The sequence below is a fragment of the Cuculus canorus genome, chromosome 2 (genome assembly GCF_017976375.1).
Source record: "Cuculus canorus isolate bCucCan1 chromosome 2, bCucCan1.pri, whole genome shotgun sequence".
In the NCBI taxonomy this organism is placed as follows: domain Eukaryota; kingdom Metazoa; phylum Chordata; class Aves; order Cuculiformes; family Cuculidae; genus Cuculus; species Cuculus canorus.
This window is the reverse complement of record NC_071402.1, coordinates 61720506-61791995: the sequence shown is the minus strand read 5'-3', so window position 1 is coordinate 61791995 and position 71490 is coordinate 61720506. Positions and strand designations below refer to the sequence as shown.

Sequence of the window (71490 nt, the reverse complement as noted above, 5' to 3'; positions counted from 1 at the left end):
AAAGCATAGCTCCTTGCCGAGAAATCGAAGGGAAAACCCATTTTGTGAAACGATATCTTGGCCTTAGGCAGAGATAAATATCTCTGGTCTCTGCTCCAAGAACAGGTAACCAATTTCCCACTGTTATTGACACAGACTGTTCCTATGTATCTTGGCAATTATAACTGCAGGCCAAGTTCATGCTATGCTAAGGTTTTAACATTAAATGCGTCCATTACAACTGTTAAATGGTATAACCTGAAATATTAAAGTATTGCTGTGCTGCAAGGTCGTTGTACTATGGCACTCTCAGTCCTCCCCAGAAGCCCTGGAAGAAGGAAAGGGAATTACTATTAACGAACTTTTGAACTCCTGTTAGAACAGGAATCTAATAGCTCAGAACAGGAAAGATCCCCTATAAGGTAAGTGAACTAGAGACAAAGATTTCTCAACAATTAGCTCTGCCTGTTGCTTTCCAAGAGTCATTGAGAAAATGGCTTGGAGCTTGTGTCAGAAGGTCCCAAACCCAAAGATGATGCTTGAGGTAGCTAACCCATTCTGTCTGGCAACACTTTCATTGCAAAAGCTACCTCCTTTATATATAGACTTTGGTGACAGACTGATGGATTAACTATCATGCTTTGTTACTTACAAGAATATAAAAACGAGCCCAGATAAATACTCAGCCTTTACTTTTACAAAATGCTTCTCTCCAGTTAAAATTGTCAAACTGTCCACACTGTGGAGAGAACATTTGTTTGCATTTGGATGGTTAGTATGGCCTCCCAAGTTCTCAGACAATTTGAGGAGGGGCTGATTTCAGCAGGTACTGTGTGGCTATGGGACTATCAATAAACTGTTATCTGGCTACCAAAAAAATCAGTAAGTCACGATATATGTATGCATATATATAGCATTGAATGTAAAAGGTAAACCACATGTGAAAATAAGATGTTTTAAATGCAAGAATTAGACAAGCACCTGATGTGACCCCAGGTCCACTAAATTAACAGTGGCTCCCAGCAATGAAAGTCTGTCAGCTGCCAATGCCATCATTCTTATCACTTCTTTCCTCAGGTGTGCTTGAACAGAATCACTTTCCACCATCACCCATTCCTTAAGATCCTGCACAGAAAGGAAAGAAGTACAGTTAAACTACCCACGATGCTGCGGTGTTTGGCCTCTGAACAGAAGAAGTGTCACACTGGAAGATGGTTTCATTCTCTTCCCCTCACAGCAATGTCATGGCTGCTGTGTTTTTCTCCTGACCGGTAAAGATTTGCCAGTTCTCCCAAGTGGGTTCATTTTGGCTCAGTAAAGCCTCTCTCTGCACACATTTGAAGGATGCGCACAGCCACCTGGTCTATGGACATCCATGTAAATCCCTCTTCCACCTGGAGGGTCCCCAGCACAGACTCTCCCCTTGCAGCCTAACTTTGGGAAGCACATATGGCACACCTGATGCCAGGCCTGGAACCCTTCTCATGCTGTTATTGGCAAACACTTATCTGGCATGTAGACCACAGGACTCCAGGAGACCAGTTCTGCCCTCCAGTCATTTCACTGCAATGTAATTCCTACCTTGATGAAATCATTTTGATGTGCATCAATGTACTGGAAGATCTCCACCTCCAACACCGAAGATGACAATGAGGACATTCCTGCCTTAAAGAGTAGTTCAAGGCTGAGATGGATGCTATCTGAAAATTAAGGGTAAAATTCAAGATGTTGGGGATGTCCTGCAATATGCACTTCTTTTCGGTGCTGTAAAGCATAGACAACTGCAGAATGCTGAGCCTATTTAAGTCTCATTTATATCCTTCAAGCCAAGGGAAAGTATACCTGGATTATTTTATCACATAAAACCTGTAGTCAACTCATAGTCAAGGTTTTGGAAAAAAATTTTACCAAATATTAAACAGCTTTACAATTTCTGCTTTATAAGTAAATTAAAGGAAGTGTTTTCTAAAGAAACATTCATTGCATCAAAAGCAATGCACAAAAATTGTATGTTCTGGGAAGACAACCCTGGGGGAAGAGTTGCAAACACCAATACACACCAGTAGCCTAGAGGACTCATCTTTCTTTTTCTTCATTTCCAGAAGGAGAGAGAAGAAGGGATTCACTGACACATATGGTGTATTTTAAGTGAATAAGGAAAAACAGTGCTGGCACTGGAGAGTACTGGACAAAAAATAGCTTCTGTGGTTGAATAAGAACAGGTTCAGTAATGAAACACTCGATAAGTACAGAAGTCATTTAGTTCTTAGAGACCTCTCTGCCATCTTGTTTTTGACAAGATGAATGAAGGCTTAAAAAAGGTAAGATTTTAAAAAGATTTCAAAACTTCCTTCCTGCAGTTTTCTCCTTCTGTTTCCTTGAAGTTCCTGCTGTAGTTTTTTGAATCAGTGCTAGCAGAGTAATACTTGTCTGGCTAAATACTTAGCTGGACTAAATTCAGAATATCCATTGTATCAGGCTGTGCAATGGGATGGACTCCAAGGTCAAAGCCCAAAACTTTGATTCTAAAAATATTTTATACTAGTAGCAAAATACTCATTTATAGTTACATCCATAATTCCTTAACTTTGATGCATTGATAAGGTGATAGGCTATGGTAATATTAATAATTTCAATTATGTTTCTCTGACAGAGAAGAAAGATTGAAAACACAAGTGTGATGAACAAGAGGACAAAAGCATTGTCCATTTTGGCTGGAGGTCCTGGCCTCATTTTCTAATCTTCCCTTGCAAGCAAAGTTGCACCCACGTTGCCCGTGATACACATCACTCTCTGAGAAGGCCTGTGGCACTAGATGTAATCCCCAGTGTCCGGTTCCTGACATATGTTGACACTTCAAACACTAGTACTGAAGGAGACCAAATGCCAATTTTGCAGCAGTGAAGCACTGCTGTGGAGATGATTTGTTAACCGATACAAGAAAATCCAGATTTTGGAGGGAATTTTAGGATGGAGGGACTAAATGTAGGAATATTATTTAAATGTAGGAATATTATTAAAATGTAGGAATATCATTTAAATACTAATACTTGCTGGGGAAGAAAACCCCTTAAGTGATGATCAAAGTACCGATTTCTTCTCACATTGTTTTCTCCATAAAAAAAGTAAACCCTACCTCCAAGAGAGGTCAAGGGATCCCAGCATGTGAGGGTTCTAATCAGATGTTAATCTAGAGAGACTTTTCGACTGTTACCTTCATTTACTACAAAGCCTGCTAGATGCCTCAGTTTCACATGTATTTCACTCATTTTTTTCTATCTTGACATTCCCAAATCTCAGTTTGGAAAATATTTACAACAGAGGTTACTGAATATGCCTTTCTTTACACTCACCATAAAAAACTACTCCGGCTTCTCCAGGTTCAGTTATTTACAAAAAAATACATTTTGGGTATGCCACACTTGAACAAGGAGCATAATAACAGGTCAGAATGTGGCTGCTAGGGTAACCAAGCATATGCAATGGGTAAGTATCAGTGTCTACATCATATATTATTTTTGCTTTTTCTGTTCACATATTCAATTTTGCTGAATTCTAGTAATTTTCACTCTAAAAAAACAATATGAGTATATATATATAGGTGGCACTTTACGGTTACTTAAAGAAACATACATCTTTTAATGCTATATGATGGTCAGAATCACAAAGGGGCTGATTGTACAGGGGACGTGTGCCATGGAGACGGTACCTTCCTCTTTTTATCCGCATTACATGCAAATAACTTGGAAAGATGCAGACAAGAGACATGTGTCTTCAAGTCACATTTCATCAGTTTTTAACTGTTTGAAAAAAATGGAAGGATAAAAGTAAAATACTGTGGAGGAAAAAAGACATTCAAAGAAACAAAACATCCCGGGAGTATTTGAAATAATTATGTGATGTTTTTGAAAGAGAGAGAGACTTCAATGAAAGCTTATAGATAACACATAAGCATAGTTATAGATAACACAATGACATAGTTTCTTTCATAAATAAAAATAAGCATGAACAGTGAGTGGCAAAGTTGGGAAAAGGAACCTGAGGAGATACTTACACTGTCCTCCAGAGTAGCAGAGCGCACCAAATACTAATAATGCAAACAAGAAATTAGCTAGCGACTATGTTGTGCTGTGCCTGAGGGAAGGAGGGCAGCAGCAGGTGGAACTTCAGGTTAATGCACTACTAATACACTGACAATGCTGCTAGAAAGCATTTGGATCACTGTGGGGAAAGCTTGTATAAAAAAAAAAGGAGTTGGTTTAATGAAACAGTAGAAGGGTTTCAGGCAAGGCTGAAGTAGCTCAGTGCCATGAGGAGGGGAAAAATGATTTGAAAAGATGATAAAGCCTGGAGGGGGAAAACATCAAAAAATTCAGTGTGTTCAATTTAGAGTGTATTTTATTTGATCTCATTTTAAAGAACATATCTCGTTTTCTATCAAGCAAGTTGCTGCTTGATAGAAAAGTGCAGTATGACTATTTTTAGAAACAACGCATGGCAGTCATGCAGTTTCTCTTCCTTCATTCTTTAGTGGTAAGAAGGTTTTGTGTCTCACTTCCTCCCATCTCGTTAAGTACTGTTAAAAGAAAACTTGGCATTCTCAGGGGGGTGATTTAAAGAGAAATCCAAGTTGATCCTTTAACTAGGATGACTCTGACAAAATATGAACTAAACTTACAAACCCTTGAGAAGCAGCTCCATCTGATTGTCCTTTGCTGCCCTCCTTGCTGTTCCTGAAGCACAAGCCTCACGTCCTTTCCTCTCTGCAATGCAGCATTTTAGGTGTGTGTGGGGAGGAGGGCTGAAGGGAGGGCGGGCAATGAAAACTGAGCATTTTGCAAGCAACCCAGAGAAATGCAAAGTCAGAAGTTGCCTGGTTTGCAAATAATATACAGAACATTTGACATGAAAGGAGATAAAGTTGTGTATGGCAGTAGGAGCTAATTTACCAGGCCAACAGTGGACTCCATTGAAAGAAGCATTCCCTTTGAGCAATCACCATCAAGAAAGATAACCAAGATAACAAGGTTATTACTTAACTTCCTTTAGCAACATTCACTGGTAATTGACCTGTCGTTGGGGAAAACGACCCATCGAGCTTTAGCTGACTAGGTGAGACCCTGGGAGGAGGAGGATGACTCTTCCTGTGGCAGTTCTCAAGCACAGCCCTGACCACTGTCATTGTAAGGACCAGGAGCTGCAGAGAGGCAGACACCTGCAGGAGGAGGAATGTCCACTCACAGAATCTGACTGTATTTGATGAAGCTTAAAGAAATGGCATCTAATCCAGTAAACTATGTAACAGCAATGAATACTTCTGGTGGAAAGCACAGGTAAATTCTGGTGCTTGCTTGCAGGTGACGCTTGTGAAGCCCAAAGCCCAAAGTCAGGGCTTAAAAAATGTTGGCAATATGTGCTGCCTTAAGAGTGTTTTGGAGAACAATGACTAGACCTGCCCTCACTCAAGCCCACTCCTTAGAGAAAGAAGTGAGACCCCTGGTGTGTTAGTTCTGCTTTGCTGTAATACAGATTATATTACAAAAGAAAGTCTTTACCTCTTTGAGCTCTTGTTTTGCAGATGTCTTTGCAGCTGGTGATGAAAGCTTGAAATGGAAATATCTCCTCTTCAACCTGCAGAACTGAAACTTTTTATCTCAGTTAGCTGATACGAAAGGTTACTTTTAAAGATTAACTTTTGGTTTAGATGCTTAATTCTGCTTCTCTATCATATTATAATCCAACCAGGATGTCCAAATCACTACCACAGCCAAGAGAAATTTTCCCATCTCCTTTTTCTCCTCCTTCTCTCCACATGAGTCGCAGATCCTAGCAGGAATCCCATCATCAGAAAGCACTTCAGCATTGCTGAGAAGTGTTGCTGCTTTACAACAGTAAACTTGGAGAAAAGAGGTAGCTCTTTTTATTGCTTTGGTATGAAAACTGGAAAATAAAGTAATACTTTACTGCTAAGGAGAATAATTTTTCCCAGGCAGTAGTATTTCACTCTGTGCCTACTGAGGAGAGATAATGCACTATTTACCTAAGAAAGTTTTCTGAGCTTGACTGCTCATTGGTTTGCAATCAGGTAAACACTGTTGTAAAAAGATCCTTCTTGGGAAGACAACTGCACTGTCTTTTGCTCTTTTCATAGCAAAAAAAAGTTTAATATGAATGAGCTATGGGAGGTACAGTTAAATATCAAACTGTGTGTACTGGTACATAAGGCTGAGCTACTAATCCACTTCATAATGCCCTTAAAACAGTGAGCATCAAAAAAGCAGAGAATGAACTATGGGAGGTACAGTTAAATATCAAACTGTGTGCACTAGTACATAAGACTGAGCTACTAATCCACTTCACAATGCCCTTAAAACACAGTGAGCACCAAAAAGTAGAGTATACGTGAAGAATATTTACTATATTCTGACTTGCTAGGATGGCATTTAAGATCCAAATCTAAGCGTGTTGTACTTGCTTAGATGTGGATAGCCTCACCATCTTCTTGCTGCCAGTTCTGTACCAGAGGGCCTCTGAACTTTTAGCAAATTTTATGTGCTTGTGTTTGTGTATAAGTTTCTACCATTATGGTCCTCTATTCATTTTCAAATAACCACTGTTCACATGATCAGATTCATGCATCAGACTTCAAAGGGAGGTCAAGGACCTGTCTGAAAGCCTCACAAAGACCTTTTCTTCATCTGATTAATATATAAAAACTCATTTCCAAATGAAATGCAAAAACTGGGTGGAAATTAAATGTTTATTTGCATTTATTTAAAATAATTCTCTTTTTACATACATCCTGCCTTCCTTTTTCCTAACTTTAAATGTTTCATGCTGGAGTTAGCCCTGAATTACAGTAGTACAAATGAGATTAGAAATAAGTATACTAAATTTAGTCATTCAACTATACTATTGTGGAAAAAAAAGAAAGATTATTACTTTGTAGCTTATTATTTCATTGCTAATTGCTCCTTATTTTATAACCTATAACTTGGAACAAGGTTTGAAGTCCACAGTGTAGGATATTTATTTTTTTATGATCACTATTCCATTTATGGGGTATCATAAACATTACCAATATTGTTTAGAATTGTTTTAAATGCAGGCAGGTTTATGTCCTTAATAAAAATACTCGTTCACAGTAGCTTATTAACTACAAGAAAATAAAGAATCAGTTAGAATAGTCCAGCTGATTGGTGGCATGGACAACTCCTCTTCGGACTACAACAGTGTTTAAGCAGGAGGAAATAGACTAATTACAGGACACTAAGAGCAGAACTAAAAAAAATCAGATATAGGGAAAAAGACATCAATGTCTGTTTCTCTTGTTCTTTGAAATGTAAGCTATCCAGGGCAGAGACTTCTCCTACTATGTTTCTAGTACTACAGCTTCAGTTGGTTACAAAGTGTTGATAGAAACAAGAGTAACTTAATTTCATTGGCACTGCAATAGAATTAGGATGCCTTAATTGTTACCTGAATTAAAAAGGCATCCTAAGTAATTACAGTAATACATTCATTTTAGCAAATATGTAAAAAATATGCTGCTGGGAGCAATATTTCATTGACAGAGAAATTATATGATGGTTTTCAGCACTGCCTGTCACTCTAAAAGCAACTACCTCTAGCTCAAGATGGCTATTTTTCATTTTTTGAAGGTGTATTGCAGGAAAATGGGAATGATATTGTGATGTCATAATCAGTGGTACCTGGTTATTATTGCAACTTACTGTCACTTCTCAATACACTGCTTTCACATAACTTATAACTGTCTCCTAGAAGTATAAGTGCGGAATGGAGAGGCCCTTTCACACAATTCCCAAAATTTCTCTCCTCTATAAGGATTTCTACTTCTGCTCCCAGTGCTTCGCAACAAGCCCTTCCACCTCCTCACTCCTTCCCACTTTGTGCTGCAGTTTGAAGATTATTTCCCAGACATTATCTTTCAAGATGACGTAGTTGATGACAAAACCTGGGACCACAAGTAAAGCGATATTACCCACTGCAAGAGCTCGGTCAGACAGTGGAGCGAGATTGCTCTGGTAGAGAGGCAAAGAGCCCCAGGACCCCGAAATATTTGTTGTTACCTGAACATTGATAATCACACCTGCCTATGTCAGTAGAAGGAGAATAATTGAGAAAAAAAAACCCTTACCAAGGCAAGAGATCACACAGTGCTTCACAAGAGTCGGTGGCTACAGACTGTCCTCTGCATACAGCAATCACACTCAGCACCTTCCAGGAGGAGGGCCACAAAGATTCAAGATCCTCTGTGAAGGAAGGACAGTAATATGAAACCTTCTCATTGCCTAATGGCTAACTCAGCAAGCTCTTTTGTATACAGGCTTTAAGTGATACACCCTGGAGAGGAAGGAACAAGTTCTTCTTGTCCAACACCTTTTCCAGTACACTGCACTGAACGCAACAGTGTAAATTCATTTTGCTTTATGATTAAGCAACCATATTGTCAGATATTAGTAACATCAAAGCAATGGCAAGAGGCTATTCCCATCTTGATTGCGTTCAGACAGCTTTGCTCAGTCAAATAATAGCAATGTTCCCTTAAGGGTGATTAATGCTTTCCATGCAGGTGGGGTTTTTATCCAGCTGACAACTCACAGTCAAACAGACATCAGAGACTGGCTTTACAAGTTCACAAAGTGAAGTTGATACTAACAATGCAGTACTTTTTTTTTATGCAGCCCTTCACTCTGCCTCCTCCGAGCTTTCTGTGAAGTCCAGGAATCGGTAGAGGGAAGGCACAACTCAGTGAGGTGGTGGTGTGCAGGGTGTCCCTCGTGTCACGTGTCTGGAGCACCGCAGATTTAACTCAGTTTGACACTTCACTGACTTCTGCATTTTGGCCACGTGTCCCAGGAGCAGCAGCCTCGGAAGAAAAGCTTATGAGTATTTTTCTATTGCAGCCCTCTTGTCATTGAAGTGTATTTAGGAGAAAGCTGAAACAAGCAGAGAGATTCTTCTCTTGACAAATATGTCACTTGTAAATAGTAGGTTCCTTTATTTTTAAGCTATCTAAACATTTAAATTCACACGTGCATAAGCTATATATATATACACAGACGGAATACTATGGCATGTCGCGGCAGCAGATGTTACCATTGCAAGGTCTTTGTGATTGTGACCTCCTTATGGAGGAACATGAGATTTTTCATAGCACATTCCATTTGTCAAAGTGCCACTGATCATATCAAGGGAGGCGCATGCCTCGAGAGCCCAGAGCAGATGCTCATTAAACTAAGGCACTGCACCCTTCACACGCTACGCAAGTCATGCCGTGAACAGGCCGTTCTGTGGAAGATGCAGCACTGAGCATGCTGACAACTGAAGTGGTTCCATGACTAAAGGATCAGGCCTTTTGGCTGAGATGCTACAAACCTTATTACAGCTTCTGCAGAAAATAGTTTCCTACTTATTCCATAAGGGTTTAGCCTTAAAACACTTTCCCTACAGAGAAGTATTTTTTCTCTCTGTGTTAGTCTTTGCAAGTTGAGAATTTTCTTCTATTTTCAAAGGCCTTTCAACAGCAGTGTAGTGTGTGCCTTGTCATGGCTTAAAAGGCAATGATGGCTTTGCATTTTTTGTACTATTGGAATCCAAACGTTTAGAACTACTGTTCTTATGGTTTTTCACTTCTAAGCAAATGACAGTTCTGAAAATCACTGGTTTGCATGTAATCCATTAATCCCACACTCTGAGTGCCTAAATCCATATGTAAGTTATGAAATTTTGGTTGAAATATTTTAGAACATATGTGAAGATGCATAAAGTTTGTATTCAATCACTGCGCTTCAGAGGGAATTAAGTTTCAGGGTGAAATAAAAAAGAGCAACAGAGGAAATCCCATGCTAATAATATTTAAAAAATGCATTTAAGCTATGGAAGATCAAATACACAAACAGCTGTTAGAGGAACAGTTCCACCACGTGGAAGTCTACTCTTGCCTGGAAGCCAGTCTTTAAGGGAAACACAGATTGACCAGGAAGAAAAGTATCTTCTCCCCATTAGCAATAAAATATGCACCCTTTCCTGCAAGATGGGAAATGGGAATGCTGGGGGGTGAATTACATCTTGGATACATATTGCCTGGACGCATACTTGAGCCACAAGACTCTTGCACTCCAGGTGAATACCAGATGAATAACTCATCAGCTTCCATTTTTATCTGTTTTTAATGGAAGTTTCCTGTGGCACCTTCCATCAGTAAGGCTATAGAGATTGGAACAGTTTGTTTGTTTTCATGGTGATACCTACAGGGAAACTGTCTGGGCAAATAGATCCTGCAGCAAAACCCTACCTGAGGGGCACACACAAAAATATGCAGGTAATTTAGCACAAGAAATGGGGACTGAAGACAGAATCATAGAATGGTTTGTGTTGGAAGGGACATTAAAGATTGTCTAATTCCAACTCCCCTGTCATGGGCAGGGACACCTCCCATCGGATCAGGCTGTTCAAGGCCCCATCTAACCTGGTCATGAACACCTCCAGGGATGGGGCAGCCACAACTTCCCTAGGCAACCTGTGCCAGTGGCTCACCACTCTCATGGTGAAGAAATTCCTCCTAATGTCTGATCTAAATCTTCTTCCTTCCAATTTAAAGCTGTTCCCCCTTGTCCTAGCACTACACACCACTGTAAAAAGTCCCTCCCCAGCTTTCTTGTAGGTCCCCTTCAGGTGCTGGAAGGTCGCTATAAGGTCTTCTCGGAGTCTTCTCTTCCCCAGGCTGAACAACCCCAACTCTTTCAGCCTGTCCTCATAGCAAAGGTGCTCCAGCCCTCTGATCATCTTTGCAGCCCTCCTCTGGACCCGTTCCAACACTTCCATGTTCTTCTTACATTGAGGATTCCAGAACTGGACACAATACTCCAGATGAGGTCTCACAAGAGAGGAATAGGGGCAGAATCACCTCCCTCTAACTGCTGGCCACACTTCTTTTGATGCAGCCTGGGATACAGTTGGCCTTCTGGACTGCAAGCACATATTGCTGGCTCATGTCAAGCTTCTCATCAATGAGCACCCCCAAGTCCTTCTCTGTAGGGCTGCTCTCAATCACATCATCCCCTATCCTGTATTGAAACCACAGATTGCCCCAACCTGGGTATAGGACTTTGCACTCGGCCTTGTTGAACCTCATGAGATTCACACAGGCCCGCTTCTCCAGCCTGTCCAGTGGCATAATGAAATGGACCTAGTCTTCCTGTCACATCTAAGGAAGTACAAATATATTTATGCCAGCCTTAGTTTCTTCACTTGCAATAGGTGTGCTTTCTTCTACCTGATTGTTCACTATTAGGGAAAAGTAAATTACACGATGAACTCATATAGAAGAATCTAACTTTGCAACACGATGGACTTAAAGAGACAAAGTCCTAACCATCTATTTAGTACCTTGTGAGGGATTTCACTGGAATACAAAGGAGTCAGAGATGTTAGATCCTTCATCAATGCTCAGCCTTCCCAGCCACATGTGAACATGCCTTTTCTCTACCTATACTTTCTTAGCTGGAAAGAGAGAAAACACTTCCTGGAGATATTAGAAAGACAAGACAACTCATGCAGCTGAGGCTTTAGGTGAATTCTGCAAGCAAAGGGAAAAAAGCACTTCCCTCCCTAAATAGTCAGTTTTCAAAGAGCCACATGTCAAGTCAAAAAAAAAAAAAAAGCATTAGCTTGAAGAAGTGCAGCTGATTCATCTTGAATTATCTCAGCGTGGTGTCGTCTTATCTGGAGATTTCATTCGTTCCTGTAACTAGTAATTGGGTCTTAAACCAGCTAACAGATTTAGTAGGATCAAGCTCTCAAGTTCAGAGCACAGAAAACATACAGACAGGTTTTTGATCTTGAAACTGAAAGATAATGGATGTTATGGATGTTGACATACACCACTTTAAGTACTGAAATAAGGAGTTTAGAAAGTGGGCTTTTTGCTACTTGATGTGTTCCTGCGCTAGTAGTAAGATATAAGTCGCTCCCTCTTTGCTCCTGCCAACTTTGAATACTCTCTGAATACTGATATATCTGTGAAAATATGAGTTACAGATGAGGCTTATGAGTTTGTGCATTATTTGCCAATGTATCTGTTACCTGAAGTAACCAATTCTCCCTAACTACGAACTACAAGAGTCTTGTATATCATTTTGCTCATTGTTAGCTTTGAGTTGTAGAATAACTTAGGAGGCTTAAAGTACTCAGATTGACACATTACTTTCTATCAACAGAGAAAAAATTTAGTATGCAACAGATTAATTACAATCTATATTTCTGCATTGTAATCTTATGCAAAGTGTGTAAATTTGAAATTTACTGTTTTGCTCTGTTTAAAAAAAACCAAGTTCCTGAATGTTTCATGGTTTGAAATCACCATACCCTCTACTTTTAGTTTAAAGCGGGGTCTCAGATTCACAGACCACCTTGTCATTTTATCACCCCAAATTCTTACATTCAGTGATTGAAATTGACTAATAAACACTGTGCCAGACTTAATAATTGTTGATTGGCGCAGACTCCGGTCATTCAAATTCAGAAGCAAACAGGTGCATATATCTAAGTTTATTAATAGATTGCCATGAAGTCCTGGATATATTAACATGAATTCTGTATTGACATCTATGAATTTAAGCGGATGAAAAGACTGTTTGTCTTTCATCACAGCTGTCAGTGCTTCCCTTACTCATGTTATGCTTGTAGCATGTCTGAGGGACAGAGAAGTTTTAGTTCTCACTGTAGTGAGAGGGAGCAGAGCCCAGGATGGTGTGAATTTGTTGGTTATCTAATACCACAAGCAGCCTGCAAAAGTCAGCAGGCACAAACCCTGTACAGGAAATCATTGCATAAAGTCTGAGCAGACTGTGTGTTACTGAAAAGATAACCATTTCCAGGCCCCCTTATAAATTTTAGTGCTAAGTTTAATTATTTTCAGAATCTTTCTTCTACATCCTTAAGGACTGCTGGTCTGTTAGTGGCAGGGATTGTGTCTTTAATTCTTTCTTCCATATAAATGAAATTATTGGAAGGAGCTAGAGGAGCATTTATTACTGAGGCTCTCTCAGCTCCCTCTAATGAGGTCAGAGAAGCTGAACTTGTTTTACATTTGGAAGAGATCATGCTAATTAGCTGTTACTGAGCGCAGCTTCAAGGTGACTGCAGTGTCCCAGTAAATCTGTGCCGTATTTGCACGGAGATAGATGTGGAACTACAAGGCATTAAGAAAATAGAATGTATAATTTTAAAAATTAATATTTTATGTTCATGACTCAATTACCTGTCATACCCTATAGGAACACTTTCACACAGTGGGCAATGTAATACAGCATAGTTTTCTATTAATTTAACACTCAGTGAATCTGGTGCTTCCATTTTCCATGAGGAAAAAAAACCCCAAAACTTAGCTGTGTTTGCTACTTTCTGTGTATTTCTATTTTTAACCAATTAATGCATGAGTTTACCTGCAGCTAAAGACAACGTTTTTTTTCTCCCATTTCTTAAATCCCTTCCTCAAAGCTACAATTATCTTTAAAAAAATAAGGACTGCTGAACTGGTCTCAAGGTATTTAAATTCCATCCATGAGCATCAGACTATTCCAAGTAAAGCTACCAAAAATTATATGATGCTCTACAAACTTACAGAAGTTCATAACCAGCCAAATTCCATTAAACATCATCCCCAGATCAGTGGAAAGGACCATGAACAGACTAAAGCCTGGAAGATAATAAACCGGCTACCTATACTCTAGCAATGTGTCTTTGTGCATTCACTTACACCTTTCTCCTGAAGCCTTTTACTTTATTTCTGAAACCTCCTTTATACCTGTCTTTCTCCCCAGTCTCTCCACATCCAAGTTATCTTTACTTACATCTCTATACTGAAATTGTGTTGTCAGACAACAGAACTGGTTATCAACCCTGATCTCATGATGCAGTCTTCCCTCTTCTTGGTTTGTACTTCTGAATCCACCCAGTCAGAATTAAAACTGCCTTAAAATAATCACGAGCAGCACTGTGCCTCTTTGTACAAAAGTTCAGGATACGGCTGACAATGCATTACAGGGTATTTCTGAAATACAAACAAGAATCAAAGCTGTGTAGAAATAAATCTTTTGCTTTCTCTTTATTAATTCTCTGTATTTGACAACTGATTCATGAAAATGATGACATGTACTCTATGCTGTATTTTGAATTTATATTGTATTCTTACAGCTTTGAGTCCTGCAGTTAAGCGTTCCACACATACAATCAAAAAACCTAAAGAGATTTGCCTGGAATCATTTCTGATTGTCTTTTGTCTGATGCCTTTAACTTCTGGCATTTCTGCAAATTAGAAAGTACATTCCAGCGGACTTGCAGGAATAACTGCTCTTCTGCCAGATGTTTTATAGGTTACTATTCACTGAAAGAGTAAAAATATTAATGGAGACTAATTTGGAAACAAAAAGGTATGTTCTCCTACTCCATTTAGTGTTAGAATACTCTTATGCTGACTTCCAAAAACTGAGTACTGTTGCAATGGCAACTACGAAGTTGCAACTCAAGATCATTGCCTGACAGCATTTTCCATGTTAGTATTAGAACTACAGACTTAATACAAAAATTAGAAGTAACCCAGTCCAGTCGATATAGAACTATCACATTATAAAGTGGAAACCTGGTCTTATTCCTGGAGGACGAGTTAGCTCTCCTTATGTGAATGATAGGAAAAAAATAGAAGGAGAGGGAGAGCAGAAAAAGCAGTAGTAGAAAATACAGGAGGGTACAAAGGCCGGGTATTCTATACTCTGCATGTACTAGAAAAAAGTCCATCAAAAGAAAGAATATTCAGGTTTAAAAGGTTTCTAATGATGCACCGGTACACAGCTGACAATAGAAGAGAAAGTTGTCAACCCATTACTAATACAGCAAGACAGTCTAAAACACCATGTCCGAGGCATTTTCATAAATACAACACAGCATTCTACCTTGCAAATCTTTTGCAGCTGTTCTAGGACTTAAACACTCCAGTTAGTTTAGTTATATTGTAGCTTTCCAAGTTGTTGAACCTCTAAGGAAGAGTTTAATAGGCTTTTTTGAAAATCCGAAGCAGCATCTCAGAATTCTCCCTACTAGCATTTAAAACAGTCCAAGAAAAGCCAGCATTTATTCTCAAGTCTCTAACCTTGAACCCACTATTCACTACACGGACATTAAATCCATTAAGCAGTTCAGAAACGTGAAATTTAATTTCATCATTTATCTTAGCAGCTATCTTGAAATTCAGGAGATGGCTAAAATTGTACATTGTATTAACAGCGCAGATTCGCAATTCCGTTTTCTTACTCTTGTCCAAAAGAGAAAGAAAACATTCCACCAAAGATTCACTTTTATATAAAAATACTAAATGTCTTGACATGTTTTTATTTCTATATAGCCAGTAAGAGCAGCCTTCAAGGGCTCCATCCTTAAATGCTGTTCATACATGGTGCTCACGAACTCTTAAACTTTATTAAGGTCAGTCATTCAGTACAGACGGGCCGATTGACAGCTGTGGGGCACCTGTATTCACCAGCAATGGCTAACACAGAAGTGTCTCTATACAAAGACTCACTTGAGCATCTAATAACTGAACATATTTCACTTTCAAATAATATTTGACACTTTGTGCTGTGGGTCAAATTCATTGTTATAGATTATAACTATATAGTTGCTCTTAAAGTTATCCTGGTGCAGCTAGCTTTTACTTCTTAAGAAGAAACCACGTATCCGCTGAAGATGCAACAGGTCTCATGATTCAAATCCACTGCATACAGGACAGCTTCTTTTCCAAAGGAGAGCATAGCACAGTAACAATGACGAAAGAAGCTGTTTAACCAAATTTGTTATCTCAGTTTTCAGCCAAAAGGGTAGGCATATGTCAAGTCTATGGGCTGCCTCCGTGATTGCGAAGAATGTAAGTCTGCCCAGATAGAAGAAGGGCATGGCATACCAATGTGTCAAGCAGCAACTGGCACATTTCATTGGCATGCGTTTTAAGCAATCCTCAAGAAATCTCACTATTGCTAAGGATATGCAAAATTAATAGATAGATGAATATTTAAAAATACTAGCAAAACAGGTCTAAGCATTCAGGGTTTGTCATAACCTAACATCATGATGTAGAATGCTATGATCAAGCTAGCGAGGGACTAGAATCAAAGTTATCCGCTACTAAGCTTTCCTGTGTAGCCTAAGCAGATTCTCTTCAGAGTGATTTAAATCCCCTGCATAACTTTATTAATTACCAGGAAGATGATTTATTCAGATTGACTCCTCATAATGTAAAAGCATATTTAACACATGAGTGTATTCTATTTTAATTGAATGAGTTCAGATGACACTGAAAAAAACTGTAATATTTTTAAGCTAGTACTTTGACAGAATGAATAAACTCGCATACTTCATCTAGATTAGCTGTATGTTATCTCCACTCTTCACATTGCTTTAAGGTCAAGATCACAAAGCTGAAGTTCTTCAAGTTGAGACAGTCTATCATGTAGCCTTTTAGAAAAATAACTTTTGATTTGGTTAGCACATCCAGGCTCATTATGCTAAACCAAAGTCTGTTTTGCAAGTTAAAAATGGTTTCAAATTAGGAAACATTGTGCTCGATAAGCCTAAAATGGATTGCCACATAGCTGAAAAATCAAGTCTGTGTTTTTAATGTGCATGCTATTGTTTCCCTGTACAGGAAAAATAAAGTGAAATTTTAAAAGGCAGTTAGGGCTTATTCATTTAGAGATAACAGCTTCTAATGACTCCAGCTGCTCTTTTACGTATGTATTCCATACTAAGATATACTGTCATGGATCTTGCTAAAACAAAAATTCTAGTGAGCAACCAGGTATTACAAGCTAGAAGTCTGCATTCTCAAATTTGCATTAGTTTCACTTTGTGGACAAGTGACTGTAAAATGCGTGTTGAAGGTTTCCTTCCATTCTTGGTGTGGGCAAACTGGAAGTATAAGCCAGCTAAACTCGCTAAACAGCAGGATGCCACTAACCAAGAGGTTTCCTCCTTTCCTATGAGGAATCAAGCTATTAGTCCACATTAGGAAACAGGACAGAAGAACGTTTTTCTGATTCTGTGGCATATAGATATTCCCTTTTTTTTTTTTCTATCCAGCTGCCTATTTATGAAGTCATCTTTCTTTCTGCAAGTAATCCTCCCAGGTTCCCAGAATTAGTTTCCAGGAAACTGGTGATGATGATTTAAGTTACTTAAGAAAAGAAATAGCTAAGCAAGGGCATACAAACCTTCTCAGAATCTTTACTAAAACTCCAGCTTTCAAATAAAGCAGAATTGGACAGTTCCATAAACCTTGACTGGAAGGGAACCTGGATAAGAAAAGCAAAACTGGGTTGGGGAGACACAGAGAAGGTGCAAAGTTGATCCAACTACTTTTAGTTTAGTATTGGAAGGAGTGTAGCATACTTTGACATAACTTAGCTAAACAGAAGCTTGTGAAAAGAAAAAAAATCTGGACTTCCATCTGGTTTATCCCTAAGATACAAGTGGTTGACAAGTAAAAGAGAATAACATCTTGAAACGATTGTCTAAGCAGTAAATAAGTGTAAGCTATGCAGACATGTTGGTACTCCGATAGGTCCAGCCAAGCTTCAGACACTTACCAGATCAGAAAAGTTTGAAGCCACATTTCTTTTGATGGCCTTGCTTATGCTTGCTTGTAAATACAGCTGGCATATCTCCACTCAGGAAAACTGGAGAACGTAGCTGTTCACATTTGTAGAGCTGTTCAAGGCATAGCTCCAGGCATTCCTAGACAGGCTATAGTGGCTATAAGTAAAGACCATGAGGAAGAAACTCATGCAAACCCAAGCAAGAAAATTTTTCTAGTGTTTAATATCACATAGGAGTTACTTAGCACAGTAAAAATACATGACAGCTACCCAGGCTAACCAACCACCTGAAACATCTATAGTCTTGCCCTGCTGGTGGTGGTACTCACCCCTACTCTGGTCTAGTAGACAAGTCAGTTCACTTAGAAGTCTTTTAATGAGCATCTATCAATGGCTATTAATTATACAAGCTTTCATGTTAATATAGTAACTGAAGCTGGCCAAGCCTCTCAATAAACCATAACAGGTAAAAGTGCTGCTATGACATTCTGTGTGGAAAATACAGAGGAGCCTTTCTACACCCAGCAGATGGTGCTGTGAGCTTCTGTGCTTCACTGATACATTTTTGTTTTCACCTTTAGCTCATGTTCACATTGTGTGAGACACTTCTGTACTGTACAATAGAGCTGTTTTCAAACAACTTGGGCTAAGCAAACTCCTCCTACAATGCAACAGGCATTCAAAAAGGTAGCAAACCAAATTTCTGCAGTAGATACTAATTTCCCAGAAGTCTTCAGGGAGTCAAGTCTGAAGCAGGTAGACTACAGAAACAGAGACCAGGAGCGCCACTAGTCCATTTTGGCTGTGTTGTTCATTCAGACCGAGTACTACTGCTTTTTTGGTCACCTTAGATAGGGACAAGAGATAGTGCATCGAAAAGCAAGCTCTGCTGCAGCAAGGTTATAGATCACCTTATTTCCAACTTTAAAAACAAATCTGAAAACCTATTAACCTCATAAAGGACCCCTTACTTCAGCAAGTTACGTCTATGTGTTTCAATAGGTGCCTGCATTTTACTCGGGCAAATCTCCTTTTCCTGGGGTTCTGGCACTTATGTGCCCAAATATTTCCGCTATGTCCCCAGTAAGATCTGCTTCCCAGCCTCTTCTACAAATCCCTTAACACACCTCCCTCTGTTCTGGGCATTCCAGGTCTGCCATACCGTATTTATTCAGTAAGTACAGGATCCAATGCAGAGCTTGTGCCAATTAACCAATTCTCCAGAGAAGTTACAAATAAAATAAGACAACTACAAACATGCTTACTTTCTGAACATAGGTCATGAAATTATTGGCTTTCCTACTGCTTAAATAAGTTTTTTCTTTACGCACTGTGTTACCTCAGTCCAGGAAGTAGATTATTTTTCCAGTTTTGACACTTTTCAAAATGATAGGTAGAGAGTAAGTAACACAAACTCGCCAACAGCCAGGGAATTCTCTTTGTGTAAAGTTACCCCCTTTAGAGAAGTCTGAGGTGTCAATTCAGCAACTGAGGAGCCTGCTTTGAACACATGGATTGCTAGGACTAGTTATCCTGTATAACTAATTGATCTCAGAGTGCCAGTCTCACCCTATGCACAGGCTACACAGTGCAGCAGAGTAGTTCCCATGAAAAGTGAGAACCTAGCAGCCTCCTACCTACTCTACTCTATGCTTGCACAAATGTTTGGCACTATCAAGTACTGACATGGGCATGTGACACAGGTCTCAGATCGTGCCCCAGCTGCAAGTACAAATGCAAAGTTTAACAATACCAGATTATCACAGAGCATCAACTTTCATGATAAACCAAACAGAACAGGCAAGGAAGGCAGAACTGTAGAAGCTTCACAGTGAGAACAAAAGCCTCCTTCCTGCCCCAACAGCTGTCTACTTTAAGACTCCATCAAGCAACAGTGAAAAACAGATCGGCATTTCTGCTTTCTGCCCCTACGAAGGGAGGAAGCATCACATGCTGCTTACCCCTTTTTTCATGCTACAGGACTGCACCATACTCACAGGCAGTTCTCAGACCAAAGCATCACCCCTTGAAATACCTAGCTTAGCCTGCTAGCCTTGGTCAGGGAATTCAGAAACAGTCAGCCAAATTCAGTTCAGATTAGCACAAATAGGGCTTGTTTTTTGACATAATACCAGAAATGTTGGAGGTTGAATGTTTCCAAAAAACAGCTGCAAGCTGTATGTCAGTCACTAGTTGCAATGAGTGATGCTCTTCTCCCCACTTAATGCCTACAAATTCCACCCACACCCTCGCAGTGTCATCAGTTGTGCTACATTGTGATGATTTGCTTACAGAGGCAAAATGGAACATTTCTGAGCCTGTTATCCCTCAGGAGAGCAGCATTTAGCAACGTCTGCTTCAAGTCAACAAGCCATTATGGAACCAGAGCCTAATGAATACAAGTTTGGATTCCCAAGAAGTACAAGTCTGTGTTGCCGTGTTGCTCATCTGACTTCTCAGGCATAGAGCTCCTCCCAAGTTACATGAAGCTGCTTTCCCTCCCAAGTCATTATTTAACCCTCAGAGACCAAGAGCCAAACTCCAGAGCATGATTATTTATTGTCCTTTTTATGGAGTACAAAGGGAACTTTACAAAAAGATAGCCAGCAGTCCTTAGTACAGTGAATTTTGTTATAACTTAATTCACTGTAAACTGAAACCTGCAGGCAGGTATAACTGTAAGAGACAAACTGGTCTTCCAAATCACTCAGGAGGACAGATGCCTCACTACAGCTTGAGCACATTCCAGTATACCCCCATAATCTGTTATTTTGACTACCTCCAGGATGCATCCAGGAATAAGTTCCTTAAAGTTGGCTGGCAGTTCTGCAACTGATGCAGCTGCTTAAACAGTTGAGAGCAAACCATTCCTCCTGCTTTACAGGAAAAGTAGATGAATACAGCAAACCACTACTTTGAAGTGATACAGAGCAGACAAAGATGCAGTTCAGGACTGCTGGCCAGATAAGGAGTACTGTGTCATTGGAAGTAAGCCTTCAGAGAAGTATTTTTGGTATATAGTGTTCTTTGTCAAGTGAAACTGCATGCTTCCCTCTCCCCCACTAAAGTGGTGAAGTGTTGGTGGAAAAGGGGAGCCATATAAGAGTTGGTAATTTATAACATTTTATAGGACAATTCAGACTTCTGATCCACAAGCCAGAAGGTAAGGTGTCTAACTTAGTCCTTCAGCTGGGAGACTTCATAGAGGTAAGCACCAAGCATCTTCACCCCCTGGATGTAGTTGTACCTGGAAAGAACATAGAAATACAGTTGAAACTAAGATAATGCTAATGAAAGCTATCAGTTGTGCTTTTTTGCAGTATCAATCCTAGGCACACAGACACTACAGGCATTACTGTTGCAGGCACCACTCCTGACCCCCCTGCATTTTCCCTGGCAAGGGAGAAATGCCACCCTTAGGGCAAGGAGTAGCCAAGCTCCCTGAGACCAAAACACAAAACCCTCTTGTGGTTTTAAGCATATAAAACCAGGAGTAAAGAGATCAAAATTCAGCTACAGACTAGTTCCCCAACCAGTCATTCTCTGCTAGGAGAATAGCACTTTGCCTTCCAGAGGATTAAAGAAAAGCAAGAACTCAGTTCTTGGTCTATTCTGCAACTCAGCCTGGTAGAGAGCTAAAAATTCTCTTACCTGTTTAGCTTCTCATTTTGAGAGTGGGCACCATCATCTGCAGCTCCAACAGGAAGCAGCATGACATTCTTGCCTGTTGCTTCTTGAAAAGTAAGGGTAACAGGAATGCTTCCTCCCTCCCTTGTCAGGTCTGGTTCAACTCCAAAAACTAGAATAAAGTGACACTCGGGTGAGTTTGGAACTGTATTTGGTTTTCAAAACACAGATCCTAACTGCTGCTTAAGCAATCAAGTACCAACCACTTCTGTACTCTGCACTAAACAAATCTTGCGCTGTTTTAAGCAGCCAGGCAGCAGATGTGGCAGAACTGTGGCATCTGCCCCCTAGATGTAGTACTGGAGTACTATCACCTTCAGAGTCCAATTACACAAGTAATAGTTAACCTGAAAGCCCGTTCATCCTCCAATATAAAAATTAGAATTGCTGTAGTTGCCCTGTGCAATCCAGTTGGCCCAGCATAATTAAGAAGGATGCTAGGATAACTGAGCTTTGAGGGCTTTGGCTAAGCCAGTGATCTGAACTACTGAGTCTCATCCTTATGCAAAAGCAAACACCATACCGACAGACTTGTTCAATATAGTAAGATTGAGCTTGGCATTGCTTCCATCCTTCCTGTACCTCAGACCTGAGTTTAAGGATTGCACATGACACATCATTAGTGAGCCAAACCCAAGTGCAGAGCACTAAATATTCTATAGACCTGACCTCAGTATTTCTTGAGGTGCTGGAACGGGACCTCTTTAGTCCTCCACACGCCAAGCAAAAAACTCACTGACCTGTCTTCATGGCCTTTCTACCAGCCACATAGTGGGGATGATTAAAGTCTGACACCCAGGGTTTTCCACCATGGCCTAAGTATACTCTGAATTTGTTTGGACTATGCAGCTCTGCAAACTTTTTGCTCAAGTAGTCTTCAACCTAAAAGAAAGAAAAGATTGAACAGTTTTATCTATTGTTAGAATTTCTATGAAAATTGATAAAGACAGTATACTAAAAGCATCTTAGGGACTTGCAGGTCACTACTACCGTGCAGCAATACTTTTCCTATTACAATTAATTCATATTATTCCTAAGTATCTCTGCTCTGAAGTCAGAATATCTCCTTTAGGCAACTTAACAGTATATTGTAAAACTGCTAGCCAGTATGTCAAACTTATAATTTTGACTATACACTTCCGGTAATCCAAGCACCCTACAATCAAATCAGCATTTACTCCTGAGCTCTTTCTTCAAGATCGTTGAGAGAAACTGCATGGCAAGACCACAACAGTCCAGTGCGGGACCATACAGTGATTCCCTAAGTTATCGGAGTTGAAGTGCAGAACAGGGAAGATGGCAAAGTAAATAAATTGGACTGCTTTAGAAACCAGAAACACTCTTCCCCTAGGCATACAGAACAGAAGCTTAGAGACACCAGTTGGTTTGAGGCTATCAATCCATCTCAACGTACATGCTTTGTGACTTCTTCAGGAGTCATGTTTGGCACAATCCTGATTGAGAACTTGCCAATTACTTTCCTAGGAATCACAGTCTTGGCTCCAGGGGCTGAGAAGGCTCCTTCAATTCCATGGAGAGACAAGGAAGGGTACCTCCACCTATGCATAAGGATATCTCTCTGAAGAAGCAAAGGGATAGACTCAAGGTTATATACAGTTTAACAAAGGTCACAAAGTAATAACTTCTTCCATCTAATGAAGACTTAGAAACAGTGCTTCCCCCCATGGACAAATGCAGGTCATTCAAGATCACTCGGTTAAAGAGAAGCTGTTATTCCCACTAAGCACACATTTTGCTACGACTGCTGGGTCATCAACATCTTGAGATTCAGTAGCTCTAGTTTGGCTTTCCCCTAGTTCTACGGAACTTACTGGACAGACTAGTCTGTTTCTGACAAGGACACAAAAAAACATTCATATGATGCTTAAGCACAGTCTGTAGGGAGTGTATCGGAAGGTCTAGTCTCCACTGCCTCAGGTCAGGTAGATTCCTTCTGAGTCACATGCTTATAAAGATCACACATTTTCTAAAGTTTCTAAAGCTTTCTAAAGCTTCACCACTGTGCAGGCTGAGGCACAGAGCATACTTTTGACATTTGTATCGGTTGCATTAAACTGGCTGAACTCAGTTCAGTGAGGTGAGCTCCATTGCAAAAGTGTATCTGAAATCACACAGTAATAACAGGCATTTCCTCCTTGTTGCCTTGGATATTATGAATTCAGTACACCGAGTTCAACACATCAGCACCTTGTGACAGCTACCATGTCTCAAACCTGACATTGTAACGATTCAGGATAAATTCTGTGGCTTTAATATTGTTTGTTTTGTTCAGATACAACCTGCCTCTAATCTCCTCGCAAACAGAACTGAACTGTCACTGTTCAAATCTTTCAATCACATTGTTTCTCATCTGGAGATTACAGTCTTCTCTTCCACATCTCTCCTTAGCCCTAATACCCTCCTTGTACACATGCAACTTAGAACTCCACTGGTCAGCTAAGCTAGGATTTCAGGCTAGCCAAGACTGAACAGCTTTAGTTCAGCATCATCTATGAGGAACACTTTGCCATCTCCTCCTTTATATACAAGCTGTATTTCATCCATACTTTATATGACAAGGCCAAACAAGGAAGCCTGTGTGCTTTCAGTTGATATAAACCCGAGTATGTAAAGACAAAGTTCAGGATATTAAATTATTACTTGCACCTATTTGAGTCTGAAGTCTCCTCCTGACAGTACTAGGACAGAAGACAGGCCTACACATGTAAACTTGTCTCTTAAAACACTAGTTTCTGCTTTTTACAATATATGTATTTACATTTACATGCTTTAAAATTAGTACTACCTATACCTTGCAAGATTCAATACTGTTAAAAGCATTCATTTGGAGAGCTCCCAGGATGAAGATCTGAGAAGTTCAGACATGAGTTTATTGAACTTGGACCTGTTCAAATATTTGGGTTTGGGTGGCTGCCTAACTCATGGCTACAAAACAGTCGGTACTTGTCAGGTGTAGGAAAGCGTTCAGTATGTCAACCTTAAGCTCACCACAGCTAGATCTCAAGCTGGTTTCTCACCTTATGAGAAACTGGCTCTGAGCAACTACTTTATTTCTGATAACCTGTTGAATTTCACACAGATTTAGGAAGTGGGACACTTCACACAGATATGGAATCTGATTTCTGTAGAGGTGCTAACAGTTCTCATCTAATGTTAAGGGAAAAGCATTCAACAGAGAAAGTTCTGTACAAGTTTGAAGTGCTACTTATATATCAGTTTAGGAGAAAATGTAAAATTGCCTAGACTGCTTGCCTTAAACATTGGATAACCTAAACTAAGTCTCCAATCATCTAGCACTTTGCAGAGAAACTGCTAGTGTTAAGTACACAGTCAACCATACAGGAGGTAAGATTATCTTCAAGACATTCTCATAATTTTAAAGATATCAGATGAATTTTCTGCCTACTAAATTACTTGGTAACTACACAAGTATCCACAGAAGCTTGTTTCTGTCTTCTACTAAGACAGATACCTTGACCTAACACAGCTAACCAGGGTAGATAAGTAGTACATTATACCTTTGTATCATGCAACAGTTTAGTTGCTCCTACATCTTTTGCATATTCTTCCAGGTCAAAATCAATCTTCTCATATAGTGCCAGCTCCTCATCAGTAACAGGTGCCACTGCTTCATTAATACCTGGGATTAGGATTTTCCCTTCCTTGTCTACAAGGGAACCTGTAAACAAGCACCTAATATCAGGATTCAACCAGAAGAAACAAGATGTCATTGCTGGGAACACCTTCCATGGGAAACAGAAGTCTTCACCTTCTGAAGACTCTAAGTCTAATGAAATTCCAACCTCTATCTCCCAGAGCCTGTTCCACTAAGCATGGAAGGCACTTGTGGAATTTGCAGCTATCCAAAGTGTGCGCTTTCCTGCAACTGCATTTAATTCTACTGCTACATGTTTGGCTGGATGTTTGCAGGTAGGATTCCCAAGGAGGTCAATATGGCATCTATAGAACAGTTAGCAGAAAAGAGCTGATTTAATTAATATACAAGTTTGTAGCAACATTAAGGGAAGCTAAAGTAGATAGATACAGAAATATGATGAAGGTCTTGCCAAGAAGTTTTCTAAGGCACCAGCCAGTTCTATGCATAGCTGGCAAGCACCACTTCATTGGTCAGCAGCCCTTAGGGCAACCGCTTGCATACACACTCTATAAACAAACTCATGCTTTAAGGGCTCTTACTCTCATTTTAGATTCACTCAGTGAAACCTGCTTTTTCTTACCCATTAGAGTAATGAGATCTGTCATGGCCTCATGTACAGAACCACCATAAACTCCAGAGTGAAGGTCTTTGTCACTACAATCCACCTGGTTTGAAGTAGATTAAAATTCAGGTTAGTTTTAGCATGAACTTACAGTCAAACACACAGACTTTTACTCTAGCTTTTTGCTGCATGTATTTTGAGAACGCATCTGTTTTTGAAACCAGACCTCTCAGTCGTAGTACAGTAAGAGAGATATGCTTTTTATTGCTCTGTGGAGTACAAGCCCTTAGTACTGACTGTCCTAACCTTATGTACCTCAGTGGTGTCATTTCTTCCTGAACTCAAGAAAAATATCTGGATGAAGATACCTATGTCACGAGTAAATCACCAGTGAAGGTGCTGGCTTATGCTTCATACACCTAAAAGCTATCGCTCCAATCCAAGTATCATAAAGGATAGTAAAAGGAAGATTTGACAATTAGTAGCAACTGTTTTAAGTAGCCAGTTTCACCTTTTCTAAAAGGGTATTGCCATGAAAGAGTTTGAGCTACCATTCTTCTCCAGTAGAAAAATTCAGCTTAATACAGGCTTCGCACTGTATTCCAGCACTTACCTCTATGAAGTAGTAGCAGACCCCCCTCAAGCCATAGGTGATACAAGGTTTCTTCTTGCCTAGCCAGTAGTTGTCCGAAATGCAAACATAATCCACATCTTTCAAAAAAGTGTCTTGCTGGGCAAAAATCAGTTCATCAAGGCCTTCGGATCCCGATTCTTCCATTCCCTCTAGGCAGAACTTAACATTTACTGGAAAGTCCTTTGAAAATGAAAACCAAGAACAGATTAAGTATATTAACACACTGGAGTCCTCCAGCAGTCAGTAATTTTTTTTGTCATGTACAAAGCAAAAAATGGACATAAGTAAATTAGTTCCACAACTGTGGAATTTGTTGGTTATATACAAAGTATTACAAAATTTGGACTGCATTTACATTGAGGGCACTTATACCACCCTTCATCAGATGGAATTCAAATTTTTTGAAAAATTTTAATTGAGTTCTAGAACAACTTGTTCCAAATCATTTTAACTGTGGGAATGCAGCAGAAATCTATTGCCAAAGTCACAGGGCCAGGAAAACTAACATTAACCACAGAAATTGCATGCCACAGTAGGAGAGCCAGAGCTACCTTGTCTATCCTGCCTATCACATTCTCTGCCTAGACAGCACTTGAGAGCTGCTAATTCTTCTCACACGTAACAGCAACTTGTCTTGCAAGGTAAAGCAGTCACCATGAGCTATTCCTGATTTTTCTTCAACAGAAGCTGAAAAGTGCCCAGTTTAGTGTTACTAACTTAGTCTCTTCTTAAAGCTCAGTGGCAGTGAGACATTAAAGGCCAAGTTAATTTGGCATCCTTACACAAAGGTGATCATATTGCTTACTCCTGCTGTTCCAGATGCTTGTGTATGTGTTTTCCCTCCTACACATTGCATTAAAACAAAAATGTTTAAAGTGCAATCTAAGCCTCTACAAGACTAACTTGCCAGCAAGTCAACTCAACCCTGAGACATTAGGGTATTTAGAGGATTACTGCATCGCTCCTCTGATCTGCTGAATAAGCAGGCTTGCCTCAAAGGTTTGTGGCTTGGATAACATTTATTGCTAGACTCAGCTGTATGGGAAAAAGCAGGACAAATCTTGGGTACACACCTGGTTAGTTTGTTGATAAGCCTCCAAGGCATTCAGCCAGGCAAGCACTGGACCTTTGTCATCTGTTGATCCTCGCCCATACAGCTTTCCTGTACAAACAAGACAAATTAACCACTGTGGAGAAAAATTATCATGAAGATTCAGTCATCTCTTGCCTGCAGGAGAAAACATTTTTAGCCCCACTTATATTAACTTTCATTTCTGATTCTTCTGAAGTAGCACATTTGCATCTCACTTCATACAGCCACACAAGTAGGACAGGTACAGGATTGCAATAGTTCACTCACAGAACTACTCTACCTCTTCCCCCAGTGTCTCCCTGAATAGGAATTGAACATAAGCCTGGAAAAGAGGTAACTACCTTGGGATAAGTTGTTTCTCTATCCTTGACAATAACAATTTTCTGCAAACACAGCAGTAAGGGTATAGAAACAACCCACCTCCTTTCAATACAAACCTATCCAGCATTATCTTCAATTCAACAGTGCTTTGTTTGAAGAGTAAGGCATCAGTACCTAGTAACCAATTACTTCTCTGGATCCTCCAGATAAATGTGAATCTCCCCTGAGAGGGCTTCAAATAAAGACAAGTTCTACAGGCTACAGGAAAGTCCAGGGAAGTGTAGCACCCGGGATCATAGTAAAGGTAGGTATTACTGCAACTCAGAGCTGTGGCTACAACCCCTAAGCACTAGGTGTAACCACAGTGACAGAACAAGCCAGACAGCTTGCAAGGTAAGGAGGCATTGGCAAATGTCTCCTACAATGCCTGCTGCACAGAGATCAGGCACAGCCTGAGGCAGGTCTACCTCTAGCTATCAGATAAGATAATCCAACTTTGTAACTTGGACTCTGTTCCCTGTGACCAATGCCCAGGTAGAAATACTACTTACCACAGATACTTTTCTTGGCAATGATTAACACCTAAACAAGAATAGCTAATGTCCTTCTACTCATATGACCTCTGACACTCACTGAGCAACCCGAACAAGGAAGAGGCTATTGGTAGCACCAGCTTTAAATACAAAAGAAAGTTTTAGCCTCCTCTTGGGTACCAGCAACGTGTTTCTTCAACAGGAATTACTGCATGATTTCTTCACCCACATTTATGGGAGAGAGATGCTTGTCTGGGCACTAGCTCTGTAAAACACATCTCCTGCAGTACTCATTGTAGCACAGTAAGCAAACAAGGCAACCCAGGGAGACTGCTGCACAACTTCCACCACCAGGCAAATAGCTGTATTGAATGTCCATCCCCTGTAGCAGCTCCAAATCCCTGTAGTCTGACATAACCCTACAGGCTGCAAGTTGTGAACAACGCACAAGAAACTAGTTCTAGAAAGCTTTCTGGCAATAAATTGTTACTACAGAAGACAGCAGTTAAGACTCCACTGTAGTTACAAGGAAGATAACATGCAAGTACAAGACCATGAGAAAAGGAAACAAGCCCCGAGAGCAGCTGAGATTTTGCATCTCTACTTGTTTACCATTTCCCACTCCCCATCTTTTATCGCAACAGTATTTTAAACACCCATGTCTGTTCTCACTCTCCTTGCCCTTTCAATGAAGGGTACAACTTTAGAACAAGCATAAGTTAAGAAACAAGCATACTTGTTAAAGAAATGCTCAGCAGTTTGTCAAGTCCATCGCTCTTACCTTCTCTTTCTACGAGCGTGAAGGGCTCACTATCCCAGCCATCTTCTAGTGCTGCTGGCTGAACATCTAAGTGACCATACACACACACTGTCTTTTTGCGTGGATCCGAGCCAAGTGTTCCTAGAACAATTGGTGGGAGAGGGATCTCTGATCCATCAGGCAGCTAGAAAATGGAGGCAAGAAGTTTTATTCAAATGTGGAATGCTAGAGTGGCACATCTTTATCCAATGAATGAATTAATACAGCAACATAGACAGCTAAACAAAACTAAGCTACTTAAACTGATTGTCAGAAGCAGTGTGCCAATGAAGGCATGACTACACCATGCCAGTAAGTTTTCTGACAAGTCCCAGTAACAAAGTGTTCCAAACCACTCAGAACTGTTAGCTTAAAGATAAATATCCTACATTAGATGTCTGCAGAGCCGGCCGTTGCATGCCAAGGCCCCATATCTAGTGCTGACCTAAGCACAAGTGATAAGCTCCCCTCAATACTGCATTCTGCATCGCTTGCCACTGCACTTCCATCCTGTCCAGAGTATAGCTTTCATACTCAGCAGTATCACCAAGTGTAACACGTGCCTACAGCCAAATAAGGTCAAACAGCTGTATTTCTCTAGACTAGCCTATACTGTTAAGAAAGGGCAGTGTAGTGCTGATGCACTTAGTTCAAGATTTGAACTTTGCTTAGTTCTTTGGAATAGCCCACAATTCTCACAGGCTGTTCCCAGTCAGCATCTATTTCTCTTCCAGTGAACACAAACTCCTAGACACTGTTCAGCAGATCATGATTGGCTTTGGCTTTTTGTTCATATGGGCTCCAAGCTCTGATTTTTTTAATCAACAGGTTACACTGTCCTCAGCCAGCTACATTTCTAAGTGATTAGAGTTATTGCAAGAATTTACACTTACAGTAACCAGTACACAGTACAAACAGCTGTGCAGCTGTAAACTAAGTTAGAATGGACAAGTTTGCCAGTTGCTCTACATTGCTGCTATACCAGTGAAGAGCAACATACATAAACTGACTAGTCTTATCTATATTTAATATAAAACTAAATACTAAAGTTAACTTCAATTCAGATGCAAGAATTGCATCTAAATACAAATGTTACTTGTAATCAACTCTGTAAAATCAGTTCTTGCCTCCAAGAAGTCACACTGATGAAAGAACAAGTCTGCCACTGAACTAATTGAAACACTTTCATGGGATTTTAGGCTGTAGTTAGCTGAGCTAGAATTGTCTTGCAGATTCCCTCCCAAGAGGACACATGAAGTTGTTGCTTCCCTGCTGGGACCCATGGTGCTACAAACAAGTATACTCCAGTTGTCAAAAAACAACTGCTCGGTGGGTTCTGATGCACGGATTCCACCCACCAGGCATCAGCACCAACTACAAGAACGATCTTCTAAAACTAGAAAACACTCCAGTACATGGGGATTTTGAATCCCAGTATCCAAACACTAGTCTAAACTTTGGTATGGGCCTTATTCTGTGGCATGTAGTGATGAGTCACTTCGAAGGAAGAGCCGATCAAGTGGATTGATCCCTAGGATGAGACTGTTACTCTCATAAGCACTACATTTCTCACTTACATTTTCTAGACAGCTATAAATAAGGAGGTTACATCCTATTAAGGATCTTCCTGTATCTGGTAAGGAAGCAGTGCAATCTTGTGACAAATATAATACTTCTGGAAGAGCCCAAAAGTGTCCCAGAGGACTGATTGAAATTTCAGTATCTTTACAGCCTGTGGGTCTAAGGGCTGACGTTAGCTTGCTGTAAAGAATATCTATTATTTTTGTTCGCAGGAGCTTTGCTCCTGTTCAGTTAGAAAAGTATTTAAGATACACTTTGGACTGTATAGTAAGTGTAACACAACATGCTTAACTGATCTGGATGCCAAGGCTTACTATAAACAAAGTTCTTAAAGGGAAGCTCAGACTAGAAAAGACATCCCACACTAACAAGTACTGCCTTTGTAGTCTGCTACCCACAAGACCCTCGTGTCGTAATCCTGACCAGAAGGCCATCACACATCAAGAAATTTGTGATCCACACAGTTAGCCTTAGTACACCCAAGCCTCTGCTGCAGAAACAGCTTCACCTTTCTGCCTTTATTGTGCTGTGCATATCCTTGGGCAGCAGGATAAACTTGGCCAGTTGACTGCAGCTTGCAGGCAGTTCCCACTCAGCACCGGCGATTACAACACCTGCATGTCCTTGTTTTTATCTAAGGGTGCAGCAGAAGTCCTCATGTGAATATCCTTTTCATTTGTCAGTGGAATCAAGCAGCTTGAATAAATAAAATAGGGTAACACTTCCATGAATGAGACCTGCACAGCAAGCTGCACACTGAATGGATCCCTGCTAGATGCTGCACCTCTTGGGGTTCCCAGTTCTAAAGGGACATAAGATTATCTGTACTATCCTCCTTATAGCGGTAGTTCTAATAAACAGCATTTTAAATGAGACTTTATGGAGTCTAAGTGCCTTTCTTACTGGGATCATAAGAAGTCAGTCTGGTGCAAAACACCTCATCTTCTAAAGACAATATTTCTGCTAAGCTAGCATGGAGATGTTCACATACTTTTTGTTTCCCAATATCCATAAGTTGAGTTGTGCCTCCCAGTCGCTCAATATCCTTCGCAGCAACCTCCATCATGCGTCTGATTTCAGGTCTCTTCTCAGGCCATGCTGACACACTCTGGATTGCCACCCACTCAGCCAACCGCTACAGAAAGACATAAAAGCTAAAGAGATTACTACACACGAATTAAGGCATGGGATACATACACAAATGTAACACTTTGAAATTCAACTGTTTTAGTTGAGGTTAAGCTGAGGCAAATCAGCTCTGCCCTCTGCTCAAAAGACTAATCATTCACAAAGCTCCCTAAAATCTCACTTTCCTACAGCTGCTGCTGAAGTGCAGCAGAAGGGCAATAAATATCTAAGGTAAGGTAAGCTTAAGAATGACCGCTTGCATCTATTGTCCATTTCTCATAGCCGTTATTCAAGCATCAGAAGCAGCTATTGTCTTCCGGGCTTCTCAGAAATGCCACCTCAGCATTTTCCTCATGTGAATATAGTGGGAGCACTGGCAAAAGTCATGTTGAACGCTTGGCATAGCTCTTGCCTGGGAATATACAATGCTATATTCCCAATTCCTTCACAGACAAAAGAGACTGCTATACAAAGTACAATCGAATAGCAGGTTAAACAGCAAAGTACAGTAGCTAACACCACCACCCCACCCCACACACACCCTCACACCTCAGCAATATGAACAATTTCATATGAGAAAGTTTTATTCCAGCCTTGCTTATAATCCTTCCTTTCCCATCTCAAAAGGGGAGGGACAGTACAAACCTAGTGTGGCATTCAGGAACCAGAGACAAATTTCTTGTAACTTTAAGTCAGACACTGCTTGCACTATACAGTAACGAAACATTTCCTAATAAATCTACCACGGAGATTTAAGTCTTCGAACAAAACTATGCCTAAACTTAGTTTTCCAACTTGACTCAAATCAGTCACATCCACTGCCTGATCCCTCCTCTTCCCAAGTACTTGTCATCACTATTACTGGGAATATTACGTAGGTGTAGCAACAGGCTTGAAGCTGACCACCTAACTTCAATATCCCACAGCTATCTATGTTGCAGAACAAAACTCTGAAAGAAAACTTACCTGAATATAGAGGTCCTGGTGTTCATCAATGTATTTAAAGAGGGTTTCAAGAGCAGACATTTTCTGACCAGAATAGCGTTGCTGAAGGTTCTGTAACAAAACCAGTTTCGCCTTCACAGGTTTAAGCAGCAAAAGAAAGTAATCAAGCAGGCATAGGAGACTTGTACCTTTCAGTTGCTAACGCCACACACCAAGCTGCATGAACATAAAACTTAAGGCCACTCCCTCTCAGAAAACTAGTCAAGTGGCTAAACAAATGTATATGTAGTCCCAACACCACTGTCTCTGCATCTCCCCTGAAGTAAAATTAAACCGAGCAAGCTTGTTTGTAGACATACTTCAGTCAAGTCATGCACTACACCTTACTGCAGAATTACAGACAAAATGTTACTGAAATGAAGTATACTCTTTCAAGTTGCATTTTATTATAAGAGTTCAACTAATAGTGTGCCATAAGCTTGAATGCTAGCAGCTAGTTCCAAGAAAGCACCACACTTTTACTTTGTGCTGTACAAAGGAAGCTAGAAGCAGGCAGCTTAAGAATTGTTTTTTTCAGCTTTAAAGTCCCAAGCCTTCTCAAAGAAGGTCAGAGGGAAGCCATGGGAACAGAAACCAGCCCAGCAGGCCATGAGCAAGTGGTCAGTGACTAGTTCAGTGCTACCACTTCCTCATTTTATTTTAGTTTCAACTGGAGTTAATGCAAGAAAACCCAAAACTTCTCCCCACCTCAGTTTTCTATCTTCCTTACCAGTTCAAAGTTCATATTTAAAAGACATACTGTTCAGTCAACCAACAAAACAAAAAGGCTTCAACTTTGTTCTTGAGTCAAAGCTAAAGATACAACACCTTCTGTAAGGCAGGAAAATAATGAGTTTTACAAATACAATTCTGGAATCCAAGTGCGTGAACCATCAGACAAAAAATGTCCGGAACACACTGAACAGGCAAGTTCAGCCTGCTGAACACACCAGCTGCTGTGATTCAGTATTTTGTTCAGTCAGCTTTATACCAGATCCTTTAAGCCTTCCTTTCACTTCTGCCTGGAAGTCACCAGACAACTATGATAGCTGTGAAAACATCTGACTGTTTGTCTTGGGATTTCTTGATCAGCTGACTACTCTGCATAGCTGAAAGGCTGCAGCAGGTTGTCCCACACAGCATACTGCAATATAAGCACGTAACACCACCCCAAAACTACAGAAGACTAACAGGACGCATTTTCTTCCAAGCTGGGTTGCACTTACAGAGATCACAGATGTTTGACATACAAAAAGCCTTCCACTCATTGGAGATGGCTTCTATTTAACTTACTTATTAATCAAGTTTAAATCTCACTGATGAGTTTTAAACACCAATTACAACAACCCCAAGGCACCAGACAGCTCAAGCATTCTCTTCAATAGCCACGAACGACAACAACTGAATGTCTTCAGAAGGACTATAAAGACCTAACCACGTTAAAGCAATGCTCCTCACTGAAGCCTGGTTTCCATAATGACATCACCATCCCTACATGCAGCTAGAGCTCAGGCAGAAATCATACAGAGCTTTTCAGAGGGACCAGCACACAGGCATTAGCCCTGTGCATTTGCCCCTCCTCTTCATTCAATCAGTTCCCATAGCAACATCAGGGCTTCAGCTCCACAGCAGCCACAAAATACAATATGTTGGGCTGATATTCTGCCCAACACAAACAAGATCTGAACTACTTGCTAGGTCACGGACTATGAATATTGTCTTTAACAGTTAAGTACTCTTAAAAATTAAAAGAGCATTGAATCACTCAAGTCTCACTGTAGAGCTGCAAAAAACCTGCCCCAGACAGCTTCAAACTTGGAAAAGCAGATGCAGGTTACTGCACAGCACAAGGCTGAATATTACTTCCCCTCTCAAAAATCGGGGCTAGAATTTCCTGTAGATCCTTCAGGCTAGAGAACTGAATCCTTCCTCCCTGCACAGAAGGGGCTCCAAAGTTCTACCTTTTCACAGCCCTGCAACAGCTGCATGCTATTATCATAGAATGGTTTGGATTGGAAGGGACCCTTAAAGGTCATGCAGTTCCAAACCCCTGCCATGAGCAGGGACACGCCCCGCCAGACCAGGCTGCCCAAGGCCCCATCCAACCTGGCCTTGTACACCTCCAGGGATGGGGCAGCCACAATTTCCCTGGGCAACCTGTGCCAGTGCCTCACCTTCCTCATCGTTAAATAGGACAACTCAAGCGCCCTGTGACAAGTCTGCCTTCCTTACCCACAGGCAAGGGAAGAGCATTTAACCAGGTTGGAAGAGGTCTGTAACCACCACAGAGCAAACGACTCCATGCTTAACCTACCGCGCTGCACTTCGGGCTGAGCTGACCCAGAGGCCAAGTCTGAGAACTGACGAGTTTTCCTACAGCGAAAGCTCCCCGCAACCCCCAACATCTCGCAGGGCTCCTAAGGCTCATGGGGAGACAGAGCAAGCGCGGGGAAGCGGAGCTGAGGCAGCTCCCCCTCGAGGAGCGGCCGGGCCGGGCCAGAAGGCCGGGCAGTCACCTCTTGGGACACCGGGAAAGGCCTTGCCCGGCGGGGCCTCCCGCAAGGCACCCCAGAGGCCAAGCCGTGGCACTGCCTAACGGGACACAACGCGAAGGAGTTAGTGGGGTCCCGTCTGTCCCGATGCCCGCTCGCTCACACACTCACCCACGCTGTCCCAGCACCCTGTCACAAGGAGTGCCGGCAGCCTTGGGGCTTTAAATACCTAGCTCTGGCCCCGCCCCGCGGGCAGCGACAGCCAATCGCGTGATGCAGTCCAGTGCTGGCTCCGCCCCGCGCGCAGAAACAGCCAGTCGCTTGGCGCGCTGGAAGACGTGTCGCCGTGCTGGCCCCGCCCCTCGGATCGCGGCAGCCAATCGAGTGGCTCCGGGGCGGGGTTTGGTGATGGGTCACTGCGCTGGCCCCGCCCAGCGCGCTGCGACAGCCAATCGCGTGGAGCGGTCCCTGTGCTGGCCCAGACCCTCTCGCCGTGCAGCCAATCGCTTTGGCTCAAGGGTGGGGCTTAGTGAGAGACGGGTGGCTGTGCTGGCCCCGCCCCGCAAGCCTCAGCAGCCAATCGCATGGCTCCGGGGCGGGGCTTGCTTGGAGACTCGGGGGTGGTGGCGCGGTCGAGCTGCCTGCGGGGAGTGCGCTGCTCTCCAGCGCCCCCAGCGGCCAGATCGAGGCACTGCGCTCCTGCGCGAGAGGTGGGCGCTCTGCCCTTCTTCGTGGGAGCATCGCCTCGAGGTGGTGCGGTGCCAATGGGCATCCCAGTCTCCAGGGAAACGAGATGAGCAAAGAGATAAATAACACGAGAAATAACATGGGAGATAGTAAGGGGAAAGATAAGATCCTGTCCAGAGCCTGTCTGGACAACTGAATTGTTCAAACAAAGATGGGAGCAACCTTACAGGATCATAGAATCACTTGGTTGGAAAAGACCTTTGAGATCATCAACTCCAACTGTACCTGTCACTGCTAAGTCACATCCCTGAGCACTTCATCTGTGAGTGTTTAAACACGTCCAGGGACGGCAAATCAACCACCTCCTGGGCAGTCTGTGCCAGTGCTTGATAACCCTTTTGGTGAAGAAATTTTTCCTTATATCCAATCTGAACCTCTCCTGGCATGATTTGAGGCCACCTATTATGACCTTCTTACGTTTGCGGTTGAGATAGGTCAGACAGATTTTAGATAGCTAGATTTACACATGGTTTACATAAATTAGGAAAGGAAAGTGTAATATGAATGCTAAGCTACAAAACTGAAGTAAGTTCACCTAGTGGAGAGTTTCCTTAGCTCCTAACAGTGTTGGAAAGGCATAAGTTATTGCAAGTGCAGAAAGATGAACGATAAGGCTACTATTACTCTGTCTCTGGCCAGCAGGTCGAAGGAAGTGCTTCTGCCCCTCTATTCCTCTCTTGTGAGACCTCATCTGGAATACTGTATCCAGTTCTGGAATCCTCAACGTAAGAGGAACATGGAACTGTTGGAATGGGTCCAGAGGAGGGCTACAAAGATGATTGGAGACCTGGAGCACCTTCCCTATGAGGACAGGCTGAGAGAGTTGAGTTTGTTCAGCCTGGAGAAGAGAAGGCTCCAAGGAGATCTTAAAGTGACCTTCCAGTACCTGAAGGGGGGTACAGGAAAGCTGGAGAGGGGCTATTCATAAAGGCTTGCAGGGATAGGACCAGGGTGAATGGATATATACTGGAGAGGGGCAGATTTAGACTGGACATTAGAAGAATTTCTTCACCGGGAGAGTGGTGAGACACTGGCACAGGTTGCCCAGGGAAGTTGTGGATGCACCACCCCTGGAGGTGTTGAAGGCCAGGCTGGATGGGGCCTTGGGCAGCCTGGTCTAGTAGGACGTGTCCCTGCCCATGGCAGGGATGTTGGAACTACGTGATCTTTAAGGTCCCTTCCAACCCAAACTATTCTATGATTCTATGATTCTAAATGGAGTGAGTCTTTGTAACATGGGAGCTGCTGAAGCTGGTTCTGTTCATGAGTAATTGAACAGCTCTGATATCTACAGCTGTTAACCATGCATGGATATAATAATATGGTAACTAATATTGTTTTATAGACACTCTTAATAGAACTGTAGAAACAGTGGTTGGCCCCAGGCCGTGGTAGAAGTGTTTGTTTGTTACTGAGGAAGATTTACCACTCAGTCAAACATGTTGGGCGGTGTGATTCCCAGTGCCATAAATGTTAGGAAATGCGCTGATAAAATTTGCTAAGGCACAAGGCCAGGAAATGGAATCAGGACAGAGAAGGAAATCAGAACAGCGTGATGACCCTGAGGATCACAGAAATAAAATTAGCATGACACTCAGTAACTGGGGACTCACAAGCTGGAAATGAGTGAGAAGAGGCAGGGCATACTATCAGCTCACAGGAGGTCCATGAGCTACCAGGAGCTGCTGTAGGAGAGAACAACGTAATCTAGGAGCTCAGGAGTGGTCTCTGGTGGATGATGTAAATGCTAGGACCTTGTGCAAGGCTGTGGTGAATGTTGTCCTAGGTGGACTGCAGGGCACAGCTCCAGTCAGCCGTGGATGATGATCTGATACCACAACAGAAAGTCTTGAGGGTGCTGCTTGGTTGGTCAGGGAGATGAAGAGTCTCTAAGCATAAGAATTTGGCTTGAGTAACCTACAGAAAAGACTGAGGAATTACAAGGTTTAGGAGTGACATGGTTGCAAACTCGCTTTACACTGGGCTTAATGCACAAGGTGGAGTTACTGTGGCTGTATGGGTCTCAGGGCACTCCCTCCACTGCAGGTTTGGCTGCCTGGGCAAGAGACCATCCAGGACTTGGGCAGTGAGGGTTGCCTGCTCCCACTGGGAATGATGGGAAGAGGCTTGCAGGCAGCCCACAGGGAGGCCCGTAGGACCTGCTTCCATCCGGGCTGCCAGCGCTTGGTACCCACCTAAGCTATGATTGTCACCCCACCACAGTCCTGCCTGACCATGGGCCATATTGAGCGGATATCCAGCCTCAGCCTGGCCCCAGGGAAGTGCCCACTGCCCCTGGCTCGGGCTGCCCTTGTGCCCTGGGCTGCCTTGCTCCTGGCTGGGGGGTGGGATGGGTCATGGCCACCAAGTCCTGCCCTGACAGACCCCATCGGGTCCTGGTGAACCCTTGGCACCAGGACACCTGGCACTGCTCTGTGTTGGTGGAAGAGCAGATGGCCAAATCTACTGTACGTGGACAAATGGAGCTTAGAAATGGGAATGACATGTTAGAAAAAAATATTAGGAAAAAAAAGAAAAAAATAAGAAAGGAAACTGCTTCTAAAATGAAGTTTGTTGCGTTTACAAAAGGCATTATGTGCCATGTCATGGGATGATTCTTGGACACCTTTTTCCATTTCCGTGTTCCCACATGGAAGTAATTTTTGGCAAATTTTTTTTCCCACATCGAAAACAAACCCCACAAATCAAAACCACGAATCAAGGACACAAGCTGCAAAAAAAACCCCAAACAAACAAATAACAACCCACTCATTAGGGAAACATACAGTGAAAATATTATGCACTGTATTATCAGAGTTTTCTACAAGCCTGTATTGATCTAAAATCCACAAAGGATTATGTGAAGACCAAACACAGAAACCACGCAGTGATTTACCGAAGTGAAAACAACAAGAAGTTTTTTGAAGGATAAGAAGCCCAATTACCAGCTTTGAGTACCTTGTAAATTGGCTTTAAGTTTTGTTTTACAAGGCTGGTACTGCGGAGGTGAAAAGAATGTGTGCATGCATAAAAATCTTTGGGAACAGAGGAGAAAAGAAAGATAGGAAGAGACACATTTAACAGGAACAGTTTAGGGACAAAGGCTGACAAACCGAGAATCTTGATAAAGAAAACATAAGGATGCTCAGCCTTCTCTGGTCCAGGGAAGATATCTAAATATCTAAGCTAATCTATTTCTTTTTAAGACATATAATCTATAAAAAAACAGTTTTGTTTTAAAGAAATCATTAGTAGATACTTGTGGCATTGTTTCTGAGCTATGGGAGTGTAGTGGGCATGAGTCAGCTGGAGCAGCAGCAGCTGAGTAGGTGAGGAGCCTGAAGCCTAAGCACTGCTCTGAGTAGAGGACAACTGTGTGGATGGCTTTGTGGGATGGCAGTGGACTGAGAGCTGTGGGCTGCGGAGGCCAATGGAAATAACATTGCCCTAATAGCTGTGGCCATCTGTGATGAAAATGATGAAATGATGAAAACTGCAAGTGAAACCATGAAATGAGCCAGAAGTCTTCTACGAGTGTTACAGTAAATGTGTGAAATGTCACTCTAATTTCTTTCAAAATTAATTTCAAGTGACAGTCATGTCCTTACATGTAGGGGTGTGGCAAATAAAAATCTCACATTGCTCAATTTCTTTGTCTTCTCTCCTAAGTAAGATAAATACACAACAGTTACTTTTTTACAGTTTACATTTTTGAGGGGAAAAATGAAAAAACAAACATGAAAAGCTGTAAGTTAGGTTTCTTCAGCCTCTTAATTTTAATCTTGCTATTTTCACCCTTTTTCCTCTTTATTTTGTATGGTTCTGCTTAGGTGAGTCACAAGCCCAACTTTTAAATGTCACATAGTCACACTACCTTCAGAGGACTCCTAGACTGAAAGGAAAGGTTATGTATACAGACTTGCAGAACAATGCAGCTTTGTTGGATTTATTTGCTTTCCTGCACCCAACTATTTTTGGACTAGTGACAGCAAATTTAAAGCACTAAGACAGGCAGGTTGCAATTGATGTTTAAGGAATCCCTCATGGATTCCTTTAACCCCTTCTAAACTTAAGCGTATCCTATTTATATCACACTCACGTACACAAATACTCCTGAATGAGGAGGACAAGGTCTACTGGACCACCTGGGCAGTCCCCACTGCTCCTGGCCCTTGTCCCACAGGTAACCCTTGGCCTACCCAGTGCCTTGACAGTGGGGTCACTAAGACACAGCCTATCTACAAACATAGGTCTCAAGCCTATCCTGGAGGCAGGGACAGAGCTTTGGATAGGATGCTGGACTGAGTGATCTCCAAAAATCTCTTCCAACCAAAACTTACCTGTTATTGAAAGAATTTACACTCTGACCAGGCTTGAACGAAGAGTCTTAGAGGAGATATCAGTCAATATTTATTTAGTTCTTTTGGCTTCTTTGCACTTTTTTCCTTCAGGAAAACTTGTGAAAGCGTGAGACTAAATTAAATGTTTCGAAATTAATTAAATGTTTTCCACAGAAAGGGTCACGGGGCACTGGCAGAGGCTGTCCAGGGAGGTGGTTGAGTCACCATCCCTGGAGGTATTTAAAAGATGGGTAGATGAGGTGCTCAGGGAAATGGTTTAGTGGCAGAGAGGAATGGTTATACTCGATGTTCTAAGAGGTCTTTTCCAACCTAGTGATTCTATGATTCTGACTCTATGAAACTTAAGGGTATTTAATTTGAAATGTTTAAATAGCTGTTGCAGCAAACAAAAGGGGTAATTTCTTCATAGCGAACAGAACAGGAAGAACAGGTTTACATCACACCAAAAAATTTGAAACTGCGAAACCAGAAACATTTTCTAACAGTAAGGATTATGAAGCATTGTGTACTGTATTTGGCTGGGAAGGAGTTATTGTTCTTCATAGCAGGCTGTACAGTGCTGTTTTTTAGACAAGTGAACAAAACAGTGTTGATAACACACCAGTGTTTTAGCTATTGCTGACCAGTACTGGCACAGTGTCAAGGCTTTCTCTGTTTCTCACCCTGAGAAAAGGCTGGGACAGGACATAGCCAGGGCAGCTGACCTCAACTGACCAAAGATATATCCCACACAGTCTAACGTCAGGCTTAGAAATAGAAATGGGGGGAAGTTTTTCCAGAGTAGCTGTTGCTCTGAGACTGGCTGGGTACCAGTCAGCAGTGGGAGGTAGTAAGTGATTGCCTTTGCATTGCTTATTTGGGTTTGGGGATTTTTTTTGTGCGTCCCTCCCTTCACTTATTAAACTGTCTTTATCTGCACCCGCAAGTTTTTTTTCTCTCTTTTGCACTTCTAGTTCTTTTCCCCATCTTTCTGGAGTGACTAGGTGGAAGCTTAGGTGCTAGTGGAGGTCAACGTATCACACACTGAGATTACCTGGGGAAATTTTGACCTTTCCAATGTTGGCTCTATCGTAAAAGTCTTTAGCACAAATTAGTCAAGAAACCATAAGAACAAGATAAATTTAATTAAGCCTGTCTTGGGTGTGGGGATGGATTAAATGAACTGTTGATATTTCCCTGGGTGATATTTTTTCTATCTTTAAATTTCTGTTTAGATGTCCTATGAAATCAATGGCATTAAATCATTTTACCTTTTCCAACTGTTTTACAGCCATTAGCACTAGAAGCCATCTGAGGCATGGAGGAGATGTTAAACACAGTTCTGGCATTTATGAGCTTCAAGAAAAATTCCTTGTGTTACCAGACTTGAGATAAAACTCTTCCCAGGAGTTTACAGGATGGTGATTTTCCTTTGTCAAATTTTTCTTCTCTCAGTTTAATGATGGCTTTTTTTTTTCATAACATCATTATTTGCATTGACACTTCACTTTTATTCCCCATTATTTTAGACAGATTCTCCACTCATAATGGCCACAGTTCTGAAGTAAGGCATATGGAAGCAGTTTACTTTTCCATGGAGAACCTTGTTGCGGGGTGGAGGCCTGTATAACTAAGCTTGGTTCTTGCTCTGCTACTTGTTTGTCGGTAGAAAGACGGGTATGCTTTCTAAGGGATTTCTCTCTCTGCCTTCTGATCACAGCATCTATTTTTTGCCAAGTATGCAATCTTCCGTGGGAGGAGAAGAATACAAAGTTTATGGGCCACGTTCAATGATGGAATTACACCCACTTCTGGCAGGTCTGACTTCGTTGACTAAAGGTGAACAGAGCTGCTTACATCTGGAAATTGCTCTTGCCTTTGGCATTCCAGCAATGTGAGTCTCACCTATTACCTCTGGCTTTTCACAACCAAATGGTAGAAAGAACGTGGCCTCAGAAGCCAAACTCATATAGAAAAATAGCACTAAACTAAGACAAAGCAAAACATCATCTACTGTCCTCCTTCCCCAGTCAGCACTATGACTCCAGCAGCAGTCTTATGCTGGCCTCCAAAAAAGCAGTTCTTCTTGTCTCCAAAAAAGGACTTCTTATGTGATGTATGCAGTAGTAGATTGCTGAATATTTAGGTATGCTCATGGTCTTTCTAATCTACATATGCATGTGCGCCATGTAGTAATTAATGGGTTTGATCATCACAGACTTCCTCCAGCAGAAGAAATACTGTTTTCTTTTTAATAGGTAATTAATCAAAGTACAAGGCAGACTATTTACCTGTGTAGTAAGTGTTGATGTTTGCATAAGAGAGCACAGTGTGGGGATCCTGTGTGCCCTAGTCCCTGGTCAGAATCCCTTTGGAGTGTGCTGTGCACAATGTTGTAACTTTCCTGTTAAAAACCATACTTAAAAGCTTATTGTGAATTCACATCCTCCAGTGTCTTCACCAAGTACCAAAACTTCATTACTTTAAGCCTTCTGTAGTCACTAGCTGCTTTAACTAAGCCTATTCAGGACACCGGAGGTCTTAAGAGTCTCTCATCTTCTGCACTACATTTATCTGCAAACCGTGAGAGCACAAAGTAGAATATAAAGATCTTGCTGTGCACTGCTGGATAACTTTTCAATCCTTTTTTCCTGGCTTTATACAAGGTGCTTTGCCCCTCCCTCCAAGTGCTCCGCCTTGCACTGCCCTAACATTGCTCAGGAACAAGCAGTCTTCCTATTTTGGAGGATCTTAGGCTCAGGGAGGGCAGGTACATGTTGCCTCTTCTGATTTTTAGGCACAGATGAAAGACTGGTGAGAGAGGCTGTTAGTAAATTGCTCTTCCTCAGCACATTGGAAGACTGGATTGCAAGCCGTGGAGCCAACACATCTTGGAAAGCCATAGAATGGGCATGCCAATTGATTGCTCGTTTGCCGAGTGATAGGCCAGCTGTACCAGGACTCTAAAAGAAGTAAAAAATGCACCGATATGCCTTTGTTCAGTGGCTGTTCCTCTGCCTAAGAGTCATTAAAGCATTCTCTGCTTCTGCCTGCTTGCTCTGATACTCTGCACTAAAATAACAAGGCAATGGCTGGAATGGGAACAGTGGGATGTATATCATGTAACAAGCAAGTGTGATAGAGAGGCGAGCAAAGAGTCAATAGCCTGACTAGTTGAGGTTTGACTGCAAATGAGAACCACAGCCTTTGGAGACTGCTTCAGTCCAGTGCTTTTCTTTGGAATGACCATAGAGCCCAAATGCCAAAAACCTTTACCCTTTTGCAACCAAATCTCAACTACCCTGTATTTCATCCTAATTTTTAATCCCAACACCATGCCCAGTTCATCCATTCTGAAAGTGCATGGAATGTGCTTTGTGCGTGAGTACACGTCATTTTCAATTTCTTCTTGAATATATTTTAGAGTGCTGGGAGAATTTATTTCAGTCTTTTATAAGTTGTTGATTTGCCAAAGCAAAAGAGAAATATTAAAGAGAGTTGGCCAGCGCTACGTGTTCTCCTCAAGGAAATGGAGCTTAAATGCTTCCCCAGCTGGAATTTTCCTCCAGGGTTGCAGCTCTGCAGGACTGCTCTTTAGTGTCTGTTGTGGTTTCACCATGGTTCCTTTCTCCATCCTTTGGTGGATCTCCCTTCTTCCCAGATTGAGGATCACATCCAGCATAATGCAATCCTTATTTTTAATTTTTGGACATTTGCTATGAGCTTGTTTGGTAAGAACATATGTGCAGCATGGGCTCAGAGCACAATTTAGTTATATGCAAGAAAGAGGGAGTCACAGAAGCAAGGAATATTAAATATTGTCTAGTAATGGCATTTCTGCGTATTCCTCCTTTTGTGTATCTTAGTGTAATTCAAAAGTAATTCCACTGATATCGGGTCAAAATTAGGACCCTTTTGTTTCAGAAGAAGCCTCTAGCTAAGGGTGGGGAAGAGGGACTTCCTTCTGCAACACACAAACTGCAGTGATGAAAGAGAGGACAGACAAACATTGTTGGTGGTAGATAGCTAAGAAGGATAGAAGGGGTAAATCATTGGAGGATAAGGAAAACTGAAAAAAACCCCCATAAGTGGGGAGGATGATGGGACTGTACTGAAGAATAATTACACAAAACAGAAGACAGGAAAAGGATAGCAATACATCACTTCAGAAAAACCTAAGAATAGTAATGTCAATTTAATCATAGAATTTCTGGAGAAAAAGCTTCACTACACAAAGACATTTTTCAAGCTTCTGTGAAGTTCTGCTTTTAAGAAAAAAGGGCAAAATATTTATTATCCATTGCACAAGTGCAGAGAAGGACAACTGGGTAGCTAACTTAAGTGGGGATTTTTGTAATCATATATCCTTAAAGCTGAAAGATACTTACACTGCCAAAGCCAACATGAGATGACTCTCACTGACGATAGTGGCCATTGGCTCTGGCCCATAACAAATTAAGTCTGTTCAAAAGATACGTTATTGCTTTAGAAACTATTTCTCAGTCCATTTAGTTTCTCATCAAAAGACAGCTTGCAAAAAACAGTATGGCCTGGTAGGAAGAGCTGAAGAAATGCCAGATTTTAAAATAGCATAGGAAGAGATGGAGAGGAATGTTAAATCTCCTGAAAGACCCATTTAGCAAACAAACCATACACACCATCTTGGTTTTGATGAGAAGCAAATTCTCCTTTCTCCCCGACCCTCTCTCCCTCTCTCTGATCTTTTTGTGTGAGGAAGTGCATTGCAAGTAGGGTACAAGAATTGTGCCTATGGAAGAAGCTATGGAAATCCACTTCTGAGGCTTCTTAGCCACATACAACTCTACCAGAAGCAGGAGGCACCACCATGGCACCTTGTTTATTATATTGCCTAGTAATGCCTGTGTAGCAATGACTGTCTCAGAAATAGGGGACTACCACGGCTACTCAGGTTCCTGAAGGATGCTTTCCTCTAACAGGAGGAGTGTCATACAGCAATAACACTGCTGTTGCTCAGGCGGCTGGACAGGATTGCACTTGCAGATTTCTTCCTCGGGAGTAATATCGGGTGTCAATCACACTAACGGTATTTACCTTAGTATAATTATATATAATTACTTGTAAATGAGCTGTGATCTAACGTATGTGACAGCGACATTTAATTTTATTTTTAAACATAGAGTAGTATAGTGCACAACCCTTGAACCAAAAGAACAAAGCAAAATGATCAGAAAAAATGCTATGGATTCAGATTTGCTCATGTGAATGGAGAAAAACAGTACAGACTCTCTCTGGAAGGTCTATGTATAGTTACAAAACCTTTCATGTGCAATAATGAAAGTATCCACTTGGTGGTCACTTGTGCCTACAATGGAGATGCTTTTCCATTTCCAAGAATCAGTTATTTGCTTTCCATTTCTATTCTAGTAACAGAGAGCATGCAGACCTCTGTGAATGGATGGCCCTTGGCTACCTTAGATCGCTCTTGCCAGTGAAACATTTAAAATCAGCCTGGTGCAAATTCCTAACATAAACTTATTTCAGGGAGTCTGCAGCCATGGAACTGGACTGATTTTAATCTGTATGACATGGTCGCTTCTCTGACAGTATCAGCAGTAGAAACATATTTTTAATCAATGAACTGCAATGTATAATCTAGTAATTGGACTAGAAAAAATGACACTTAATTCTCTTACTCTTTTGAGCTACCATGTGTCTAAATGATCATAACCATATGTGAATGCCATATGTATATTGTGTAAAGTAATCTGCCAGTTTAAATGACTTCTTATCACTCATGTAAATAACAGCACAATACGGGGAGAATTATCTTATTACATGGCGTGTTTTTTTTTCTTTCTGTATAACCCTAGTGGAACTTCAAAATTGCTTCAGGCTCTCATAAAGGAGGCTAGAATGAGCCAGATCCAGTATTGGTATAATGAGATCACTTGGCCTGAACTTGGTGCAAAGAATAGAAACAGCATACAGAAAGATTGGAAAAGAATTGTGGCATTTTCCCTTCTTTCTTCTTCCTCTTACATGCAGTGGACAAACACACTCCATGCCACACAGTAGGAGATTCTATTGGAGAGCATTCACTTAGGACAGAAAAATTGTTCTGAAGTCACCGACTCCAAGTGCAGGCAAAACCACTTATAATCCCGCTTACAAACTAATTAATCTTCATCTTACAGCTAATTAAGCTATTTTTTCCTGTTGGTGACTGGTAGCACAAATAGACAAAGAATATAGCAGAGCAGAAATAGGTGATGCTGTGTCAGGCATAATTTTTGATATGTGGGCAAAAATTCCAAAATATTTTTACATCTTTGTTGTTCCATCTAATCCAAAGAACTACAAGAAAACCACAGTCTGCCATAGTCATTGCCAAGGCATCTCACTGGCTTCTTCAGGCAATATTGTTTCCAAATGAGAAGGAAAAGTTGGCATGAAGTTAATAGAGAGATTAATAGGAAGGGGTTATATGAGAAGAGCAGGACAATTAAAATTTGCTGTGTGGGATGTAGAAAGTACTAAGAGGGAAAAAGAAAATAATTATCTTTGGCTTTCATGGGCAACTATGCCTAAGAAATACCTGCTGAAAGTAAAAAGCAAACAGGACAAAAATATTACAAATCCTTTATTCTATATATACATGTGAAAGCTTTTTCTGTCTAAACACTTTCCCTTGTTTAAATCAGTGAATAACTCCAGGTTTTTCCTTTGTCTGCCAAGCTGTACTCTGTATTTTATATCGTGGCATTTTTCTGCTTCTGGTTTGTAATGTGACCCAATAAACTTGCTGCACACTTATGCAGTAGAACTTCTGTGAGTAGTTTGCAACATATTCTTTTTGATTAATGGCATAAATGAGAAAATACATTCAGATTCCTCTAGTAGACTCGTTACTCTGCAGGGGAATTTCACTGCCTGAAGGACATGTTCATATGTATGTCAAATCTTGTGATGTTTTTCAGTAGCTTAAATTTGCCATAGGATATCAGAAAGAATTATTTATATATTAAATTGTATTTTCAAGGTAGATTTGAATGGCACTTGAAAGCTTCCCTAGCTTCTAGCAGGAAAATAGGAGATTCATTTGTGCCCTGTGAGAGATTAGCAGGAATATACCTTATTTCCCTAGACGATCTAGTGCTTATAACAGAAGGTGATGAAATCAATCAAAAAGAACAATAATTCCTAATGAATCAGTTTTACATTTCATTAACTTGATTGCCCAGGTAGTTCTTAATGACTGATTTATTTTTTTCATTTAAACTCTCATAAAGAATCAAGTCATTAGGAAAATAAGGATTAACAGTCTAATACAACTTGAGCCTGTGCAACTGAAGGCAGTGAGAAATGTGTGGGCTCAGCAGTTCCTCAAGCTGAGGGTTGCTCACGGTCCTGGCTCGAGGAGCTGTGGAGCCCACACATAGCTAGACAGCACAGACAGACACCATGCCAGGGTCTTCCACCTGGCTGTGCCAAGGCATCTCACTCCTGGCTGCCTGAGCCTGTGATTATTCCAGCTCTACACTGCTGCCGGTGATGTGCAATTTTGTGATGTTCCCAATGCAGTGATGAAGACAAGACCAACTTGATGTCACTGTGCTGTAAACAGTAGTTCATGGGTTTCTGAAATGTAATTGGGTAGCAACTAATACAGTTAGTCCTGGACAATTTTTACTGCCCTTGATGTCACTTGCTTTAATTCAACTTCTACTAATTCATTTATATCGAGCTTAATTCTCAGTTAAAATGAGAATAGGAATGCAGCTTCCTTTAGGAATACAGGAATGCAACGTGAAATAGTCACATCTTAATACATAAAGGAAGCAAAGTTTCTCTGATGCAGAGGTTTTTTCAAGGGAAAAACTGTTGTGGGACAGAGAGATATGTATTTTACAAAGGATGGGCTAGAATTGACTGTTAGTCTGAAGCTTGAAGCTTAGGGCAATCTAAAACTAGCTTTGAATTTTGCAGCTAGCAACAGATTTTTACTAAAGGCTTAGCCCCACTAGTCCTAAAACATCTAGGCTTTTATCTTTCCCTGAACCCAGGCTTCTTGATTCTGTTCTTGATACGTTCTGAAGACGCCTGTATATGTGTGTGTATGTATACAGGTACATACATGAAGTTATGTGTACACAACGCATATATTTACCAGATTTGTCAAACTTTTCACTCCTACTAAAATAGTGGGATATTTGAGAATTCAGAGATTGACGAACTAGATGCAACCCCTTTTCTCTGTCTGAATGCTGTATTGAAATCTTTTGGGAAGACAGGGCTTTACTCCCTGCAAATGCCTCCTGTGGGATCTACCATAACATGAAACCTGTAAATAGACTAGTGTGAGCATCATGGAACTTATGTTTGCTTCATTAGGTTTCTTTCCCCTTCTATATTTATTTTTTATTAAAACTATTACAAACTTTATTAAAACTATATAAAAACCTCATTTTTTTTCTTAGTCTATTTCTTCTTATTCCACAATTCCAAAGAGGCAGACAGGTGTGTGTTAAATGTAGGGTTGCACTTGCTAGGTGTAGCAGCTATTCCTAAACCACAGAGAAGGGTGTGGACTCTTTACACCAAAAATCCATTCACTTGTAGCTGGTACCTTTGGAGGAAATGAAAAGAGTGCTCAAAAACCTACAGATATTGCCTGCAGTGCTAACTACCCTGATCCAGGTGCCAAGGAAGTAGTGGAATCACATGGCTGGGGTGACACTAGGCACAAGAATGGTCTTTTCAGCAACCGTTTCCATTTAGATCACCTCATCCGTAATACTGCATTTCATCCTTAAGGTGCAGACGTGTGATACAGCTGAAGTCAGTGAGACAGTTCTGACTTCAGCATCTCAGAGTGCCTGCCCCTGAAACAGCTCGAGTCCTCAAGACTTTTTAACCTGTCTGAAAATAATCTCAGCGAATATCAGCTTTACAGCTTTCTGCTCTGTTAATGAGTTGAATAAACTCACTGGGCTCTTTTACTGGGGGAAGGGTCTGGACTAGGTAGGCAAGACCAAGAGGAAAACAGGGACATGATGGTGAAGGAAGAAGGGAAACATGCTTGTTTCTATCAGTAGCAATTGAAGCAGCTCAGCAATGACACCTAACCAGATCTGAAGTTTCCATACTTTGCTCCCAGTTCAAAGTCAGGAGTAACTAAGGTTTGTTTTCAGAGCTATCATTAAAACACAAATGATACATATGCAGAATTCCATGGACGTGAAATAATAATACATAATATCCTTTGGGGAACGCTGACACACAGAGAAGTCAATATCCACGCTTCAAAAAATAACATGTAAAATATATATAGTTTTGGTAATGCCTAAACTATTAACCAGACACCTTAGGACCAAGCAGTAGGGAGATATACTGATGCTTGCAATTCCCCCATAGTCTGCATCCCTCTTCTGTGTGGGACACATCTCCATCACAAGTTTATTCCAGACATGGGTGTGGCAGATGTGCAGTTTTTCCTCCTAGGTAGCAGCAGCAGTTGGTGAAGTTTGTCTGTATTAGAGCCCTATAGAGGATGGCTAAGCAATTGTCTCTGTCTTGCCCTTCCCCACTTATTGTCCAAAGAATTTCAAAATGAACACCCAAAACTGGCCAGAGACAGCTTCTGAAAGTAGTTCCTAGTTGCCCAGCCAGCCTTTCCTGTTTGCTAGTTTTCCAAGAAACAGGCTGTTTTGCCAGTGTCTTGAAAGGAAGCTTCTTCTCAGTAAAATGATTTGGGGGGGTGGGGAGGGAAGGAGAGAAAATGTAGAAAAAGGATGGTCATAGACAGCCTCTGAGGGCAAAGAAATGAGGTTGTGGAGGAACAGAGAGAGAAAAGCACACTAACAATAGAAGATATGGTTAGTGATAATGATTCTGCTTCTGAGACTCTTTGGAGATGAAAGTGGTTTTGTTCTTATTGCATGCTCTTCCACACTGTTAGTCTCTAGAAAGGTGTATTTTCAGCAATGTTTTTATCTTTCCATTTTCTTTCCTGTCCTAGTCAGCCATCTACTTAGAAGGTGCATTTCAAGCCCTGCCATGTGGAGGAGAGCTATACTGACCACACAAAAGGTGTGGATAGCAGCAAACTTTCTGCATCTGTGCTCTTCCCCTTGCTGTTCTGAGGTAAAATTCCATCACATCAATTGAAATACCTTTCTCGTTAATGACTTGTACAGGGATATACTCTTCATTAAGTTGGACATGATGGTACAGGACATAGATCCCTGAACCCAGCTCTCCGACAGTGTACTTTCCTCTTATCACATTAAAATAGTTTACTAACAAAATATTATTATATTATTAAAATATAACAAAACACCAGACCAACTTATACAAGAAGCATGTTAAAATATCGCTAATTATTCTGCAGTTCTCCATCCATAGGCCAGGTTCTGGTGTTCTTACTCATTTGGGTAAATAACTTACGCTCTGAGTGATTTCATTAACAGCAATTCATCTTTCTGCTATGGGACTGCAAGTATCCTGAGGTAACCGTCCACAGGAAGAAAATTAATCTAGTCCTTTGTCATTATATCTGAGAGTAAACCTGAATTAGATACCCTTATTGCATCGGGTTTTACTTTAGAATATGAATTTTCCCATTAAAAGCTGTCATGCTGTGATGCCACCAAGTGGGAGTCACGGGAAAAAAAATGAATGTGATGGTCTGAATTGAGACAGTGAACATTTGCACCCGGACTGAGGAAAGCATATCAGGACCTTGTGTCGCAGAAACAAACACCTGGGTCTTTGACCCCTTGAAATGTTAACAAAGTGAAATGCATGAGAGACTATTGCATGGAGCTGACCCCTCCTCAGAGACGGACACAGTCACAGATGCTCTCAGAGAGATAGTTATTCCTCCCCAGCATAATTGGACCTAGTACACCCTGCCCTGTTTTGGAGTGTGTTCAGTATTCCACTGGCTTTCTACACTGGCTGCCAAGGCAGTCAGGACAGGGGGGTGCGGGGCAAGAGCCAGTTAGCACTCTGGTGGCCGGAACAGTGGCGTGAGAGGCTGTGGAAGCTGCTGGAGAGTCATGTAGTGACCTGCTATGGGGCAGTCTGGGGGGTGCATTAGTGACTGGGCAACTGAGTCAGTTTTCTTTCATCCTCCTTTAAGTCCCAGGTGGATAAAACTGGAAAAGTTGCTCTAGAATTAAAAAACACCCAACCCCTGCCCCATCTCAGAGGAGGTGAAGCTTTCACTGCAAGGAACTGTCCATTACCTTGAATCCTGTGTTCAGTTCTGGGCCCCTCGCTACAAGAAGGATGTTGAGGCTCTGGAGTGTGTCCAGAGAAGAGCAATGAAGCTGGTGAGGGGGCTGGAGAACAAGTCTTATGGGGAGCGGCTGAGAGAGCTGGGGTTGTTTAGCCTGGAGAAGAGGAGGCTGAGGGGAGACCTTATGGCTCTTTACAGCTACCTGAAAGGAGGTTGTAGAGAGGAGGGTGCTGGGCTCTTATCCCATGTGGCAGAGGACAGGACAAAGGGGAATGGCCTCAAGCAGTGCCAGGGGAGGTTCAGGCTGGTTATCAGGAAAAAAAATTCACAGAAAAGGTCATTGGGCACTGGCAGAGGCTGCCCAGGGAGGTGGTTGAGTCACCATCCCTGGTGGTATTCAAAAGGCAGGTGGATGAGATGCTCAGGGACGTGGTCTAACGGTTGATAGGAATAGTTGGACTCGATGATCCAAGAGGTCTTTTCCAACCTGGTGATTCTATGATTCTATGATTCTATCTCCAGGCTGCCTCTTTCCAAGTGTCGGAATTGGGAAGGGTTATCATAGAATCACTTGGTTGTAAAAGACCTTTGAGATTGTCAGCTCCATCTATACCTGTCCGCTACTAAACCATAACCCTGAGAACTTCATCTGCCCATCTTTTAAACACCTCCAGGGTAAATACCTCCAGGGTTCCCACAGCAGCCTCCATCACCCTTCCAAACCCCTTTTATTCCCGGGTGAGGAAACTCGGGAGTGGAAAGGCGGGGGACTGGAGGGCAGAAGCCCGGCACAGAGCGGGACAAAAGCCGGCGGAACGACGTGGCTTCCATTCCAAAGGGTCTCGGTGAGGGCAGCACCGGTGGGACAGGGAGGGGATTCCATTCGCTCCCTCCCGGTCCCGGAGCGGCGGGGATAGCGGGGAGCGAAGGGAGCGGGCGGGGAGCGGGACGGGGCGGGGGGAGCCCTGGGCTGGAGCTGCAGCCTCAAACCCAGCCCTGGCGCCGCGATGAGGGGCATCAAGAGGCTGCGGCTCAAAATCTGGCGGCGATGCACCCTGGCGCTCCTCCTCCTCTGGGCTGCCTGCTGGATGGTGGTGAGCGCCTTGCTGTTCCTCCTCCACAGGAGCGTCTTCTCCGAGCGCTGCACCGACGAGAAAAGCCACCGCATCCTGACCAGGCTGGTAGGTGCGGAGCAGTCCCTCTCCCCGGGGGTTGATCGGAAGGATAAAGCGCTGGGGAGTCTGTCGGGACTGCGATGAGCCTGACCGGCCCCGTCCCGCCGGAGCTGCAGCATCCCCGGGGCGCCCGGCTGCCTGCATCCTCCGTGCCCGGCACCGGGAGAGGGGCTCTCCCCTGCCTGCATCCTCCCTGCCCGGCACCGGGAGAGGGGCTCTCCCCTGCCTGCATCCCCCTGCTTAGGACCAGGACCGGGGCAGGGGCGCTTCCCGAGCTCTTTGGAAAGGGCAGGGCAGGAGGAAAGCTTTTAACCTATTTAATCTAAACGGTGTTTGTGCAAAAGTCCTCTCCTAGAGCTGCCACGCAGCTCCTGTACGCCTGGCGGAGGCTGGCGATGAAGATGGGGTTATTCAAAATTCAGGAAAGGGTTTGCGAATATTCATTAAATCTCCCTTAAACACCTCCCCCCCTCCCCCCCCTTTCCTTAGAACTGTGTAGGAAACACCTTGTGAAGCAGAACAGTGTGGGTTAATACTTCGAGTTTAATTTTGTTTCTTCTAATTGTGAAGGTATTTCTAGTGCCAATGGTTAGGGAGGAATCCTTCAGGAAATTAAACAATCTATTACTGCAGCAAGCAAAACCTGGTCATAGGTTTTCCCTAAATTCTGTATAAAAAGAAAGAAAAACTGTAGGCAGCGATCCTGACAGACGTGTGTTTGATGGCAGGGAGATTCTGTTTCCCTGTCTCGGGGCTTGAAGTACAGCTGAGCTCGGGGTGGCAGCTGAAGGAGTGAATCCTGCCCACTCCTTACGTGGCTGGGAAGAGCTCAGGGAGGTCCAGGCCCTTGCCAACACAGTCACTGGTGATCAGATGGACAGAGACTTGTTGCTGTTCTTCAGTTTGGAGAGCATTAGGCATGAGTTCAAAAGCCCAGGCAGGGATCAGATTTCAGTCATAGGCTTGCAAAGTTGTCTCTATCGCTCGGTTTCAGACTCTCCTTCAAGAGGAAGAGTAGCTGAGGTTGCTGTGCTCACCTGCTTCTGCAGGTGAGGCTTCATCGGTTTCTGTAGGTGAGTCTTCGATACTGTCATTAAAGTTTGTAAGCAAGTCTTCCCAGATGATGTTAGGAAGGGATCATCCTTCCAGCGGAATGAATAGAAAATTACTGCACCTTGATCAGCCCCAAAATGAGTCTTTATACATATTCTGAGCATGGCATGAGTTTCACAGTTACAGAAAACACAACTGATCTATGAAACAAGTAATCTGATAGCTTTGAGTCTCACACCTTGTATCAGGCAAAACCTGACTTCCGAGAACAACTTTTCTACTAGTAATTTGTCATATTTCCAATAGGAGATGAGATAAATTGACTTTTTAAGTCAATTTAAGCAAACGGGTGGAAATTCTATGGGTATATACTTTCACAAGTGGTATTTCTAAGGGTTTCTTTCTTTCTTTTTGTGTAAAACGTACGTCTGTGCAGATGTGTACTGCACTGGGAAGGCTGAAGTAGCATGGGGTGTTTTACAGAAACTAACTTTAACTCTACAAGAAACCACTCTTTCCTAACACCAGTCTTTTCATTTACACTGAACACACTAAATCATAGTGATCAATTTATATTTTCTCTGGAGAAATTAACTAATTTTCCTGCCTTCCAAAACCTTGATCAGTATTGCATTTACATAGGAGAAGTACTTGATAACAAGACTGGACTCACTCCACTGTGTGTAGATCACTGGATCTACACACAAAGTGACAGTGCTACAGTAAGTTATGTAAATTGGTACAAATTCTAAGTAGAGGTGACATTAATTTAAATGTTACATAAATTTAAATCCAGCTTTTTTAACCTGTCTTGGTAAGTGTACTAAGGATATTAAAAATTATGTAACCAATTTTAAACAGAAACAGGAGAGTGAGTCCAAACCATGCTTGTGTTTGCATTTTTGTATAGCATAGCTGCTTTTCTATAAGGCTTTTGGCTTCGTATCATTTTTGTATTTTAGTTTAAAAAATCTGGCATTAAAAGGAAACTCATTAGGTAGATTTAAAACTATCTCATCGACAGATCTCAAAATGCAGTCATTAAAGACAGGGATGGCAGTGTGGAGGACCATTTCTGGAAGATTTCTTTGGGCAATTGAGTCTTCTTTTTCTGATGATATGAAAACTTGTTTAAAGTTTGTAGTTTGTGCAGAGGTTACTGGGTTGGTAAACAGTAAAGAGGCTGTCTTTTCATTGCAGGGTAATCTGAATTACCTGGTTAAATATTTTTACTCCACCAAAATATGTTTTAATACAGTAAAATGCAAGCTATTACACTGGGGAGCACGAGAGTACAAGCAATGCCAATAGGCTGGAAGTCTGTCTTGTAATACTGTTTGACTTTGGAAGGAATGTAGGGGTCAAATAATCGTTTCAACATGAACTACCAGTGTAATCTATGCCTAAAAGGCTGAATGATCTCCGAATGTCTCCAAAAAAGAGAATTAGGGAGGGGCTGTTGGCTATCTTTGTGGCACTGGACAACGGCATTCTGTTCTATCTGTGCTTCTAAGGTCAGTGGAGGGGAAAATTGAGAGAAGAAACAGGGAAGGAATAAAAACACAAAAATCACCCAGCGGCTGAAAAAAATGATTGTAGTGGGCGGGCTGAGGAGCTAAGCTTGCTCAGCGCATTATGCTTATGGCAAAACATAAAACACTAAAAGATGGGATAATGTGAGCTGAAGTATTGAGGACATGAAGGTGCAGTCAGTCTTTGCTGACCTTTTAGATTATACTGACAAGAAACTGAGGAGATTTTTAAAGCCATTGAGTGACTCAGAGCTCACTAGATTCTGTGAGTAGAGCTCTCCTTGGTTCAGTCCTCTTCCACAGATCCTAGTTTGTAAAACACTGCACAAATTCAGTGTAAGAAGAATCCAATTCAGAGACTGTTTGTCAGATACTAGGTTAATGATTTATGTGTTGAAATGGAACAGCAGACAAGTCCCAAACAGCAGCTAAGTTAAAAAAATGACTCATCTCCCTTGTCTGGCAAATGTGAGATTATTTTTTCCACAACTACTTTTTCTCATTAATGCCATTAAGAATGATGTGATGGCAACACAAGGAAATAAGCTGCATGTTCACATTTGACTGCAGGTCTGCTGGGCACATGTTCTTCTAGATGCAAGAGGTCCACGCGTACAGACCCTGTAAAAGTGAACTTGCTGGACCACAGTAAAATTGTCTATGAGGGCAGATGTTCTGATATGAGGGCACAATTACAGGACCAGGTCTTATATTCTCTTACTGCTGCAGAAGAAGTGTTAGGTTGTGGTCTTCTTGACAGGAAAGCAATGATTTTAAATGTGATTATACTTATGCTCCAAAGAAACTCCCCAAAATTCCTTCTCTTGGTAATTTTTCTAAAATTATTTATAGTTCCAGATGGTAGGACGTGCTAAACTACTTCTACTGAGAAAAGTACATTTCCTGCTTTATAAGGGAAAAGTAATTTTTATCACACTGATAAGAGCAGATTTTCAAAACCAACAACACTGACCTTCATGCTCTGAAGTTTCTGCACAGCCCACTGAGTCTGCTTGACCATCCTGATGTGGATGCAGATGTGTCTGTTTCACATGTGTACGTCACCCTGGACTCAGAGCTAGGACATTCGTGCCAGAATTTGCCTACTCGGCTCTCCTTGCTGGCATTGAATGTTTCCATTTGGGCTTTGAGAAAGTCAGAGTATGAATAAATTTTGCACCTGTCTGAACCACCCTCGGTGAGCTGTTTTAGTCAATTTATCACCATTCCTGGATTTTGGACTTAATCCTCCACCCATTCCCCAGTGTGTTGTTTAAGTTTGGACTCTGAACATTGCCTGGCATCAGAATGTATTCCTCTGATGCACACCTCAGAGACTGTCCTAAGAAAATGCATCACATGAATTTTATAATCATATTTCCTGCGTATGTAACAACAAGTCACAAATGAGGTGGGGGTCAGGCAGCCGTTGCAAGTGCTCCACATGCAGGGGGAGCTGCCAACTTGTTTAAACGAAGGTTCAGATGCCAGAAAGCAAAAAAGAAGGCTGACACTGTCAAGCCACCTCCCAGATGTTTGGCTTCCTACACACCCACAGTCTATTCCCCTTTCACCAGAGAGCTCTGATCACTCCCTCTACTGATCTGCCCAAATCTGTTCCTGCAGCTGCACTTCTGAATGTCCATAGGAATGTATCCACTGCCTACACTTTTGGAAATGGTGGTATGGAAAAAATTATGGGTTGAGGGAAGGACTGGTGAGGGAATCCCTGCATTTCTTATACGAATTTGCAGTGACCACTTAACTATCGAACAGCAGTTCCCATGTTTTCATGGGCTGATTCTTTTCCAGTTAAAAAAAAAAAGAGTATTTAAGCAAGTCGTATTAAAATGTCACTTCTGATAATTGCATATAAAAACTGGAAAGGCAATTTTGTCCTACATTATTTATATATTTAAAACTTCAGAAAGTTCTTATTCCAAGAGGCATAGAGTGCAACCTCTTTGTTTCCTAGTAGTGCAGAAGGAGGTTCATACCGCTTCATTCAGGGCATGCTTGCAAGGTTGAATCATGCAGTGCTGTGGAAAGTCTCAGCAATGCATCTACCCATGGATTTTCCTGTAGTTTAAGTGAGAATGTCTAAATTACACAGCCATTAAGCTTCCAGAGAAGTCGTGCATTACACTGGAAGTTACAGCCCAGAATCTCACATAGAGCAGCCAAGTGTGTTCAAAGCTTGTCTCACTGATATCACATATAGCAAGAACTTAAAATAACAGGCTGTCTACTCCGTTTCCTCATCCCCCAAAAGCTTGTCCTTTACTGTCCCGAGAATTCCTGTTTGGAAGCAAGATTCTCCCCAGTAAAATGTCTCTAGAGACTTCTGAAAAAAAAATCAAATAACCCAAAAGTTCTAGAAGATAAGTACTTGCGGGACAACAACTGCTGCAAGCCTCTGAAGCTTAGGACTGTTGCTGATTCTTTGCCTTTCTTCTGAGTGGTCCATGGGTGTATGGTTCTGCTGTGAATATTTTGCTCTTTCACTCCAGTGTCTTGACTACAGCAGTGGAGCCCTGACTGGTGACCTCTGTGAAGACCTGTGTGTGGCACAGAAGCTGGTGTACAAACACTGCCTTTACTATGACAGAGGTAAGAAGGTCATCCAGGCTGACTGGAGAGGCCAGCCCATCATCCTGAAATCCAAAAAGGAAATCTTCTCCAGCTACCAGCATCTCAGTATGCTAGAGGAGGTAGAAACACAGGATATTCCTGAAACAGAGCTTCTGCTGTTGGTAGCTCTGGAGGTCAAAAATGCCCTGGGGTTAGAACTGTCCAACAATACCATGGGGCCTCTGTGGACAAAGAAGAAGGGACCTCGTTGGAAAGCACAGGTGGCCAGCATGTGGTCCTTGCTTCAGCAGGAAGAATATATCTACTTCAGTTTGCTGCAGGACTTCAGCAAACATGTGTTACGAATTATTGGCTCTTGTGGACACTTTTATGCTGTGGAGTATCTCACAGCTGGACAGGCCTGGCACAAAACTCTTTTTCCTTTGGAAAATGTGGTTGGTCCCTCCCTTGCTGGCCACAGAAGCAGAATGAGAGCCATCATTGACATTGCACTCAGCTTTTTGGACATGGTGCAGCATTTTGATAATGATTTTTCTCACCGACTTCACCTGTGTGACATCAAACCAGAAAACTTCGCTATCAGGCACGATCTCACGGTAAGTTGGGTCTTTGGGTTGGTGTTGCAGCAATTTGAGGTCAAAGTCTAGTCTGAAAGTGACTGCGCAGCTTGGAAAGCTTTTGGTCAAGTTTTTGCAAAACCAATGCATTTACAAGAGACGGGAGCTTCTCTATTGCTCTTCTTCTTCGTAATATATGCAGCCACGTTTCAGAGTGCTAGATCCTGCTACTTGTTTTGAGAACTGTTTACTCAGTTCTGATTTGTTTCACCTCCACGAAGGCAGTGGTACTGACAGGGTCTCGTGGATGTAGTGAAGGATAACTCCTGAGGGCAAGGAGATCTCAAAAGCTGTAAATGAAGCTGTAATTTGAGTCATGGCGACTATTTCTGGTAGTGATGCTGAAAGGAAAAACTCTTTTCAGTTTGAAAGCTAAGGCTGAATTCTCTGACATGGCACAAAAGGAACTCCCCACAGCCAAACGTGTATACCTTCATGCTTTAATGTTCAGCTTATCTGGTCTGGAAATGATCCAAAGACAGTGACATGTGACTCCCTGGTACTGTTACTGATAGACTTTTCTTTGCAAAGCTGTAACTCCAACCAGAATAGCTATGCATATTTTCTAAGCAGTGACGTAGCTCAGCACTGCATTGCTGGATGTATCTCGCATTCATTCTGCAGACAGAAGTTCTACTGACTTCAGTGGGAATTGTGTGTACGGACTGGAAGCACTGTGCAGTAAGTAAGGGCTCACAATTTGCAGTGACATCAGGGGAGTTTCACTCTGAGTGAACATATTCCCTTGACTGATATTTTCATTACTCACTGAGTGTTAATACAACCCTCGCATCTTCAGAGTTTAGGCAAATATTGCCTAAACATGCAGCCATGAAGAGCAATTAAGAGTGCTTCCCCTTCACTCTTCCCTTCCCTCTCATTGTTTATTCAGGTGCAATACAGCAGCTGAACAGGGAATGGGTGAGGTGCTACAGCAAGAAACTAAAACAAATGTACCAGTCTTTAGGCAAAGTGAGGTACGGCGGGGATCCCTCAAGGCAGGCTTTGACCCTCTTCTTCAGTTATACGGGGATGTGACTCCATGTGGCTGAGCACACAGAGCAGCTGTTTTACAGTCTGCTTACAGGGAAAGAGATTTCATTTAGGTAAAGAGACTATTGGATGTGTCTTCCCTTCTGATGCCTTTCGGTGAGGTTTGCTACTCCAGGATCCTCCCATGGCTTCTGGGTCCAAAGAGACAGCAGTCACCTTCTGGTATTGGAAAGTGTTCTAATTTACTATTTTCTTGGAATACTAATTTTTTTACAAAGTGAGTTGCTTCTCACACATGACCTTCCCAGTCATACATTGCTTACAGACTGCAGGTATCATCTGTTACTGCCCCACTTGGCTAGGAGACAGGAGATACACATAGTCAGAAAGCTATGGAGCCATCGGGAAACAGAAAGAGCTTCTGATCGGTGAAGAACGAAGGCAAGTGAAAAGCAGAAACTCTAGGTGGTTTTATCAAGCAGTTCCAGAACACGGACACAGAAAGGCAGCCTATTTTTTTCCTTCATGTTTTTTTTTAAGCAGACTTTTCAGTTGCTTGTTTCTTGTGCTCTTTATAGGCTAACAACAAATGCCCATAATAGCACTGCTATTCCTTATCCCAGTAATGAGCCTGCTAATGCCCAGCGAAATGTGCTTGGAGTACAATAGTTTCACTTTGAGGGTTATTTTCAAGCGGTGAGGATAAGCCTCCAGCCCTCGCTCCAGACTTCACGTGCTGTTCCTGCAGCATAATGGGGAGAGATCACTGCCTGGTTGATATCCAGAGGAATTTTAAGTTGCCATGGAGCTACATAAGGGGCAAGACTGGAAGGAGGTCTAGGTGAATAAACAGTGCCCTGGGAGAGCTTCCTATTTTACCAGCACCTGAGAGAGAATTAGAAAGATTACGACATCTTAAACATTGCTTTAAGTCAGGTCAGAAGTTAAGTTGGGTCCTTCCTGCATTTTCTTACATACCTTCATCATCAGTTACAATTACAACAAACCCGACCAAAATGTATCTGTTTATAGGTATAGTGTCACCCAGATCTCTATCTTCAGAGGGTCTGGATGGATGCCCGTACATTTTTGTAACAAATGAACTTCAGTGAAACTACTGAACCCTTTGGAAGCTGCACATTTGGGAATCAGGGCTTTTTTCCTAGCAGAGCTAATTGATCAGATTGTCAAACTTGCTCACTGCTGGCAGAGACCCCACCACAAGCTGATGCAGCGACCTTAGAACTGGGGAAACCCTGCACTGCTTTTACCGTCTCTTCGAAGAAGTGAGCAGCTAAACTACAGAAAGCTTAAGGAAGTAAAGAAGAAAAGAGAAAAAAATTGCATATCTAAATGTGTGAAATTCCTTAGGCTGCATCATCACTATCAAGCTCTCCAAGAAGCTTAAAATATTTCAGTTTTTCAGATATGCCTCATTTCTTTAAGATTTTTCCCTGTGGAAATAGGAGTAGAATAAAACGAAGATTAGACCTTGTTGTTTCTTTTGCCTGTGGAAGGTTTATTTGGCCTTCTACCAGGCCAGACATCTTTAGTTCCTGGGATTGATCCAGCTGCTGTTCCAGTCACGAAGTTCAGCTTCCCCTGTTACTTGGGAGGTCAAATCTTAAAAATGAGACTATCATTTGAGCCCAAGTGACTCTGTTTTGCTCAGGTCTCAGACATTTCCCTCCATGAAAATGTGTGTCAGCTGCTGCAAGGGAGCATCTTGGACCTCGACTGGCAAGTGTTATGCGCAGCTCTGAATGAACACTGATAGCTGCATCCATGGTGCTGGAGGAAGACGACGTTCACTGTGGTCACCCATGGTTTGTCTCACATCAAGCAGCTGCCATCCCATTACCAGCTTCCTTTATTTCACTGCGTGTGGCTGTGAATTTTAAGTGAGGTATTCCTTGATGGAGTGACGCTGGCAGAAACTGAGACTGCAGCCTTTCACTCCCACAGTGGTCTCAAACCTAGCATGGGCAAGAGCTCCTAACACCACTTTGTGATGTGTATTCACTATTTTGCAAGCCTTGTGTGAGGGTAAGAAAACTGATTGATCCCTTCAGTCCTTGCTTTTTCTGCTGAGACCATATGCTGACTAGACTCTGTTATGGACCATATTTCTGGACAAGCAGAACAAGAACTATGCAGAATAAATGAGTCAAACAATAACAAACAGGACCAGACAAAGCCAGTCCCAACCTCAGAGATCTCCTTCTACAGCTGAGCTGACTAAACCCCACCAAATACAAGGGCAGATTTGTTAGTGCTGTACCAGGTGCAGGTAATTCTGTGCATCCCAGGACAGGGGTTTAGTCTGAATGGTGAATTTGGAATGATTCCATGTGGCCTATGGATAATTTTGCACCATCATATAATTAAAGGCAGATCAATCTTCAAGTCAGATAGTGTCATTTTAAGGCAGATCAATCCAGCTGACCTCAGGGACACATATTATCCACAGATAATGTGCCCTTTACTGACGTTGTAAGCACTTGCTGGTTTTGTTTAAAAAGTGGTATTCATAAGACTACTGCAGCTCAGTTAAGCAAAATAAAGCCCTTTCATTGTGATCCCAGTTCCTCACTGGCAAATGGTCTTGGCACAGCATTTCCAAAATCAAGCAGCAAAGAATGCTTGCTCAGCCCTGTTCTGTAGGCCAGGCTGGGCTGGTTCTAACAGATTGTTTTGATCCACAGGTGGTGGCCATCGATGTGGATATGGCCTTTTTTGAACCCAAAATGAGGGACATCCTGGAACAGAACTGCACAGAGGATGAAGACTGTAATTTTTTTGATTGCTTTTCAAAATGCAATCTGAAAATCAGAAAATGTGGAGCACAAAGAGCCAATAACAACTTGCAAGTGAGTAGATACAGCTACTTTATGCATCCATTTCCTTTAAAATCACATTGGCTATAGAATGCATGGTATGTTCTAGGAGATTGTGAGATGAAGACAGTCAAGGTTTTAAATGTGGCCACAGAAGCGCCAGTTTTATTCAGAAATCTCATCCTGGAGCATTCAAACAGATCACTATATTTACCTGGGTTTATTTGCTCTGGTTTTGTGTAGCTGTTTGCCCAATGCCCCAGATAGGAGAGGGAAGAAAGTAGGGGCCAGGGATTAGCATTACTGTCTCGGCTAATGGTAAAGTTGGGTCTGTCCACATGTAAGCAGTGAGGGGTTATGACTGCAGTTCTTCACTCTTCAGATGTAATACGCAGATATAGCAGAGAGACAACTCCCAGGGGTCTTGACCTGGGATGAGGTGTCTTATAGATCACCCAGTTTGTGCTGGTGGGAGATGTTAGCACAGCAGAGGCACTGGGGGAGCACAGATGCAGTTTGTCAGCCTTTTGCCTACTTCTCCCACACCATCACCCTCACTACTTGTTACAGAGAAGTGCAAGCACAGTCAGAGAAGAAGGGAAGTTCCTCAGCTAGAGGTAGTCTTTGTGGATGCTCCTTTTTTATACCTTCCTGTTTGAATGGCTGGAGGCAGATTGGATTCAGATGACATTTTGCTACAGTCCCAGAGAAGCAGCAGGACATTAGTTGTAGCTCCTGAAAGACAACAATCTGCTCTTTTCCCTTTCATCAGGTAATTTGTGACAAAATATTCCGCCGCTGGTTTTCGCCAAATCTCGGAGGATCATCGGTTTCCTTCCCTCTGCAGCTGCAGCTGCAGAAAGCTGTGCAGGAGTGTGCTGAACCGGGACACTTGGACACTGCCGGGCACCAGAGGACTCTGAAATCTCTCTCTGAGTTATACCACCTGCTTCGAGTCTCCCAACGAGAACTGCAAAGGACAGGGTAGACACAAAAGGCAGAAACGCAAGGGCCACATCCCACCTACTGCTAGGGGACACTATGTGCAGCAGCCTATATTTTCTTTCTCTCTCTTCTATCCCTCCTTACCTGTTGCATGACATTTACAGCAGAGAGATTGGTTTTCCTCTATGCAAATGAAATTCACGGCTGCGGGTGCAGCATGTCCTGTTAATATCCTTTGAAGTGTGAAATTGTTTTACATTACCTGGATTCTGTTCCTGCTTGTTTTCCTGAACTAGCACTAGCTCTCTCGCATCAGCATTCAGCACATCATTTGCCCACTGAGAGCTGTAGTCACTGCTCAGATAGCATCTGTCTGAGTGCTGTGGTCAGAGTAAGGATGTATGGATGGTGCTTTGAAGATGAAAAGTGTAAATGCAGTAAAATTAACATATTATGCAGTAAAATTAATATTATGGGTGGGTGCAGATAGGTATGCGCATGGTAGGGCTTTTTAATTTCTCTCTAGAATTAATTTCTTTTAAAGTAGGGACAGAGTGTTCTGTGTGAAAAAACAACCTCAAATAGGCAAATGTTTTGTCACAAAAGTGAAGAGCTGCTGTTGCAGAAAGCAGTCCTCTCTGATGTTCCCAAATGCATTTTCTCTGGTGCGTTGTATCACTTGTGCATAGCTAACTTTCTGAGGAGAAATTAGGACTTCTCTAAGGCAAATAATTATGCCCTTGTTGAGTTCCCATGTGGGTACTCATATTCTGCAATGAAGGGGTATGAATAATGCTACTGAATTTTCCCATGTGAAGAAGCCCTCGGGCACTTGAACATCATAGAACTTGATAAGAAGCACTCCTTTGCCAGAGAGCAGATTTACCCAGGAATGCCAACAATCTGTCCTTTGCACCGAGCAGAACAATATCCAGACCTGGAGTTTTCTTACACAGCATTTTTTTAACGAACAAAAGGAAATTTTTCGTAAGAATTCATTATCTTGCAATCAGGTACATAAGATTCCTAGATTAACTTAAAATTATTAGCTTTGCCTTTCCGATGTGTGAAGCTATACGTAGAGAATCTTAACATGTGGGTTGGGAGTATGTTGCATGTATTCAGGTCTAATCCTGGGCGATCTGCTCATGAGCCGATTTTGGCATGAAGATGCTAAAACCCCCACAAACTAAAATAAATCCACAGCTTGAGACAGCCCTTTAATATTAAGACTGACAATACTGTTTTGTTGGATGCGAGACACATAAAAGCACCTAATCTTTTTTGTCTTTATATCCCTTGACCTCATGACAGCCCTGAAGTCTGTAAGCAGTAATAATACATACATTTTCAATTTCTGGAGTGGTTCTTTAAAGTGATGTTAAAGACTGCCTGCGACCAGAAAAATGTGAGCTGCTTAGGGTACCTTGACACTTACTCAAATATTCAGACTAGTGATCGCTTTTTGTATTTCTTGTAATAAACCACCATAATTCTTAAAATTGTTCAGGTCCTCCAGAAGCTCAAAGGGAGGGCAAGGTCAGCTGCCTTGCCTGGGGCTGTACCGAAGACAAGCTGCCGCTAAGCCAGAGCTACATCCCAGGAGCTCCTGATTGGTGAAGTTAAGCTCAGTCTCTAACCAAGGAGGCAAACAATGTTTCAGTCCTCATCCTTTGCAAAAGCAGGAAGTCAAAACAGAATAAGAAGAAACCTAAATTCCAGAACAGTTCCTAATACAAAGTCATGAAACTAATAGTGGAGAAAATAATTAACAATAGAATCAGGTTGTGGTAAATAGTTGCGGGCAGATAAAGTATCAGGTAGAGAGAAGATGAGGAAAAAGGGATGAAGGAGAAAGAGAAAAAATGAAGTAAAAACCATGCCACACTTTGTGAAAACTTGATTTATGATGTAAGGTTGAACAACCTGTCATTTCATCTGAGGAAGAAGCGGCTGAAGAGAGGCACAGTAACTCTCTTCAGAAACAGAAAGTGGCTGATAAAAAGAATAAGAGTGAACTGTTCTGTCCATTTTTCCTTGAACAATGAACATAAATCACAGCAAGGAAAATTCTAGTTGGACATTTGTTACAGGTTTTCTAATAGTAAGGAACAGTGGAGCTACGGGATAGATAATTTGGGAAAACTTCAGACTTCCTAAGTTGTGACTTTTAATTACAGGCAACAGTGAATGCCTATCAGTAACGATGCACATGCAGTTACATCAATGATCCTGCCTTGAGGTAGCCTTTTATCCCCAAGTCTTGGGATGTGGTTATTACCAGCTTATGTTTGTGTTCTTGCTACTCCCTCACAACAAAATTCACCCTTCTGAGACAGGTAGATAGGTAACTCTCCTTTATCTTACATGGGCAAATGCATGGGCTTCCTGTTTGAAAGGAAGGCACAGAGATATCCAGCCGTGCAAATGATGCTACAGAGCCTGGTGGTGTGATCAGGGTCCAAGTGCTCCCCACACGACCTCCCTGCTGAAGGCACTGATCCTTGCTGGGTCCTCAGTGTGTATACACCAAACACTGCTGGAGATCTGAATGTCTTCTGTATCATCACTTCTGTTTCCCTAGTGCCATTAATTCCTTTCTCCTCCCCAAGCCTGGAGGATACCATCAGGGAGAAGCAAGCATGCAGCCACTCAGTGCTTTGCAGCAGTGTTAGGCTCCACCATGGCAGGGGCTCCGTAGTTTCTGAGTTGCATTTCAAACGGGTTAAATTTCTCTTGGATATAATGTTCTGGTTTTAAAACGGGTCAGAAAAAACATAGCAAAATGAAACTAGGTGGAAGCCAAACGTCAGTAGAATGTCATTCTTCTCAGAAGGTCTTTCTCCTCAGCAGGATTTAGGAAGGGAAGCTGTCTTTGACAGATTTCTCTACCCTCCCCAGGGCTTGGCTGTAGCCACCTCCACCTGGCAGGGATCTCCTTCCCCCACATCACATGCTTTCCCAAGTTATTAGGTTTCACTTCTTCTTTTCAGGACACAGAAAGTGATCCTCAGAAACCTCTCAAAAAGCGACACAAACGGGTTATTTGTACTTGGCTGGGCTGTGAGATTGGGTATCACTGATGCAGCCTGCACCTGCTGGCTTTGGTACACCTTTATCAGTAAATGGAAAGATGAGGAGAATCTGACAGGCTGTGCAAATGCAGTGCTTGATTCTTCACTGCCTTGTAAAGTCACTAAAACCTGAGAAACAGAAGAGAAAAATATTACCAGTGAAACAAATGAAATACTCCAGTTTATTTAGCACAGGTACCAATAACCAAAGAAGGGGGAAAAAACCCCAAACCAGTAGTCTTGCCTTTATCTGCCTGGGGCAGAAGGAAAAGAAAATTAAGATACCTGTTTAGTTGTCATTTACCTTAAGCAGGTGAATGTAAACAGCAGTTATTTGAGACTGTATTATTTTACACAATGTGTTATGGTGGAAATACCTATACAGGTGTTTGAAAATGAAGAACCAGGCCCACATCGCCCAGTGCTCCCTTCCAACAAAGACCTTTTCATACTGCATTGACAGCGCTGCCCACCAAAAATAGCCCCAGCATGAAGAGATACCCAGCTGTTATGTACTTTAGAGGGCACAGCCAGGTCGGGTGGGCATTGAATGAGAGTCCTGTGTGCTGTTGAAGCCAAGCTGTTGGCACAGTTAGTTGCACTACAACAGCCAACAGTGATAGCTGGGAAATTCTGCAGTCAGCTCCGGTCAGAAAATTAAGTGTCTAAAATGATATGATGTGCTACAAGAGACTAATTAATAAAATAACAACAAACAAACAGGTTTGCAAAATAAAAAGATGGCGATGCGAGGAGTAAGAGGATGGTACTTTTAGGTATCCTCATTACTTTCTGATGTTTGCTTTTCATCCCAATTCAGACGAGAAATTTTATGAAAGCTCAAAATCTTTTGCAGACTTTCTCACCCAGCCCCAGTGGTCAGATCTGGAAAAGAGAAGGTCCAGGTATAGTTTATGAAGTTGGCTTTGCTTCCCACTTCATTTCCACATATTATTTGTGATCTTCACTTAGGCTGCAATGGTTTCTGTTTGATTTCTCTCACTTTCAAGTATCTCCAAATCTCCTGCTTACTGGCATCCCTGTTTGGTATCTAGTTCACCGCAACTTTGCAAAATCATCAGTGACATAAGATTCTTCACACAGTTCATTCCCTCCATATAAAAGATGACTCCTCTTATATAGGTTCACTAACAGGATTTGGCTGCACTGAGAATGGCTCTTTAATCCGAGGAGGCTGTTCACGTTCGATTGGTCTCAGCCACATCTCTTTGCTCTGTCAGTCCATTCCTGAATCCTTTTCACCCTATAAAAGTGGCACTACCTCTTGATTAATTTCTACCACTCACTGCATTAATGCCTTACTCAGCGACTTTCTCCACATATTTATGGCTTTCTTTGAAGCAGGAACAGCATTAAGTCATTGTTTATTTCTTCTTTGCATCTTGGTTAGCAGCGTGTGCTTCAACTCAGTATTAACCTAAATACACTGTCTGTTCCCACATTTTATAAGAGGTGGATCCAGTTGGAGGTCTACTTCATAAACTTCGGGAAAGATAAATTCAATACTTTGCTCAGGATTTTCACAGAAAAAACTAATTCTTAAAGGCAAGTTTTTCTCCAGATGGCATTGTATGGTCTGAAATAAACATCTGCAAGCAGTAGTCGTGCACTGGGGTGATGTGAAACAGAGCAAAACTACTTGCCCAAGAGGGTTTACATGGTCTCCCTTGTATTTTGAAGTTGACTTATGAGTGATTAACCCAGAATAGCAGGTTATTGCTGTAGCACAGTTTTTGATTTAGAGCCTAATACTCCCAAGTGTGAATTCACAGCCCCCCATCTGCTGAGAGCATTCCGATACGTTGCTCAAGCCAACAACAGGTACAAAAACAGATATTTGGGACAGGGCTGGGGGGAGAAAGGGAAGGGCTTGTTTTATTTTTATTAGAAACACTCACTGAACAAAATACTACAAGTGAAAAATGCGTTCAGGAACTTGAAGGAGTTAGAGACTCCTTACTGATTTTTTTTTTTCCCCTTGGTTAGAAAGTGTAGACCCATGTTGCCCTATCTAAAAATAAAAAAAAAAAGGGAATTAAACCACATATCATGTTGCCTGTCTTTCAGCAGATCATTTTATTGTATATACTGGACAGGAAGGCGATAAATTGCAGTTTTAATGACTGTCAGGTTGTAACATTGAAGTATTTTGGTTGTAATACCAATTTAAACATCTGGAAAATCAATTGTAACAAGACCTGTAACTGGTATCAGTGGAAGTGTGCGATCAGATTAGGCATCTTGGCAGATGTTTTTCGGAAGCCTAATAGAGATGAGTGATGAAATTCCTCTGTTGGGGCTGACCTACTGTGAGTCCAAGCAATAAGCAGAATCACTCTGCAGGAGCATCAGTCGCTGCCACTTTCCAGGATCATCAGTGAAATTGGGAGAAAGGCCACTAGGCTTTCACTAGCATAAAAGGACAGCAACAGGTAGAGAGGGAAAGAATGAGTAGCTTGGAAGAATGAAAATTCAGAACAAGTGGTCTCAGAACTGAAGCTACTGAGAGACCCTGTGCTGAAACATCAGAAAATGTCAATAGGTTCCTTGGGAAAAAAAAATCCCAAACTTTTCTATTAGAGTTCTTTTAAATAAAAAAGAACACCAGTACAGGGGATATAGTCCAGGCACCTCCCAAACCATTTGTTGCGCTTTCTAAAGATATGACAAGTAGACCGTGGAGCTGTTTAATGACATCCGCAGCCCAAAGGCTAAATGGAATAAAATAACTTAGCTAAAGGTTTTAGAACTACCGTTTATATTAATACAGAAAACCGCTCTAATTAGTAACAGCCTACGTCAGCCAAAAAAGCAAAAAAAGAATCCTTTTCTCAATAGAAGTGTTATTATGTCTGTAAATTGAAGTATGGCAAAATGTTGGAATCCCTGAAAGACTATGATCAATAACCCTCTGATTTGTTTTTTGATCCTGCAGGCTTAGACCCCTGATCATCAGAGTGATCACAGAGCTCCTTTAAGCTCTGCGATTATTGGTGACTTATACAATACACATTGAGCTCCTTTTTCCGTAAACTGGAGGACCTTTTTACTGCGCTACAAATGTGCCTAAGCAGCGACAGCAGCCAGAAGGATGTGCACATGATCCAGTGCATAATCACTTCCACAAGTGTCTGCTGCTAGTGCTTTCAAGATAGATATAATCCAAGCTGGAGACTATTGTGAATACCTCTCATTTTCCCTTGCTGGTTCCTTAGCAGTTTGCTTGTAGCTAGTTAGAAATAGAATCCCCCATCCTGATTAAATTGGTTATAATCTTTCCAAGATTTGTGCTGCAGCAGGAAAAGACCAAACTCTATTGAGTTCAGGAGGGGTTCATTCTCTTAAAGGTACGCCGTGCAAAGCTGCAGGGAAGAAGAGAGGTTAATGTTTATTTCTAAAGGAGATGTTCTCTGGCTAAATGTAAGTAGCTGAAAAAATAGATGTTTCAACTAATAGCCCATGTACATTTATAAATTAACATTTGTCTGTATTTGCATAATTTAAAGTCCTCTGCTTCTTTCCCATTCAAAAGAAAATTTTAAAAGTGGAATGTGTTTACAACTCCAAATTTCATAGGTATGTGAATTACTTCTTTTCTATTTCTGTGCTGGACATTTCAGGCTGTGTCATTGTTCTTAGGAAACAGTTTTTCCATTATCAGGAGAAAGTTAATGTAACCTCTTGCAGAGGTTATCAGTGGCTAAATATTTATTACATGAACCATGGCCTAATTAATAGACTGAATGTCTAACAACAACTAAATAAACATCCATGTAATTACTCCGGTGTTCAGAATTTCTTTTTCAATGTAATGATACGAGTGTTATCCTATCTGTTTCTAGGTTACATATCTACAAGTAAATGCTTTGCCAACATTATCAGTTCTGGAATCCTCAGCGTAAGAAGGATATGGAACTGTTGGAATGGATCTAGAGGAGGGCTACAAGGATGATCAGAGGGCTGGAACACCTTCCTTACGAGGACAAGCTGAGAGAGTTGGGCCTGTTCAGCCTGGAGAAGGCTCTGAGGAGATCTTATAGAGACCTTCCAGTACCTGAAGGGGCTACAGAAAAGCTGGAGAGGGAATGTTTACAAAGACTTGTAGTGATAGGACCAGGGGGAATGGGTATAAACTGGAGAGGGGCAGATTTAGACTGGACGTTAGGAAGAATTTCTTCACCATGAGAGTGGTGAGGCACTGGCACAGGTTGCCCAGGGAAGTTGTGGCTGCTCCATCCCTGGAGGTGTTCAAGGCCAGGTTGGATGGGGCCTTGGGCAGCCTGGTCTGGTGGGATGTGTCCCATGTCTGGGGGGTTGGAACTAGATGATCTTTAAGGTCTCTTCTAACCCTAACTATTCTATTATTCTATGATTCTGTGATTATGTTCAGATGCTTTCACATGGATGAAGACTACAATTGACACTTGCAAAAGTGCATATCCTGACTGGAGCACAGAATAACAAAAAATAACTTTTACAAACTCATATCCATGATCTTTCCTTCAGTCATCATATTCAATTGATTGTGGAGTAAAGGCAGCGTATGTGCACATAGATACACATACATCTCTTTGTTGAAATGTAACTTCATATGACAAATTCTTAGTGAATAGTTCACAAATGTCTGGTATTTCCTATTATATTCTATATAAATTGGGAAAATGTGAAAGTAATTAGCGACATGAATCAGCACCACATAGTGTAGAGAAATAATCAAAAAATAACAGAATGCGTAATTGAATTCTGCATTTTTACACATTGATTTCACTGCGCTTTCTTAAGTGATTAGAGAGTTAAATTTGTTGGATCACATTCTACTCTCCAACCCTTAGAAAATATTGGATGAACAGTATTATATTAGCCAAAGCCATATCGCTGAAGAGACATTAGATAATGCAAGTGTACTGCCTGAATTTCCATTACCATTTCATTAGATATCTCTCAAAAGTGAAGAAATAAAGCCAAGAGACAGATAGGACACTGAAATGAATGCCTGAAATGCCTGCAAATGGAATTTATATCAAATAGCAGGAACAGATCTTCAGTCCCACATTATTTTTCTTGCATCCAGTTCCCCTTGCTTACGCACTTACATGAATTCACATGTGATATTGATGTGTTTGAAAACTCAGATTGGATTTACACCAGCTCACTGGTGTATCAGTATGTGCTCTTGATTCATGCCAGCAGGAGAGCAGG

At 41.8% G+C, this 71490-nt stretch overlaps 3 protein-coding genes across 4 annotated transcripts in view; 1 reads left to right on the top strand and 2 right to left on the bottom strand.

Annotated features, from left to right (window-relative positions):
* The window catches only part of CNDP1 (carnosine dipeptidase 1), a 19273-nt gene extending 11023 nt beyond the window's left edge, over positions 1–8250 (bottom strand). The window contains exons 1-5 of the mRNA XM_009564249.2: positions 8138–8250; positions 5535–5618; positions 4662–4742; positions 1561–1679; positions 961–1104 (exon numbers count right to left, since the gene is read on the bottom strand). Of these exons, the coding sequence (XP_009562544.2) occupies positions 961–1104; positions 1561–1679; positions 4662–4680 (282 nt within the window). The 5' untranslated portion in view covers positions 4681–4742; positions 5535–5618; positions 8138–8250. The remainder of the gene's footprint in view (positions 1–960; positions 1105–1560; positions 1680–4661; positions 4743–5534; positions 5619–8137) is intronic.
* An 11928-nt stretch (positions 8251–20178) lies between these two features.
* CNDP2 (carnosine dipeptidase 2) lies at positions 20179–35371 on the bottom strand. The gene is made up of 12 exons (XM_054060178.1): positions 35313–35371; positions 32632–32721; positions 31529–31672; positions 28939–29101; positions 27284–27372; positions 26190–26390; positions 25595–25679; positions 24875–25035; positions 22750–22914; positions 22076–22217; positions 21300–21447; positions 20179–20895 (listed from the first exon to the last, which is right to left on the bottom strand). The coding sequence occupies exons 2-12, from the start codon at positions 32689–32691 to the stop codon at positions 20826–20828; spliced, it is 1428 nt and encodes a 475-aa protein (XP_053916153.1). The 5' UTR covers positions 32692–32721; positions 35313–35371; the 3' UTR covers positions 20179–20825.
* Positions 35372–52454: 17083 nt separating this feature from the next.
* Positions 52455–70512, top strand: DIPK1C (divergent protein kinase domain 1C). Of its 2 annotated transcripts, XR_008448841.1 has the most exons (5): positions 52455–52633; positions 57723–58400; positions 62120–62284; positions 63024–69867; positions 70134–70512. XR_008448841.1 is itself a non-coding variant. In XM_009564234.2 (4 exons), exons 1-4 carry the CDS (start codon positions 52460–52462, stop codon positions 63237–63239), a joined length of 1233 nt encoding a protein of 410 aa, XP_009562529.2. In that variant the 5' UTR covers positions 52455–52459; the 3' UTR covers positions 63240–70052. The 2 variants fall into 2 exon arrangements, 1 of the variants encoding a protein (XP_009562529.2); XM_009564234.2 differs by lacking the exon at positions 70134–70512 and having other exon boundaries at positions 63024–70052.
* Positions 70513–71490: the final 978 nt, after the last annotated feature.

Bases quoted from the DNA above. Each gene is read 5' to 3' on its own strand.
- CNDP2 (XM_054060178.1), bottom strand. From the start codon at position 32,691: ATGTCTGCTCTTGAAACCCTCTTTAAATACATTGATGAACACCAGGAC. The intron at 31,673-32,631 runs GTAAGTTTTCTT...GTCTTTCTGTAG, and splicing joins ACCAGGACCTCTATATTCAG to CGGTTGGCTGAGTGGGTGGC. The intron at 27,373-28,938 runs GTAAGAGCGATG...TTGTTTGTACAG, and splicing joins CACGCTCGTAGAAAGAGAAG to GAAAGCTGTATGGGCGAGGA.
- DIPK1C (XM_009564234.2), top strand. From the start codon at position 52,460: ATGAGGGGCATCAAGAGGCTGCGGCTCAAAATCTGGCGGCGATGCACC. The intron at 58,401-62,119 runs GTAAGTTGGGTC...TTTGATCCACAG, and splicing joins CTATCAGGCACGATCTCACG to GTGGTGGCCATCGATGTGGA. The intron at 62,285-63,023 runs GTGAGTAGATAC...CCCTTTCATCAG, and splicing joins GAGCCAATAACAACTTGCAA to GTAATTTGTGACAAAATATT.